Source organism: Notolepis coatsorum, assembly GCF_963971535.1.
Source record: "Notolepis coatsorum genome assembly, chromosome: 18".
Classification (NCBI taxonomy): domain Eukaryota; kingdom Metazoa; phylum Chordata; class Actinopteri; order Aulopiformes; family Paralepididae; genus Notolepis; species Notolepis coatsorum.
In genome coordinates this window covers 66,999,692-67,071,780 of record NC_140182.1, presented here as the reverse complement: position 1 = coordinate 67,071,780, position 72,089 = coordinate 66,999,692, and positions in this window count along the sequence as shown.

Below are 72,089 nucleotides of genomic sequence, written 5' to 3'. Positions count from 1 at the left end.
AACCCATTGAATTGTGTTGTTGAAATGTGTATTTGCAAGGTGCAATTTATAACTAGAACTTTTTATTTAATTTTTTTTCCCACTCACCACTCTCTCTCTTTTTCTTTCTACACTAGGTTAGAACCAACCCATTTATTTAAGTTAGGGTTGTTTGTTTAAGTTAGAGCAATGAGGGTTTGATTGTGTGTGGATGTGCTCGATGAAAAGCAGTGTGTTTTATATTCTGTCCTTTTTTCCCCCTCTGCTGTTGTTGTTGTTGTTTGTGTTGAATGATAAGTCCTTCTCTGAAAGGCAATAAGTACTGTCATAGGTTAGAATGACCCGTTTTATTTAAGTTAGGGTTGTTTGTTTAAGTTGGAGCCACAGGTAGAAATACCAATATTAAATCATAGGGTATAGCCCTAGACCCCGGGGGGGCCTGGCTGTAATGTACATGGGACTTAGACCCTAGCCAGAGTTTAAAGTATACAGACATAAAATGGATTGCAGGTCTGAAGTGCGGGAGAATTACGCCCATGTTACGATTAAAGGCGCGATCGGCCTTTTCTTAGTCCTGGGATAGTGTCTCAATTGCGTCAGTCGACTGCAATCCTAGTCTGCGAAATAAGCTTAGTCGATTGAAAAGGTTGTGAGTTACGAAGAACCCATGAATGTGGTTAGCGTATGAGTTATGTTATACCGATATTTCATTCCCGTATTTTAGTGTTGAGTATTGTATTGTACAGGCTTCTTAAATTCTGAGTGTTGTTATATGTCCGGATTGGAATATTTGTTATGTCTTCCGTAGGTCGTTGGCTGTGCAGGCTCCAGGCCTCACCGTCGGGGAACGGTGTGGGTAGAGAGTACTGTAGTAGTGAATGATGTATTATATTGAAATTAGTGTACTGGTGGTAGGGGGGCCATGTCCTGCTCTGCGAGGAGGGGTACTGGTTCAGCGGACTTTTGAACCTTCGCAGCGGCCGCGCGAGGGGGCAGGTCTGTGGAGCCACTGACGATTGAACCCTCTTCGCATTGCAGTTTCAGACTATGCGTTGACGATTAGATGGATGTATCTAGTTCATTAACGATAGGCGGGTGTTAGGTTATATTATATTATTATGTTATGCTATATAAGCAGTTGTAGGAGCGGGTATTATATTATTGTATTGTGCTATATAGGAGGCGTGGGTACCTGACTTCTCGTCGCGACCACTCTGGACACCGCCGTGCGCACTGCTGACGCACGACTCATGGGCTGGAAGCAGTCGTTTTCGTTTTGGTTGGATACAGAGGCGTGCCGTGCACCACGCGCATATTCACATAAATATTGTACACTCAATATCTGCGTTATTACCACACGTATAGATGCTGTTGAACCAGCAATCTTTATTTTTTGTAATACGAGTTAACCGTATTGCGGGGTACAGCCGCGCTGATCATCATTCTATAATAAATTCTGACATTCTAATTGAATATATGATAGCGGGTTATATATGCAAGATGGACAATGGAACACTGGAACTGGGAATATTTGGAGGCACAGTTCGCTTTCAATGCAAACCCGAAAGTGTCTGAGGGCGCCGTTCATGTATTACATGAGCATGAATAAACGTATTAAACGCAAGGCACAAGGACCGTGGAGTATAATATGCCTAGTGGGACGATACAGATATCATTTTCGTCGTTCATTTGTTTTGGCTCTGAAAACATAACCTTCCCATGTGATAGAATGGGTTAGACCAAAGACTGTCCTTTTCCGTTATATAAAAAAGACTTTAATTCCGGACTCAAGGTCCAGTTCGTTGTCCTGCAGAGGTCCTGCATTATTATTATAGTTACACGCACAATGTGCGGACTCCGACTCCGAACCATACTCCAGGGGAGCATTTTTATTTTTTTCTCTGGTCCACGGTGCGGGGACTCTTGGTGCCGCTGCGCGCACAGGACTGCATTGATGAAGAGTGGACGCACGTATTGGTATATGGAGCATACACTAATTGGCTGATATCAGTCCTTGTCTCCTGAGCCTTTCAGCCATTGTGTAGTGTGATGTGTGCCTGGTGCCAGTGTATGGCAGCCATTGAGTCTGGTTGGGTGGGTGCTACACAGTGGTGGTGAAGGAGGCAATTTCCACCCTACATTGTACAGCGCTTTGAGTGTCTAGAAAAGCACTGTATAAATGCATTCATTCATTCAATCATTCATTCAATCACTTCTCTCCACATAACAGCGTTCAGGAGTATGGTCAGAATAGTGGAGTGCACTGGAAAGAGATGTCCATCTCTGCTTGCTTTTCCTCTTATCATCCTCGCTAGAGAACTGTTGTGAACTTGTTTTTAATTACACCATGCAGTGAATGATTTACTGGTAGGGAAGTGTTGACAGCGGTTTTACCTCTCCTCCTCAGATGTGGTTTTCCACCTAACGACTCTCCCCTATATGTAAATGATGTGTAATGCACGAGGAGACTGTTATTAAGTGTAAGTATTGCATGGAGTGTGTTTACAGGGCAGGGCTTTACCTAAACTATGGTATATAGGGGCACAGCGTTTTTTAAGTTTTCCTTTCATTTTTGCGGAGTGAAAGCTTGGGCCAGCTTAGAAACAGATGCATCAATGTCTAATGTCTGGCTGGTCCATAACTGATTCTCTGCCAACAACGATTATATATGTGTTTGTCCGCCCAGGGGTGTAGCTCCAGATTCTGGGCCCCATGAAAGAATGTATTTGTCGGCCCCCAGTGAATGCGAGCGCACGTAAGCGCGCGAGAGAATTTTTTTTGCCATTTTTTTATTGATGAAAATGCATAATATGGTTTTTACCTATACATTCGGATCAGCAGTTCAGCACCTGCACTGTTGGTGGGTGAGCCTAGTAAAGGATGTCGCATTGCGTTCATCTTCAATGAATGGACCAATGCAATAGTCTACCAAAGCCCCCCCTCTCTCTCTATATATCTCACACACACACACACACACACACACACACACACACACACACACACACACACACACACACACACACACACACTTCAGAAACAAACATAGTATCAATGAGAGCATCAATAATACACCTGAGTGATGTCTAGTAAAAAAAAAAAAAAAAATTGGGCCCCCCCCCCAGTGCTGGGCCCTTGGAATCATCCTAAGCTACCCCCCCTCAGCTACGCCCCTGTGTCCGCCAATCGTTGAACACCAACCACGTATATATACGTTATTTGATATTTGTATTCATTATTCATCCAGGGACCTTGGTGTTACCATAGGGAATGAGTCTGAGATCGCAAAAGTCCAATACCGCCGCCTGGTGGGTTGCGGCCGGTGTTGCACTTCCTTTCAGACTCTGTGTATGGGGCGTTGATTATATTGGTCCGGGGCGGACTTTTCTAGTAACCTGAACCAAGGGCTTCACCCGATCGCATTGAATCGTTTTCGAGACCCCCGATTCATTATACTGTGGGCCAAATGGACATAGGATCTACCAGATGGCAATCAAATAATTGGAATATTCTTTTTGGAATCCCACCGGCCACAGGTAAGAGCGATTTAACGTCAATTTCAGCTTGATTGTGCCTTGTTTTCATAGCCATCGCCCTGATCAGCGTATGTTGTTGTACTAACGCATGCCGTTATTGACAATCAATTAATCAGAAACGACCCCCCCCTTTCATGCATTCATGATGGAACATAATACCGATCATATGCATTTGAATTTTTAATTGTAGCGTGTATAGGGATGAAATGCCAATGAATTAAGTATAATATACGTCGCGGGCAGTGCCGTCTGGGAGAAATGTGAGGCCCTGTGCAAGATTTAAACGCGAGGCCCTTTTTTAAGGGTTACATTTTTTTTTTATTATTAATTAATACATATTTTATATTTTGATGTTTTTTTGGGCATACAGTCAACGTATTCTTAAATAATAGCGCTGCCCGAGGCTGGGCATACAGTCAACGTATTTTTAAATAATAGTGCTGCCCGAGGCTGGGCATACAGTCAATGTATTCTTAAATAATAGCGCTGCCCGAGGCTGGGCATATACAGTAAACGTAATATACAAAATTTGATTTGTTTTTCACTCACCATTGAAGATACTTCTATACTGACATATTTTAAATCAGCCCTCAAAACTCACCTTTTCAACCTTGCTTTTGACCTCTAATTCTGTCGGTGTTATTTTATTTTTGTCATGTATTATTTTTGTTCTGTTTTTTGTTTTGCCATTGTTTGTCTCTCCTGCCCATGTAAAGCGTCTTTGAGCACCTGGAAAAGCGCTATATAAAATAGATGTATTATTATTATTATTATTATTATTATACATGGGAGGAAAGTGTTAAGGCCTCTGCATGCTACAGAAACTTCAAAGCAACTGCAACACAACATCGACAAAGCAACGGTGTTTTAGACACTCTGCCTTTATGCTTCTGCAACATCGACGCGCAAAGTTAGTTTAACTAAAGTTAGTTTAGGTTCGTGTTAACGTTAGATAATGTACAAAATAAACGTATTTCCGGTGATTTTAGACGTCGCTCTTTTATTTTGAAAACCCCCGACCGGAAGTGTTATAGTGTCTGTTGCTAGCAGCTTAACTTTCTGTGCTTTTCGAGCTAACGTTACCGTAACATCATTAGTTTCCAATGGAGAGGACCTCGGCTCACATGCAGCTCAAACTACCTATTGGAATAAATTAATTGATTGATGTTTAACTTGTCCCTGTGTGTGTCCAGTCATTTCGACTAGCAAACGTTGTATTTAACGTTACCTCAGGACGGATACCATTGTATTTACTTGGTTAGCTATGTAGCTAATGTGGATAGCATTTTGAATAGACCCAATGCTAGCTGGCTGGCTACAGCTTTATTTACTAAATTATGGAGGCTTTTTAATCGTCAAGGTAAGAGAGGATTTGTCATGATCAACTGAAGGCGTATGCTATGGAACAATATGTGCTTGGGTTTTCAGAAAAAGGCGAGCTATGTGACGCTAATTATTTAGCGTCAACGCTGGCTACAACAATGGAGGATGTTATTCTCTGCGGGACTAATATTATTCTATGACAGCCCCGCCCCCATTCGCTAACCAACCAATCACTGCTACGCAATATCAACGCAACGGTTGTTTAGGTTAGATTTGGGGGACATGTACGCAACGTCCAAGCAACACAGTCTACAAGACCCTCTAAAACAACCGCGCTGAAATCGCGCCGATGTTGTGTTGCAGTTGCTCTGAAGTTTCTGTAGCATGCAGAGGCCTTTACTCCTTAAGTTGCAGCTGTGCGGAACACACCCAAGTCTGACAGAGAAAGTAACGTCAGCTAGCAGTAGCTGGCAGTCTCCATCCCCCCTGGCTGAGCTAAACACTGACTGGGATGAGTTGCATTAGCTACTGAATTGCTGAAAGGGATATAAGTTAAAGGAAAACAAGCTACCCTTTTCCCCGGTGCACGGTTGTGCTGAGAAGCCCGAAACTGCCACGTGAGAAGGTTTAAGCCATTCCGTCGTATCTTCGTTTTAGTCCAATCGTTGCTGTATCACTCCTCCCAAGAACTACTAGCTCTCCTGTGTGTCAGTCCACCGGCTGTGATACTTAGAAGGGGCTGGTCTGGCGGTCAACAGGTAGTCGGTAGCTAGCTCCTGGCTAACGGCGGCTAGCTGCGCTATGTGTGTGTGGCTAGCTCCTGGCTAACGGCGGCTAGCTGCGCTGTGTGTGTGTGTGTGTGGCTAGCTCCTGGATAACGGCGGCTAGCTGCGCTGTGTGTGTGTGGCTAGCTCCTGGCTAACGGCGGCTAGCTGCGCTGTGTGTGTGTGTGTAGCTAGCTCCTAGCTAACGCTGGCTAGCTGCGCTGTGTGTGTGTGGCTAGCTCCTGGCTAACAGCGGCTAGCTGCGCTGTGTGTGTGTGGCTAGCTCCTGGCTAACGGCGGCTAGCTGTGCTGTGTGTGTGTGTGGCTAGCTCCTGGCTAACGGCGGCTAGCTGTGCTGTGTGTGTGTGTGGCTAGCTCCTGGCTAACGGCAGCTAGCTGCGCTGGTGGATGTCCAGTAGAATTTCTCCCCGACTGAACGTTCTAACACGCAACACTTTCTTCAGTCCATCTTCAGTCCATCTGCCGAACGTCCTCTTCGTCTTGGCGTAACCTAATCACTATACTTGGTATTGATAAGCTTACGGCATGCAGCGTTATTTCTTCTGCTCCGGTGCAATATTGGTATTTCACGTTTTCAAAAGTAGGATGCTCTTTTCTTGGCCAAGACATCCACTCGCTGAAGAGACCCCGTACCTGTGGCTCCTCGTGGTGGGTGATTACAGTTCCTCTTCACATATCCGACTACCAGACCGACGCCAACCAGCTCCCCCTAGTGTTAGTCCTCCCACGATGCTTTGCCGGCACAAAAGTAAACGGTCCATTGAAACCAATAGCATACATCTGCAGAGCAGCAGAGCCCGGAACAAGTCAGACACATTCTATAATAATTGTTACAAAGGATCAGATTAAACCGAATATATATATTTATTGATTGATATATATTGCATAATATTTGTATATCGTTTGATATCCCTTGTATATTCCTTGTACATATACACGGAATATCCCTTTAGCCTAGTACAGACCATAATATTTCATTCTCCTATTGGACAGCGGTCCACAGGCGCCAAGGCCATGCCTCCAGAGTCAGGTTCAAAGCCACCGTCAAGACATGTCTGTACATGCCCGGCCTTGCCCAAGAATACGAGACAGAAATGAGGTTGGCACTAGATTGTTTGCCGTGCATATAAATATGGCGCAGGTGAATACAGAAGTATGTTACCCAATAAGTTGAAGCCTCACCCACGATACTCCGTGCGGTGAAGTATGGCCTGTTTGGCCCCAAATAAGAGCATTGAGACCGCGTGCGAATTAATAACTGAATTGTCAGAGTTTGGCGCTATACCGTCGAGTGCGACATATTTCTATTAAGTCAGTAATAGTCTATTTGTGTATAGTGTATCGTGCGGCTAAAGTTCTACAGTGACCAGCATCACCAACGCTTCCTCGTATCAGCTAGAGAGCTTATCCAGGCTGGGCTGCTTTCATGGCGCTTTCACCCGAGGAGCCCTAGACGAGAACCGTGTGGACATGTACACTGGATTAATCTACCCGACGACTACATAGCCCTTTGCGGCTGGATTATATTTGCTTTTGGTCCTGTGATTAATGGAGCGGAGAATCGCCGACGCCTACACGTGTGTGGGATTTACCCTGTGACGAGCCACGTCGAGTCTGCGCCTCAGAGAGCCTGAGGCAGGCTAGCTTTCTTCCCTGTGGATCTACAGGCTACGGAGAACAGCTGTATTCGTCTGTGGATCAAGATCTTATTGCACCGTCTCCCGTACTCGGAGTCTCCTTATCATCGTTGACCCAGGCTCTACTACCGACAGGCTCTACTACTACAAGTATCTTGGGCTATGGCTGGATGAAAAGCTATCTTTTAAAGTGCATATTGGAAACCTCACAAAGAAACTTAAACTAAAACTTGGTTTTTTCTTTCGCAACAAACGATGCTTTTCTTTTGAGGCCAGAAAGAAACTTGTTCAAGCCACATTCCTGTCTGTAATTGACTATGGTGACATAATATATATGCATGCTGCCTCTTCAATGCTAAAAAAGCTAGACAGTGTGTATCATGCTTCTCTGCGCTTCATCACTAGTGCCAAAGGGCTTACTCACCATTGTGTGCTTTACCAAATGGTAGGATGGACCTCTCTGTACGTACGGAGGAAATCCCACATGTTTGTTTTTATATATAAGGCCATCATAGGGAAGCTTCCCCTATATCTTTCCAACCTAATTAGCTTTGCCTCTAGCAGCTACCATACCAGGTCCACAAGATGGCTACTTTTAAAAAAACCGAGAATAAACACTGAATTAGGAAGAACGGCTTTTTCAAGCTTCGCACCTTCGGCATGGAATGGGCTACAGGACCATATCCACTTAGATACCCTGGTCTCCCTCTGCGAGTTTAGGTCTGTATTACATAACTTCCTACAGGAAGAGTGTCGCTGCTTTCTCTAGTCGGGTCCCAGCTGCAAAATTGCAGAGTTACTGTATTGCCCTGTATTTTACTGTCGTACACTTTTACTGTTATGTAGACTGTTCTGTTTTGTGTTTTTATGTTTACGTGTGATGTATTGTGTATTGTGTACATGCACTTTTATTATGTTCTTGTGTGATGTACCGCACATTTTATTGCTGTCTGATGTTTTCGGGTGTTATTGCTGTCATCTTGGCCAGGTCTCCCTTGCAAAAGAGATCTTGTATCTCAATGGGACTTCCTGGTTAAATAAAGGTTAAATAAATTAAAAAAAAAATTTGCCTACGCACATTCCTTTGCCTTATAAGCGCATCCAAAGTAAAATAGAGAATTATATTATGTACCTTTTGCTGCAATAAATACTTAATTACAACTTTGTGTGGAACCGATTCATTGTGGGAAGTGTTCATCATATTTATATATCATGTACTGTATGGCCAGTAATTAAAGTACATAAGACGGTAGTGGTTTAATGATACCATACTTATCAAAACAGTCAGGGAATTGTACCCCTCAGTTACAATTGGTCCTTCGAGCCGGAGGGTAACTAGTGTAATATTAATATAGTGGTATTAATATTGACATGGCCAATGATGAACACTCCACAAAACGGTTCTCCTAAAGTAGATCGCCCGCAGCGTAGACGGCAGACACCTCAGTACTTAGAGGATTACGTTGCCAATATACTACCTAGCTTTCTACAGACGGTAAACGCGGAAAAAGTAGATAGTAAAATTATGTCCGACCCTATCGACCAGGCTACCCCGCCAATAGAGGCCCTAGTGGGTTCTAACGTAACTGACCAAGCTCACGGTAGGGACCAGGAGGGACCCGACATGACTTTACCCCCCGCCAAGACCGAAGAAGTAGTCCCCGGAGAGCTCCAGGATAAAGACAGCCCTCCAGGGATGGAACTCGACCCACTACAAGAAGAGGCGAGTACCCCGGAGATGGATCTCCTAGACTCGCCACAGGAGAACAGATCTCCAACGAGTACTGCCAGGAGCGGATCACCTCAACCAGCGTCTTCCCCCAGCGAGGCGGACAAGATGCTGGCACAGGCATTCCTCGCCAGCCTGGCAGCCTCAACAGAGCGCGATCGACTCCAAGCACAGACGCTTAGTGAGCGCGAACATTCTTCCATGGAAAGAGAACGCCTTCAAGCGCAGCAACGGAGCGACGAAGATCGTATACGTCTAGAGATTAGACGCCTTCAGACGGAAGAGAATATGATAAGGGACCGGGCCGAAGCCCAGCGCGCCGCCGCCGAAGCCCAGCGCGCCGCTGCCGGTGCCCAAAGAGAAGCAGAGCGCGACCTCGCTCTCACCAAGCGCGAAGCCGAGCGCGACCGATTACAAGCGCAGATAATGGAGCAGCTGATCACCAGGGCAACACCCCCTCCCTCCGCACGGGGTTCCAGGGCCTCGTCAAGACAAGGGTCAAGGGCACCCTCCCCTACCCGATCAAGCGACCCTGAGCCCGACCACCAGAGAGAGCCTATACCCCCCTCCGAACCCCTTCCCTGACCGGTCCAAGTGAGACCCAGCTACAAGGAAGAAACGGTCTACACCGCGGAGAGGCTAAATAGACGACTACAGGATCTAGAGGACCTGCCAGAGGAAGAAGAAGAGGGAGAGGAGGAGAGTCAAGCCCGACAGCAGCACAGTACTCCACAGGACCAGGAGGTCCAATACAGCCCAGGCTCTACCCCCGCGGCTCTGCGCTACAGACCCCCGACTCAATTCACGGGTGAGCTTGACGCACGACCAGCCCCGAGGAACAGCACCTGGATACGCGGGCCATGGTACCCAGCAGGTACCAGCCCACCAAGAGGCGTAAGAGGAGACTCGCCTAGGAGGCCTCTCTTCCAACGCTCACCGATGTGCCAGCCATCCATGGCATCATACATTGGCACACCGACGTTTCCGGACTTCACCCACGAGAACAGAGCACAGTACACGGAGCTACGAATGTGCTTAGAGACAATGATGTCCGATGTAGCTGATGAACCGTACAAGTATGCTATCCTACTGAAGCACCTCAAGGTGCCCCGAGCGCACAATATAGCGCTGGCCTATGCCACCTCTACTACCCCATACACAGCGGCTCTAGCAGCACTCGACCAAAGATATGGACGCATATGGGACTACGTAATACAAGAGATAAGGCATATTGACCGCCTACCCCCAGCCACAGACAATCGCTCACTAGATGACCTGTCTATCAAGGTACAATCCCTGGTAGGGATGCTGGGGGCGCAAAGAGAAAAGGGTATGCACAAGGGTTCGTACGCGAACTCTAATGTCGAGAGGATTTTAGAGAAGCTTCCGCCCGCCCGACAAGAGCGCTTCAGGCGGCAAAGAGACCACCGTGATCCTAACGGTCCCGAGCCATCCCTCCTAGACCTAGCCGACTTCCTGGCGAGAGAAGTCAACAGCCTACGGTTGGATACGTTCATGCGGAGCACACCAAGCTCCAGAGAGGGACCTAGGAGAGCAAACGATGGCCGCAGATTGGTGACCGTCATGCACCAATCAGAATCAGTACTGAGCAGCAAGAACCACAGTACCCCCTCGATGAAAGAGAAGTGGAAGATGGTGTGCCCGTACTGCGAAAAGGAACACTGGTTGTCACAATGTGACACGTTCAAGAAGATGACCGCCGACGAGGTGAGTCAATGGATAAAGTCCAACCGACGCTGTTACCGATGTGCGCGCAGTCACATGGCAGCCGATTGCCGCTTAAAGAAGAGGTGTAGTCGGTGTGACGGAGCCCACCTAGATGTCCTACACGACAGTAACAGAAGAAAGCCTGCACCCTCAAGCAGCACAAAGGCAAGTGTTATGTACATTGACCCCGCCAGCAGCGGGGGCGCCCGGGTGCTCTTAAAGGTGGTCCGCGTAACACTGAGTTACCAAGATAAGGTCATGGACACTTACGCCGTCCTTGACGACGGGTCAGAGAAGACCCTTCTCCTCGCGTCCGCTGCGGCCCAGCTGTGGCTGCGGGGGAGCGAAAACCAGATGACAATTCGGACAATAAGAAGAGATCTAAAGACGATAAAGGGCGAGAATGTCTCCTTCACTATCGCAGCAAGCGGGCAGCCAGAGAGACGGTATAGGATTACTAACGCTTTCACCAGCCAAGAAATAGGCCTGTCGCAGTACACCTACCCCATCGCCAAGCTGATGGATAAATATGTGCACCTGCGTCAACTACCTATACCGCTCATAGACGGTGCCACCCCGACCCTGCTGATAGGCTCCGACCATGCAGACCTCATCGTCCCGATAGACCGGGTCCACACAGGGCCCAGAGGCTGTCCTGCAGCAGTCGAGACCCGCCTAGGATGGACATTACAAGGCCCCCTCGCTAAGTCTCTTAACCGAACAGCAGCCACTAACTGCCTCCACTCCAGAGTGACAGAAGAAGACACCACCCTCCTACAGCATGTCGAGAGGCTATGGACACTAGAGACAATGCCCTTTAAGAACGAAAAGAAAGACATTCGTTCCAAGGAAGACATTTACGCTATAGCCCTCCTCGAGCAGGGGACAAAGAGAGTCAAAGTCAACGGAGTGATGAGATACGCAACTCCACTCCTGAGGCGAGAGGGTATGCCTACCTTCCACGCCCCAAAAGAAGCGACGGAGCGGTATCTATTGAACACAGAGCGGCGCCTAGCCAGAGACCCCGCTCAAGAGACTGTGTACCGCGCTGAGATTAACAAGCTAATCACAGCGGGACACATAAAGAAAATTGACATTAAAGAGGCCGATCAGACGACCGAATCATGGTACGTGCCGCACCACAAAGTCCACCACAACGGCAAGGATCGTATTGTGTTCAACTGCAGCTACCAGATCGGATCACAAAATCTGAATAAAGAGCTCTTGCCCGGCCCAACACTCGGCCCCTCTCTACTAGGCGTGTTACTACGTTTCCGCCAAGACAAGGTGGCCATCAGGGGCAACATCAAAGGGATGTTCCTGCAGGTGAGACTAGTGGAGGAGGACAAGCCCCTGCTGCGGTTCCTATGGAGAGAGAGGATCGGGGATGAGCAACCAGCCATCTATCAATGGGAAGTCCTCCCTTTCGGAACCACATGCAGCCCATGCTGTGCTACGTTTGCACTGCAAAAGCACGTCGCAGAGGATCCAGCAGCTGATGAAGAGGTCCGACAAAGTGTAGGAAATAGTTTCTACGTGGACAACTGTCTGCAAAGCGTCTCGACGCCAGAAGAAGCCGAGGCCCTTCTACTCAAGCTCCGCGCCTCCCTGATCAAAGGCGGCTTTGATCTCAGGCAGTGGGCCAGCAGCGACCCGCAAGTATTGCGCAGCCTCCCCAGAGGACAAGGCAGCAAGCAGCGAGACCTGGATGGCGACCATCCCAGGAGAAGCCCAAGAAATGACATTAGGACTAGTCTGGCGCTTCAAAACAGACTCGCTCCATTATAAACACACACCCCTGACCAAGGAGCAGGGAAGGTCGACTGCACTACCGACCACCAGACGGAGTGTATACAGAACACTCGCCAGACAATATGACCCGTTGGGATGTATTCTACCTTACACCACCAGGGCAAAGATGATTGTAAGAGCGTTATGGGACAAGGACCAGGGCTGGGACAACCCCATACCCGAGCACCTTGCGTCCACATGAAGAGAGTGGGAGACGGAACTCAGCTCACTCCCAGGTGTCAACATACGGCGCAGCTACTTCCCACCCACAGTGAGGCCGGAGACGTGCCAGATGGACCTGCACGTCTTCAGCGACGCCTCTGAAGTAGCCTACGGTTCAGTGGCCTACTTGCGTGCCCGAGAGGAGGGAGGAGAAATACATACTGCTTTCATCCTGGCTCGCTCAAGAATAGCCCCACGCAAGCAACAGTCTATCCCGCGTTTAGAGCTCTGCGCAGCCCTAGCAGGAGCGCAACTCGCCACGTTAATCCAACGTGAACTCACCATTCCGGTGCAATGAACAATCTTGTGGTCAGACTCCACGACAGTACTCACATGGATCCGGTCTGATTCGTGCAGATACAAGGTCTTCGTGGGAGTCAGAGTCACAGAGATTCAAGATTTAACAGAAGTAGCAAGCTGGAGGTATGTGGACACAAAACACAACCCAGCTGACGTCATCACCCGGGGAATGTCCCTGGATGACCTCACCCGTCACAACCTATACAGTGACGGGCCAGAGTTCCTCAAGCTCCCGGAAGAAGAGTGGCCTACACCCACCCCACGGGAAGCGAGTAAAGAGGAGGCCGAAAACAAGAAATCTATGTTCTGTGGATTGAACACACTCGTCTCCACAGACCCCGACATAGACGATTGCCTCACCCTAGAGAGTGCGCAGCTAAAGACATTCCTGTGGCACCACCCAGAGGTTCAGCTCACTACTGACATTACAGCAGCTGACTACGAAGCCCAGAGAGACTCGTTTCCCGATGAGCTAGACTGTCTACAGGGAGCAAAGCCCGTCCCATCAGACAGCAGACTGCTCCACCTAGCCCCCGAGAGCGACGCCCATGGTCTCATCAGAGTGGGTGGTCGTCTGCGGAGAGCTCCAGACTTACCGGATGACGTCAAGTACCGGATAGTCTTAAACAGCCGACACAAGGTCACAGAGCTGATCATAAAGAAATACGACGAGGATGTGCATCACGCCGGGGCAGAGAGAGTCTTCGCGGAGATCAGACGTCGTTATTGGATACTGCAAGGGAGAGAAGCAGTGCGGCGCTTCCAGCGAACCTGTCTAGACTGTCGTAAGTGGCGAGCGCAGCCCAGTATACCCCGGATGGCTGACCTACCTCCCTGTCGCCTCCGACTCGGCGACAAGCCTTTTCACTCCACCGGTATGGACTGTTTCGGCCCGCTGTATATAAAGAAAGGAAGAGGAACCGAGAAGCGGTGGGGTATTGTATTCAAATGCATGACCACCCAAGCGATGCATATAGAACTCCTCCCAACCATGAGCACAGACTCATTCCTTATGGCCTTCCGAAGATTCACATCGCGGAAAGGCAAACCGTCTATACTATTGTCTGATCACGGGACAAACTTCAAAGGCGGAGAAAGAGAGCTGAGAGAGAGCTTCCAAGCTATGGGCCCAGAACTTAAGACCCACCTCGCTCCATCCCAGATTGACTTCCAGTTTAATCCCCCGAACGCACCTCACTTCGGTGGAACTTGGGAACGAGAAGTACGTTCAATAAAGACAGCCCTGTACGCCGTGCTTGGGGCCCAGACCGTGGCGGAAGAAGTCCTAATGACAGTCCTCACGGAGATCGAGGGAGTATTGAACTCAAAGCCCCTCGGTTACGTCTCAAGTGATGTAGCAGATGTCGACCCAGTCACCCCCAACACACTCTTGATGGGGCGGCTGGACCCCGCGCTACCACAGACAATGTACAGGCCTGAAGAAGCGAACGGCCGAAGAATGTGGAGGTACAGTCAAGTATTGGCTGACAAGTTTTGGAACAGCTTCCTACTCCACTATCTACCGTCTCTACAGACCCGCCAGAAATGGGTGAAAGAGAGAGACAATTTGACAGAAGGGACAGTCGTCATGATTATCGACCAGTCACTACCCCGAGCTATGTGGCCGGCTGGCCGCGCAAGCAAAGTGATAACCGGTGCCGACGGAAAGGTCCGAGCAGCCGAAGTGCTCGTCTAAGGACGGATCTACACCCGACCCGTGGCGAGGCTAATAGAACTGCCAAGGCTCCCCGATACTATCGATGACGACCATGACCCATGACTTTGTGAACTGCCCGACCCCTCACAACAGACATTGAGTAGTGGACAGTGCGGTTAATCTGTCTCTGCTTAGCTAATTAGGTGGGACTAATTAGGAGGCGGCTGTTACAAAGGATCAGATTAAACCGAATATATATATTTATTGATTGATATATATTGCATAATATTTGTATATCGTTTGATATCCCTTGTATATTCCTTGTACATATACACGGAATATCCCTTTAGCCTAGTACAGACCATAATATTTCATTCTCCTATTGGACAGCGGTCCACAGGCGCCAAGGCCATGCCTCCAGAGTCAGGTTCAAAGCCACCGTCAAGACATGTCTGTACATGCCCGGCCTTGCCCAAGAATACGAGACAGAAATGAGGTTGGCACTAGATTGTTCGCCGTGCATATAAATATGACGCAGGTGAATACAGAAGTATGTTACCCAATAAGTTGAAGCCTCACCCACGATACTCCGTGCGGTGAAGTATGGCCTGTTTGGCCCCAAATAAGAGCATTGAGACCGCGTGCGAATTAGCGAGTTTGGCGCTATACCGTCGAGTGCGACATATTTCTATTAAGTCAGTAATAGTCTATTTGTGTATAGTGTATCGTGCGGCTAAAGTTCTACAGTGACCAGCATCACCAACGCTTCCTCGTATCAGCTAGAGAGCTTATCCAGGCTGGGCTGCTTTCATGGCGCTTTCACCCGAGGAGCCCTAGACGAGAACCGTGTGGACATGTACACTGGATTAATCTACCCGACGACTATATAGCCCTTTGCGGCTGGATTTTATTTGCTTTTGGTCCTGTGATTAATGGAGCGGAGAATCGCCGACGCCTACACGTGTGTGGGATTTACCCTGTGAGGAGCCACGTCGAGTCTGCGCCTCAGAGAGCCTGAGGCAGGCTAGCTTTCTTCCCTGTGGATCTACAGGCTACGGAGAACAGCTGTATTCGTCTGTGGATCAAGATCTTATTGCACCGTCTCCCGTACTCGGAGTCTCCTTATCATCGTTGACCCATGCTCTACTACCGACAGATCCTCTACCCCTGCTGGCTTACAACCGGGGGGACCCTTCCAGTATCTCCCGCTATATATTACTAGTGTACCATAGATATAATTCCCTAAGATTCAGGTTGTATAATTACCTCCTGCGTAACCAGAGAATGGACATTCATTATTGATTTGCCTACGCACATTCCTTTGCCTTATAAGCGCATCCAAAGTAAAATAGAGAAGTATATTATGTACCTTTTGCTGCAATAAATACTTAATTACAACTTTGTGTGGAACCGATTCATTGTGGGAAGTGTTCATCATATTTATATATCATGTACTGTATGGCCAGTAATTAAAGTACATAAGACGGTAGTGGTTTAATGATACCATACTTATCAATACAGTCAGGGAATTGTACCCCTCAGTTACAATAATAATAATATTATTATAATTTTTTTTTTTTTTGCGAGGCCCCCCTTCTCGCGAGGCCCAGTGCGAGCGCACGCTTCGCACGCCCCTAGCGGAGGCTCTGGTCGCGGGCTATTACTAGCCTCCCAGGAATTACCCTAAACCGCTCTAAAAGCATACTTATATTCACCACGGTATAAAACAGAAATGTATGGATGGAAAAATTATTTCTTTTTCACATCTTGAACGATAGATCTCTATGTCAAATGGGCCATAGTATTGCATCCATAGCTATAATATAGAATATAGTTATAGCCCTGAAAACAGGTGACCGACTCCATTGGTTTAATGTGTGGCAGCGCATAGCCATATCCCATTCCCAGCGTGGCAGAGAATGAGTTAAGGTCCCTCGAGTTTGCTCGGAACAGGGTAAATCTGCACTTTGTTATGATGCTCATGGAATGAACTCCAACAGTCCTTAAAGCTTGAGATTCGCCCCTCTGTTGCAGAGTTTAGAACATTGATCTCCAACCTTTGTCAACCAAGTTGTACGTGTTTTAATTGATTTGTTATCCTTGCTCTTTGCCTCGACTTGTTGTCTTATTGTTATGATTTTATATGCCTTTTTATTTCTGTATGTACACTTGACGTGACTGTAAATGATGGAAACCTAAGTTGCCTTTTGAGTTTAAACATACTTTTTTATAATGGAAATTGCATCAGATTGCAACGCCGTTTTTTGCTAGACGTTCACAGAAAGGTAGAGAAACGAACTGAGTTCTAATTTATGCCAATAACGTTCAGGTTTGTGGTAGATAATCCCAAAAAATAAGATAAATAAAAAACGAAATCCATGTCATATGATTGACTGGCTTGAGCTGGGTAGTGTCGTTTTTCGAAATTCAAGTTCAAGTTTCAAGTTTCTTTAATAGTTGTCATACAGAAGTACAGAATACTTTTATACAAAATGCTTCTTACTGTTACGCTCCAGAGACTGTGCTAGACAAGATAAGTGTGAAATAAAATAGTATAGCATGTAAAAATAGAAGTAACAATAGAAGTCACAGTGTTCAGTATATACATATGTACAATGTTCTATGCAGAATAGAAGTAACTGAGTTACCATAGAATATACAATATACTATGCAATGTACTAATATACAATACTATATAGTGCAAAGCAGAAATGTGATGAGGTACAATTTAGGTACAATTTACAGTAAGGTGAACGGGTTGTAGTGCAAATCCTTTACCAATAAATATAAAGTGTGTTTAGGTGTTCTAAAGTGTGGAGAGTGGGTGCTGCAGTGTGTTGTTTGTTTAAAGTGAGTGTGCGCGTGTGGATGTGTGTGCTGTGTGCATTTGATGGTTGTTGCATAGTGTTTATTGTTCGTTGAGCAGCCTGATGGCCTGGGGATAGAAGCTTCTTCTGAGTCTTTCTGTGCTTGCCATGAGACTCAGGTATCGCTTGCCTGACCGCAGCAGTTCAAAGAGGCAGTTGTTTGGGTGGCTGGAGTCCTTGATGATTCTCTTAGCCTTACCCCTGCACCGCTTGTTGTAAATGTTCTGGAGGGTGGGAAGCCCCCCTCCAATTGTGCCTTCGGCTGAACGTGTCACTCTCTGTAGTCTGCTTCGGTCTTGTGCGGTGCTATTCCCAAACCAGGAGGTGATATTGCCAGTCAGGATGCTCTCTATTGTACATGAGTAGAAGTTCTTAAGGATCTTCTGACTGACTTGGAACTTCCTTAGGCGCCTGAGGAAGTAGAGGCGTTGTCGTGCCTTCTTCACAACACTGTCAATGTGTGTGGTCCATGTCAAGTCCTCGGATATGTGGGCTCCAAGGTACTTAAAACTGTTCACTCTCTCAACCGGTGCCCCGTCGATGCTGAGGGGGCTGTAGTCCCTGACCCCCGACCTCCTAAAGTCCATAATCATCTCCTTTGTTTTGCTGACGTTCAGGGAGAGGCTGTTCTCCTGGCACCATCCCGCCAGGATCTTGACCTCTTCCAGGTAGGCCCTCTCGTCGTTTGCAGAGATCAGGCCCACCACTACTGTGTCGTCAGCAAATTTGATGATTGTGTTGTTATTCCGCTGAGCCACACAGTCATGTGTGTACAGGGAGTAGAGGAGGGGACTCAGAACACAGCCCTGGGGGGCCCCTATGTTGAGGGTGATGGATGAGGAGGTGCAGTTGCCTGCTCTCAACACCTGGGGTCTGTCCGTCAGGAAGTCCAAGACCCACTGGCAGAGGTCATAGTTCAAGCCCAGGTCCCTGAGCTTGGCTATGAGTTTGGAGGGGACTATGGTATTGAATGCTGAGCTGTAGTCGATGAATAGCATTCTCACATAGTTCCCCTGCCTCTTGTCCAGGTGTGATGCTGCTGTGTGCAGCACATGGGCTATGGCGTCCTCCGTGGACCTGTTGGGGCGGTATACAAATTGCAGGGGGTCCAGGTTGATGGGGAGGGAGGAGCAGATGTAGCCCTTTAATAGCTTTTCAAAGCACTTCATGGCTATGGAGGTGAGAGCTCCAGGGCGGTAGTCGTTGAGGCAAGCAGGCTTGGATTTCTTAGGTACAGGGATGATAGTGGACTTCTTCAGGCAGGTGGGGATGACAGCCTGTTCTAAGGACAGGTTAAATATGTCAGTGAATACTGGGGCCAGTTGGTCGGCACAGACTTTTAGGACACGGCCGGGGATGCCGTCCGGTCCTGCTGCCTTCCTGATATTCACTTTTTTTTTTTTTTTATCAATTGTTTTTATTATTATTTACATGAAAACAAGACAACACAATAACCACAATAACAATACACAGAACTTCACAGGGAAATAACAGAAACAATAATTAGAGTTGTTCCGATACCGATACCAGTATCGGAAATGCCGCCGATACTGCCTAAAATGCTGGTATCGGTATCGGCAAATACCCTCTAATTCTGCGCTCCGATACCACGTAATTTATCAACAACACTGCGGTGCTATGAGCATTATAAAACAAACGTGTGTTTAACCGACCGTGAATTAAAGTGTCAATGCTGTTTGTCATTTTAACAGCAGATACTTTCTTAAATGCCATCCTCCCGACAGAGCGGTGTTGACGGGGAGCTCTGATGGGTTCGCTTGGTTGTGTTATTAGCATTGAACAGCTAACCGAAAGCTAGCGTTAACTAACGTTAAAGGTTTAGCCATAACGTTACCTTGGCTAAAGTTGGGGCTATTCATAATCCAGCAATAATGGCTGCAGACCTGCAAGCAAAGTACAGCAAGTTGGCAAAGGAGTAATCCGACGTAAATCACATTTTCACCAGTAACGTTAGTCTTTCCATCTCCCGGTAGCTCATGCTAGCTAACCTAGCTCACGTTAGCGTCGTCACTGAACCACCTCGCGTACACAATTAATGACATGTTGCGGACAGCCATATCGATGACAATGTTTAGCTTTTAGTGCCAAATGATAAGAGTCTGAGGCGGAGTCTCAAAAGAGAATGTTGAATATTTATTGTGCAAAAATCACAACAGATCCTCTGCTACTTCAACGGAGCCTTCTGGAAACAAGTGCAGCAACGAATAATGTCCGTGTGGATCATTGGAGTAGGGTATATCTGCAGTGCTGCAGCCCCATACTCATTGATTAATGATACTAATACAAATCTATACAATCACCTGTTGTTGAATAAATACCATTACTTTCTAGTTATTACTAAAAAACAGTATATATATACATATATATATATATATATATATATATATATATATATATATATATATATATATATATATATATATACAGTAGCTGTATAAAAAAATATATATATAATTTATATAAAAAAAATTCAATACATTTTTTTTAATGTATGCACTGGTATCGGATCAGTATCGGTATTGGCCGATACCCAAAGCTTAGGTATCGGAATCGGATCGGAAAGGAAAAAATGGTATCGGAACATCTCTAACAATAATAATACAGAAATAACTAATTATAAAGACAAAAAATAAAACAGAGTACAACCTTTTAAAATTAAAGGGGTACTATCTAATAAATGGCCTTTCCCAGTATTCAGCACCGTTTCCCGGCCATGTGGCCCTATATTAATAAAACTTATATCTCTAATTCCCAAAAAGGCCCATTCTTCCAATTCACCTTACAACATTCACCCTCCCCGAGCTGAGTCATCACAAAATGTGCATATCAGTGATGTCAGAGATTTCCCAGCTGCATAACAATGTGGCAGATGCCACCGGGTCACACAGTGGTTGGAGCCCAGCCTCAAAACGGCCTAAGGTCCTGAGGTAGAAAAACGCCGCCTTTGAGTACACGACTAGAAAAACCAAACAATGAACCTTCTTGAAAAACAAAACCTTGTCAGCAGGGGCGGACCTTCCTACAGGCGATATAGGCGGTCGCCTAGAGCGCCACCCAGAGGGGGGCGCCAAAAAAAAAAAAAAAAAACATTTTTTTTATTTTTTATTTAAATTTTTTTTTCTCTGTGCAGTTTTGGCGCCCCCCTCTATATATGCAACCATTATTTTTACATAAAAAAAATTCTAACATAAGGGAAAATGAGTCAAAAATATAAAACGGTCAGTCGGTCTGAGCCTCAGCTTTAGGTGTTCACAGTCAGAACATGCTAGAGCGCTGTGCATTGATGGGTATCGGTCAAGTGTTTATAGAATTGAGCGTTGAGGAAAGAAAGACTAACGTTAGAGAACTATGAAGAGCAAAAGCCATAAAAAAAATTACAAAAAAAAAAGAAATTACAAAAAAAAATATAAAAACGTTTCTTTTTGGGGGGGGGGGGGGGGGGGGGGGGGGGGGGGGGGTGGGGGGGAGGGGGGGGGGGGGGGGGGGTGGGGCGGCGCAGTGGTGAATCTCGCCTAGGGCGCCAAATGTGCTAGGTCCGCCCCTGCTTGTCAGCTGCTGCGAACCACAGGTCAATCCCAGCCTGCCCCACCCCAATCACCCGCGCCGTGGATATCTCAAGATAAATCACATCCAACAGTGTTAGGGACCAGTTAATCACTGTGAGCTTCTCAGGCTCCTTCCATCTCAATGCTATTAGCTTCTTCGCTGCTGTGACGCCCGCTAGGACAACCCTTTTTAGTTGTACGGACGCGGGTAGTGTTGTTATATCGTTCAGGAGTAGCGTAACAGCTGTGAATGGGATAGTTAAGCCACACAGATCTGAAAGTTTGTCTGTTATTGACCTCCAGAAGCGGGCCACTGGTGGGCAATCCCAAACATATGCATATAAGTGCCAGTGGCCCTTTGAGAGCACAAAGTGCACCGAGAGTCGGTTACCAGTCCCATAGCAAATAGCTTCCTAGGCGTAAGATAGGTCCTATGAATATAATTAAAATGTATTTGCTGGTGATTGGGGTTGCGGGAAGACAATGCCACATTTGCCCAAACATCATCCCAGTCAAACTCGGGGTCCAACTTCGGGATATCCCCACGCCAGATTGTATCCAACGATACATTTTTATACGTGGATTGAATTAAGAGCATATAAAAGTCTGAGACAAACCCTCTGGAGGTCGTCCTGTCCACTATGAGCCTGAGGAAGGGGTGTGGTTGCAAAGCTTGAGCCCACGGCACGCCATGCGCCCTCAGCGCTGACCTTAGTTGAAGGTAAAGAAAGAAGGACTCGCCGGGAAGATCATAAAATTCTTTTAAGTCCTGAAACGCTCGAAGGCCGTTCTTATCATAAATATCCTCCAGAGTATGAACTCCCCTCCTTTGCCATTGAGGAATACTAACTGGCTTGTGCCCAACAAGTAGTTGCTGGTTATTAAAAATCCAGGTGCCATGGGCATTTAACCGCACACGACTTCTGTACATTACGCCATGTTTGGATCACGTGAGTTATGATCGGTCCATACCTCAGTCGGAATTTCGAAATAGGGACAGTGGAGTATACTACATCCTGCAATCTTAGCGGTGAGACCGCCGCCGCTTCTAAGGAGCGCCAAGATACAGCATCTACAGGGTCTAGCCAGCACATCAGAGGTCTCAGTGAAAAGGACCAGAAATAAAGCTTAAAATCAGGGATTGCGAGGCCCCCATCTTGTTTTCTACATTGAGTAGTAGCTCTTTTGATTCTCGGGCGTTTGTTATTCCAGATAAACTTTGATACCATCGATTGTACCTTGCGCCAGTGGTCTATTGGAGGGGGCAGGGGGAGCATTGAGCTAACAAAATGTATCCTAGGCAGGACGTTCATTTTGATTATGGAAGCCCGGGCTTGTAAGGAGTTAGGAAGGGACGACCATCTGTCTAGATCCTGGCGTATTTTATCATAAGTACCCGTGAAGTTGTACTTAGTAGTTTGACTTAGCGTGGGGAATATCTCTATGCCTAAGTATTTAAAATTTTCCACTATGGGGATATCAGCTGGTAGTCGCACCGCCTTGGCCAGCTCATTAAGAGGTAGGCAGGCTGATTTGTTCCAGTTAATCTTAAAGCCTGACAATTTACCAAAGTCGTAGATTATTCCCAGTAATTTTGTGGCCGACTGGGAGGGGTCATCCATAAAAATCAGTAGGTCATCTGCATAGAGAGCAATTTTGTGTGGTGTATTATTGACCATTATGGGGACGATGTCCTCCGATTGCCTAATAAATTGGGCCAATGGTTCGAGGGAAAGCGCGAATAGTCCTGGGCTCAGAGGACAACCCTGTCTAGAAGATCTGGAGACTGGAAAAAGTGTGGAACAGTCAGTATCATCGCCGACGGCGAGGCATACAGGACTTTAATCATATGAATAAAATTCTTTCCAAGACCCATAACCTCAACTACCTTCCACAGGTATGACCATTCTAGTCTGTCAAACGCCTTCATGGCATCCAATCGCTCTCAATAAAAAGGCCCGGAAGAGGATGTACTTCCTACGTCAGCTGAGGAAGTTCAGGCTGCCGAGGACCATGATGGTCCAGTTTTACACCGCCATCATCCAGTCCATCCTCACCCTCTCCATCATCACCTGGTTCCCTGCAGCCACGGTCAGAGACAAGGCCAAGCTGCAGCGGGTGATACGCTCGGCGGAGAGGGTGATCGGCTGCCCCCTTCCCTCCCTCGAGTCCCTACATTCCACCAGGGCCTTGAGGAGGGCGAGGAAGATCATGGCAGACCCCGCCCACCCGGGTCACAACCTCTTCAACATGCTCCCCCACGGCAGGCGGCTACGGCTGCCCAAGACACTAAAGTCCCGCCACAGACTGAGTTTCTTCCCCTCAGCGGCTCGCCTGGTTAACGAGTCAGGTGTCCCCCTGCTCCACCCCCCCCTCTATGGCGAGCTGCTAGGGCTGGACTTCTGGACTTGAACTATGCTGCACTGTATCCATGTCCCCTACCACTACCACTGCACTTTACTGTCTTATTGTTGTCTCACTGTTCTGTCCTGTTTTGCACTTATTTATTTATCATTATTATTATTATTTTGTTGTTCCTATTTGTGAATAATCATGCACTGAAATGTCAAATCACGTTCCATTTGTACCTGTACAATATGGTGAATAAAGTAATCTGAATCTGAATCTGAAAGGACAGAACTGTGGACGGAGCTGTATTGTCTTTACTGTTATCGACTACATGCAACAGCCTCCTAAGATTATCTGCAGCCAGGCGCCCCGGGATAAAACCAGTTTGATCGCAGTGTACCAATACCGTCATAAACCTCTGCAGGCGGCGGGCCAGCACCTTGGCAAACACTTTTAGATCGGCCCCGAGAAGACTCAAGGGCCTATAGCTACCACAGTCATTGGGATCTTTATCCTTCTTGAGAAGTAAAGAAATCAATGCCATGTTGACATCTCTTGAGAACTCCCCTTGTTCGATAGCGTAATTGATCATATCGAGCATCAATGGACCCAATTGGTCCCAGAAAGCCAAATATACCTCGGGTGGAATCCCATCCCAGCCTGGTGCCTTACCCCTTTGCATTTCAGCAATCGTCTCCCTAAGTTCCATAAGAGTGATCGGTTTCCCCAGTTCCTTAGCCTCTTCCTCAGAAATGTGGGGTATCTCAAGCCCGCCAATGAACGATTCAAATTTAGAGTTATCGAAATTAACCTCTGAGCTATATAACTGTGAGTAAAACTCTTTAAAAGTGTCGTTGATCTTTTTCGAATCAGTAGTGACTGTTCCCTGTCGCGTCTTGATCGAAGGATATCCGAGAAATGATCATTTGAGCGTATTTTCATTGCCAACAGATGGCTAGGCCTGGAACCGTGAAAGTAGTAATTTTGCCTTGTCCTATGTATCAAGAACTCAGACTGTTGTTTAAGTATGGAGTTTCTTTCTTTCTTGACTATCTTACGTTGTGTGTTTAGTCATTCATTATAGTTAGTTTGCAAAGATGCGTATAGGTCCGCGTATAATGTTTCCAGTCCTTCTAGTTTTTTTGACCGGGATTTACGCAAATTGGAGGCGAAAAGTGTGACATGACCCCTGATAAATCCCTTCAATGCGTTCCACAGGACCCTAGGGTCTTCGACCGTGCCGACATTGATCTGCAAGAATTCAACTAGTTTACTCCTGAACTCAGTACAGAAATCATCGTTCTTTAATAAGGTTGAGTTAAAACGCCACCTGGGAGCTCTCGTGGAGAGCCTGCCAAAGGTTGCCATAAGGAAAATCCCCTTGTGGTCCGAGAGAGCTAGGGGAACCAATGAGACGTCGAAACTATCAAACATATTAGGGGACGCGAATGCATATTCTATTCGAGAGAAGGTTTTGTGTCTGGCTGACAGGTGAGAGTAATCCTTGAGGGTGGGATTGGATATGCGCCAGAGGTCTGCAAGCCCTGTGTCCTGGGCCCACATCCTGAGGGCCTTAGAGGACTGTTTTTGGTCGCTTGTTTCAGAGGACCCGGACCTATCCATCTCCGCATCCCAGCACGCATTAAAATCGCCACCCACAATGAGAGCGTATCCAGTAAGTTCCAACATATTCTTCGTGATTGTATTATAGAACGCTGAATCAAATGTGTTAGGGGCATACAATGCTATTATTGCCATCTTCCTATGAGAAAACTCAACTTTTGCTATAGTAATCCTTCCCTCCGTGTCCGACCACACATCCAGGACTTTGATATCAAGGTTACGTCTTGTAACTATGACGACTCCTTTTGTCTTATTGTCGGCTGAGGATGAGGAGATAACGTGATATTGTCGATTTGCTAGCCTTGACACATCACCCACCAATAAATGCGTCTCACTAAGGAGAGCAATGTCAATATTTCTTCTCTTCAATAACCAAAGGACACTGGCACGCTTGTGTGGGGCGTTAAGGCCCCCTGCGTTCCAAATTAAAATATTCAATTTAGCCATGGTCGAATTTGTCTAAATGCGTGGAGAACATACCAGTGCAGCCAGGCTGAGGACAGAGGCGCTGATCCAGGCGGGCCCAGACGGTCAATCCCAAGAGTTCAGAGGAGGAACAATTACACACATATAGGACAACAGTACAGAGAACACAGAAAAATACCACCCCAGTTACAACCCCCCCTACTTCTACTCTATACCCTAACCCACCCATCCTAATATTAACCCTCCTATACCCACTCTCCAATCCCCTCCCTATGCTCCATCCACTAAGGATGATGATATTCACTTCTTTAAAGGTCCACCTCACCTCATGCTCTGTTACCCTGAACACTGAGTCTCCATCAGCAGACCCCCCCCCCCCCATTGCCATGGCTTGTAGGCTGGTGTTGTTATTCCCAGCCTCAAACCTTGCATAGAAGGTATTGAGATAATTTGCTAAGGAGATGTCACTGTTCAGTTTGAGGGAGGTGCCTTTGTAGTCTGTCATCGTTTTGAGGCCCTGCCACATAGCTCTGGAGTCAGCCTGTTCAAACTGAAGTTACATTTTATTCCTGTAGCACCGTTTTGCCTCTATTGCGGTCCTCCTTACGTTGTATCGCGCCACCTTGTGGTCATTCATGTTGCCTGCCACCAGCCCGGCGTTGTATGCTGTGGTGCGCGCTTTCAGAGCTTCACGGATGGATTTGTCTACCCAGGGCTTTTGATTTGGGTAAACTCTAATTATGGTAGTGGGGATTGTTTCTTCCACCAAAGTACGGACAAAGTACAGCACTGTCTCCGTGTAGTCATTAATGTTATCTGTGTTGTCACGGAACACGCTCCAGTCTGTGCACTCAAGCGCAGCCTGTAGTGTCTCATCTGACTCCACATCCCATTTCTGCACCTCTCGCGAGACTACCGGAGCGCTCTTGATCCTTTGTTTATATTTTGGTGAAAGAAAGATGGCCGCATGATCAGATTTACCGAAGCCACTAGCAGAATGAGCCTTGTATCCACACTTGAATTGCGAGTAACAGTGGTCTAAAATGTTACAGCCTCTGGTGTTACAAGTCACATGCTGATAGAAGTCCCGCAATACCTTTCTCAGATTGCCGCTATTGAAATCACCCACAACCACAATAGCAGCATCAACGTTAGCTGCCTGGAGTTTGTTTACCTCGTTGTGGAGCTTCGAGAGTGCGTCACCAGTGTTTGCTTGTGGTGGAATATACACTCCGACCAGGATGATCGACGTTAACTCCCTCGGGAGGAAGAAAGGCAGACACTTGATGGATATATATTCCAGGTTGGGGGAGCAGTGGTTCGAAAGTTCCTTCACGTTGGCTGGATCGCTCCAATTGTTGTTCAACATGAAGGCTATTCCACCTGCACGCTGTTTTCCGGATTCTGCTGTTCTATCCTTGCAGTGAATGAAGAAGTGTTCGGCCGGTTGAATAGCGTGGTCTGGGACGTCCGGCGTCAACCACGTCTCGGTGAAGCAGAGAACGTTACAGTCTCTAACGCAGGGGTCTCAAACTCGCGGCCCGCGGGCCAATTGCGGCCCGCGGGATGATATTTTGCGGCCCCCTACTGGACATCAAAGTGTAGTGTTAATGCGGCCCGTGCACTACTGTTTGCCGAGTCGTTGCGCGAGAGTTGGAAGTTTTATTTATTTGATCACTTGTAGGCTACCATAGCGCAGGCTCATGACAGCAACATTATGTTAGTGACTTGGTTGAAACGTGATTCTGGAGTGATATGATATCAAGTAAAGTGGAAGCAAATGCATCCTCGCTATCTCTCCTCTGCGAGCAGTGCTGCGCGCTGTCCGCCTGCACTGCCCCATATGTCTGTCTGGGTGTACGGGTCTGGTCAAATCACATACGCGTCCCGTCAGCGTTTTTCCCCCTCAGCCACAGTCTGCGAATCAGAGGCAGAGTAGGGGAGTAGGGCGGGTCTTCACGGACTGCTGTCGTCTTTCTCTTTCAGTTCAAATCGGAGCAGAGTTGAAAGCGAATATACAGTAAACTCACTCCCAGTTTTATCTCTGTGAGATAAATGTAGCTATTAGCCTATTTTCGCCAGCAGGCAACCAGCAGAAAAATATGGCATTTTCAAAGATGGTCAGTAAAAGAAAAGTCGACTGCAATTCAAAGGTGAATGGACGGAAAAAGTCCCAGCCAGGGGCGTAGCTGGAGATTCTGGGCCCCACGAAAGAATCAATTTGTGGGCCCCCAATCTATTAAAAAATGTGGGGCATTTATTTATTGATGAAAACGCATAATATGGTTTTTACCTATTTTTTTTATAAGCAGCTTTGTGATAGAATAAAAAAAAATGCACAGTGCATTTCCATAGCTGTGGATGAGTCCACTGACACCACTGAGAAGCCTGAAGGTATAGAACCGTTAATGTTCTGAAGAACTGTTCATGTTCTGAAATGTTATTGCTAAAGATTGAGAAGATTGGATCAGTTGTACTTTTTTTTTGAATACTTGAAACCCTTTTTTTGTGGAATATTTGATGCGGCCCAGCCTCACCCAGACTCTACCTCCAGCGGCCCCCAGGTAAATTGAGTTTGAGACCCCTGCTCTAACGTCTCTTTGGAATTGAATCCTTGCTCTGATGTCATCTAGTTTATTGTCTATTGATTGTACATTGGCTAGCAATATACTGGGTAGTGGCGTTCGGTGTCGTCTGGTTCTCAATCAATTCCAACGCCCATCGAAAGCCCTGGGTCTCCTCTCCCCATATGGCTACAAACAAAATGGCGGAGCGCATTTCCTTCCGTCGATAGTCGCTCGTTTCTGAATAGATTTCCAAAACTCATATTTCACTAATAACATTTTAACCTATTGGTAAACAAACGTATTGATGAAAATAATATACACTATGACTGCTGTTTTAACAGGGTTAGGGTCTTTACTCTTGGCTACATTTGGAAAAAGAAATACAACATTAATTCATACAGTCTGGAGAGATGGATTTATGGCGTGATGTCATTTGCACAAAAACGGTTAAGAGGTTAAATAAATAACTTGTGTTTGCTATTTTATTGAAATAAAAATTGAAAAAGACCACCCCCTAGTTGAGACTCAGCACCGTCCTCTTTGGGGAAAGCCCTGCAGGGTACACTTTTTTCTCCTTGCTAAGCAGGTAAGTTGAGAGAAGTGAAAAACAAGCAGCCGTGAAAAGAAATAGAGTGCCGGCTTTTATCAGTCCAGACGATTCCAGTGCCACAGCATCAGCGATTCCACACAGGTGGCCTCGGGAGATTTAAGAGGGAGGTTAATGAGAACAGGGCACGTTTCCAAGGTAACGTGCCTCACTATAGACACAGTCATTATGATAGTGGGCCCATGCACTCTGTGTTCTGGGGAGACTTGCATCAGCTGATGCACTCCCTTTTCATTATACAGCCAATTACTCAACACAAAGGCAACATCACAGACGGATCCATATCTATGGTAAACTAGCTCCACCACTTTCATATTGAGTATTAAAAACACGCCTCTTGAGGTTCCTCGTGTGAATAGCGGCTATAACGAGTAATCTGATACCAGGTTCAAGCGTGCAATCCCAAACACGTTGTTCGTTCCTCGAATTGGATCGTAAAACGCCGATGTCACGAGCACAGCGGTCTTTGTCTGTTGACGTCGCATTCCCTGTTGCAAACCTTGAAGATGATCTGAAAGATTAAACGCAACGGTGACCACGATCATTTGAAAATGCAGATGAAATCCTGCAGTACATGTGAATTCTAATGCCTTGTGCAGATCCCATCTCACTATGAAAAGGCTTTACAACATGTGTGCTGTATTTATGACTCCTTTCAGGCTAGACGGTCCATGCTGACGCGCGGTGCGCATTATTTAAAACTGACAGAGGTTGTTTTCAAGTTTCTCCAAATCCCCCCCCCCCCCCCACCCCTTTCCCCCATAGTCTTCCCGCTTGCGTTCATCCGGGTGCCAAAATGTGGCTGCGTGGAGCGGCGTTTGAATATGAAAGTATGATTTGAGAACAGCGGAGGTCTCTCTCTCTGTGTGTGTGTGTGCGTGTGTGTGTGTGTGTGTGTGTGTGTGTGTGTGTGTGTGTGTGTGTGTGTGTGTGTGTGTGTGTGTGTGTGTGTGCAAAGGCCTGAGCTTGGATTCATTTGTGTGTTGGCCTGCTGGAGTGTGGCTGACGCCCTTAGCATGAGCTACGAACTACAGCGTGGCTCTGTGCTCAGTGCTGTTCCAGCATTAGATCACCCACTGAGGCTTCTCAGAAGTGGCAGATTTAAAAACACCAGTGTAAATTCAATGACGCGGCAGACAAATTTTTTTTTTGGCCTGCACAATGTTTCTTTTCCATAGTATTTTTGAGATGAGAATATCACCCCCGTTTCTTCCCCCCGATGGGTTTGAATGTCGTCTCCATCGTCCTCACTAGATCAGATTAGATTAGATTAAAATGTATTGTCATTATACAGCACAAGTACAGTACAATGAAAATAAGTTTGGCATCCAACCAGAGAGCAAATTTAACAGTAAAGTGTAATAGCAATATACAATGTAAAAGTGATTAAGCTGGGTATAAAATATATAAATTAGTACTACTGAGTATAGTGCTAATGTACAGAGTTGCAGTATTAACAGTGATGTACAGTGATACAGGTATAAAGACACTATGGTAGTAAGTCATACTGGCCAACAGCGTAACTAGTAAGAGTAGGTAAGGAATATGTACAGATATAGATATAGTATCTAGTCTACAGATATGTAAAAATATAAATATACGGTAAGAATAAGCCCGCGATTTGATGTTCACAACTTATTTCATTTCAAACCTTTATTTACGTAAACTTGAAAGGCAACTGAGGTTTCCCTCATTTACAGCCATGTCGAGTGTACATACAGAAATAAGCAAATAAAAGGCATATAGAATCACACAGCATATAAAATCATAACAATAAGACAACAAGGCGAGACAAAAGGCAAAAGGATAACACATCAATTAAAACATGTACAACTGTTGGAGATCAAGGTTTTAAACTCTGCACCAGAGGGGAGAATCCCGAGCTTGAAGGACTGTTGAAGTTCATTCCATGAGCTAGGCTAGATGCATAATAATAATAATAATAATAATAATAATAATAATAATAATAATAATAATAATAATAATAATAATAATAATAATAATAATAATAATAATAATAACAACAATAATACACTTTATTTGTATAGCACCTTTCATACAAGAATTGCAGCTCAAAGTGCTTCACAGCAGTAAAAAAGACATAGGCATTAAATTTGCACAGAATTGTCAGATCAAGAGTAATGCATAAAGTGCCGACATATAATTCAGGTTCAAGTTCAAGTTTCTTTATTATTTGTCACAACAGAATACTTTATGATGCTTGTTTCTGTATGAGCCCCTGAGAGTGTGCTACATACAGTAAAAAAAAAGTAAGTAAAAAGTAAGTAAAGGAATGTTCAGTCAATATACATAATTATATACAATACAGTAAAATTTGTAACAGTGAGGTACAATGCAGAAATGAGATGAGATACAAAACGTGTGGTAAGGTGCAAATGAGGTATGAATGTAGTGCAAATATCTTAAATAGATAAATATAAAGTGTGTTAAAGTGTCTAAAGTGAGTAAAGTGAGTGGTAAGGTGAGTGTTTGTTTAAATTGAGTGTGTACATGTGGATGTGTGTGCAGTGAGTGTAGATGATGGGTTGTTACATAGTGTCATTGTTATTGTCATTGAGCATCCTGGTGGCCTGGGGATAGAAGCTCCTTCTGAGTCTCTCTGTACTGGCCATGAGACTCCGGTAGCGCTTGCCTGACCGCAGAAGTTCGAAAAGGCAGTTGTTTGGGTGACTAGAGTCTTTGATTATTATCTTAGCCTAATTAGACATAAAAGAGACAGCAGCAAACTAGTCAAGGTAGGCATAGAACATTAAATCACATCGTTTTTCATATTAAGATCTAGGCCTCTCTGTTTATTATCACTGATGCACATAACATGGATAAAATCATGAATAGACATATCAACCCAGTATTTTAGATGTTTACACAATACGGTTGATAAGAAAAGAGTAAAAACAAAGTGCTTCAGCACAGCAGTATGTTTCAGATCATAGCAAAATGCAGATTTATAAAAGACACTCGGTACTATCCCTCTCATGTGATCAAATACATGCTATCCTGCAGCCTGCTCCTTTTACGATGCCACATACTGTACTATTTCTTTCATATTTGTGGTCCTTCATCACACCCTGTAGAATTCAGACAGGGTTATGAAAGCAGAAATACCGTGTGCCTGTCATTAAAGCAGAGATATTGTGTGCATGTGCGCACGGGCAACACACACGCACATCCTTTTGTTCCACCGCGTGATTGATATCGGTTTCAGTCTCGACTGCAGTCACACCGGACTTTAACGCACGGGGATCCCATTAAGAAAAGGCACTTCGATCAGGTAATGGATGTCATGTTATATAGCGGAAAAAACATTATTACCAGTGTCGTTCTGTGGTCGTGTGCACCATGAGAACAGCAAAGAGCCATCAATCACACTTTAATTTCTACAGGGGACGACACTGCACAAACATACAACATTGTTTTCTCACAGGGTTGCAAGTAAACTCCTGTCTCTGATCTAACGCTCTGTCTGGAGGGAAATTATCCTAATGTTTGCCTAAACATTGCTCAAAATGTAGAGAAGATCTTCACGGTAACATTTGCCTCAGTGTGGCTAAATTGAGCTTATTGATTTCCTGCTCTCCGCCGTTGGCCGTGTTATTTTCAAAAGCTGTTTAGTCCGAGGCCAACATCATTGTTTTGCTATGCTTTTGCTGCGGAAGGCAATTTAGCATGCAATGTGCCTCCATAATAGCATGTCATTAGATGGATTACAAAGACTAATGAGTCTGGGGGACCGAGTTTGAAATGTAGATAAACATTCTGTTGAACTTTGTTTGCTCAGGGATAATACGACTAAGTACCGTCTGTCTAGCAATGTCAGTCTATAGGCCAGTGGTTATTAGCTCCACCAAGAGGTTATGTTTTCATCCCTGTGTGTTTGTTTGACTTTGAACAAGATATCTTAAAAGATAATGGCCAGATTGCCATGCAATTTGCGGTGCACATTCATGAGCCCAAGAGGAAGAAAGCTGTTGATTTTGGTGACATCGTGGCCTTTCCTCTAGCGCCACCATCAGGCCAAACCTTCAATTTACAGAAGAACATATCCCCTGTCCTGACACCTGAGACGTACAGTCACAAAATTTGCAGTGAACATTCATGGCCCCTAAAGGAAGTCTATATGCCAGTGGTTATTAGCTCCACCAAGAGGTCATGTTTTCATTCCTGTTTGTTTGTCTGTCTGTTGGGCTTTGAACAAGATATCTGAACTAATTCCGGGTCAACAGCGCCCTCTGCTGATGGCCCTTTCCATGCCAGCGCAGGGATATTTGCGAACGCTTAAACTATATCTTAAATTATGGCTATGGGTCTAATACACCCGTCGCTTATCAATGACTTGCTTGCAGTCAACATGTACGAAACAGATTGTTTTTTCATCTGTACATTTCCGTTTTATACCGTTTTGAATACGAGTATAGATTTGGAGATTTCGAGTCATTCCAGAGAAATCCGCGATAATAGCCCTTTAGTGGAATACACAAAACACGTTGTCATATTTTGGCTGATTTATTAATCGTTTTCAAATAAACGCTCGATTATCGATAGTATATGTGTCCTGCATGTACGAAGAGAAGCGGGGTCTGAAAAATCGCTTCTAAGTACTTTGGTCGGCGCTAACGGCACGCACACACACACACACACACATGCTCCGATGGCGGTGATAGGAACATCTGATTACCTCAAGATTCATAAGATAAAGGCCTTACCTCACATCTGATGTCATGCAAAAAGATTTATCCAATTCCTGATCGCCATTCCAAATATCGATCACGTCCATTGATCCAACGTTATAGTCCAAAACACAATGATCCACTATGCTCCCAGTGGGGGGACTCAATGCAATGGTATCCAGCTGCATGCCCGAGAAGTAAAACCTGGACCGGACTTGTTTTTTAGATGCACAGTCCCAGCCAATCCAATCCAATGATGTGCAATACCATCCGGGAGACGATAGGCGGCGGTATTTGCCCTTTGCGAGCTCAGAGATATTCCCAATGATAACGTCAGGCTGGATGGATGAAAAATGAATGGATATCGCTAATAAAAGAAATAACGATTTTTATTTTTTTTATCAAATCTTTTTTATTTTCCTTTTTCCAACAACATGAATCAAGACATCACAATACAGTAACAACACCAGCAAACAAGACATCAAGAGACACAATGGCAATAAATAATAATAACAACAACAATAACGACAATGACAAGACCTTCAATCATATTAGACCACCTGAGCACCCATCATTTCCAGCACCGACCACCGAGGTCCCCAACCCGTGAGGACCCCGAATCCGGAGCCCCAGCGACCCAGAGCATCATGCCTCTTTGACACTCCGACTCACCGAGACCCCAAATCACGGGCCCCCACCGGTCTGGGCCGCAACCACAAAAAAACACCTCAGGGCCCAAACAGCCCTCCCCAATTGAATATACCGGTAGATTAGAAATAAAAGTTATACAAATTAAAATTAAAATTAAATTAAACTACAAAGGACATTTACAAACCCCCCCGCTGCCCGCACCCCAAAAGTATCCCACCCCACTCCGCCCCCCAAAAAAAATACGTGGACAGTTGACGCTCGCTCGCTCCCCCCCCACCCATCCCAGGACCTTAACACATTCCCTGCCACACTTCTATCCATCAATGTATGATCACTGCCACCAGTCTAAGCCTATGGAGATGTTTACCTTCTTTGCAGGGTTATAACTTTTTAAATTGTATTGCTAAATTGACATTACTATGGCCCATTCAACATCGATTATCTATTGTTCAGGATGTAGGAACGTTATACTTTTTCATTTATAGATTCATACGAAAATACCGTCTAGAATATAAATATGTTTTTATTGTTTTCTGCAGTAATTCCTAGAACGCTAGTTATAGGCCTAAACGCATAATATAGATTATCAATTGCAGTTTATTCGTGATACACGCTATATAAGAAAATCCAACTGAATACGATCCTAAACGTTATGACTCATCATGTGCGGATGAACGGGGGGGGGGTCGTTTATAAGTCTGTGATCGTCAGTAAATGCTTTATGTAGTATGGGTTGATTTATTGATCAGTTGGTTTGTAAACAAAGAAATGTACAATCGCCTTGAAAATGACGTCAGCGTCCTCTTACCGTTCGCCGATGAGACTGGAGGAAAAAGATCCCACTTATTTGACGGTGATCGACTCGATCCATTTCCGGTTCGTATAATAATAATAAACGCCCAAATCATGTAGATTATTGAGTTATGGCAGCGATCCATATACACGGTGTGTGTGTCTAGAGTCCCGCAACAATATGTGAGTGCCGGACGCATTTCCCAGACGCACCGAGATCACGTGAGATCCATTTCCAGTTGTAACTCGCCGATCATCCACCAGGTGGCAGTATTGAAGCGTTGCAGAGTTGTGCAGGCTCCCACTGTATCAGACCAGGCTCCGTGAGGGAATTCTGAATACCATGGCGAAAAAATGAAATATGATCCCAATAACGTTGTATGCCATGGAATGGCAGAATTAGCATGACCTTGAAACACGTTGTACGACGTTTTTGGCGCGGGATGTGTTAACAGGAGTTCCATACATAACATAGTAATACGTAATCAGCTATATGCGCTATTTTAACTTAGCAGCAGCAGCCACCCAGATCACAATGTTAGACTAATTTACCCCTATAACACGTGCCGTGGATATCTCCAGGTAGATCACATCGAGATAAGTAAGAATCCATACCTTCGGGCAGAGTTTGTCTGGGTGTATCCAACGTGAGGCAATACATTTTTTGGCAGCTGTGAGGCCGGCTAAAATGAGTCTTTTCACATGTGTAGAGGTCGGTAATTGAGAAACGTCATTCAATAACAATACAGATGGAGAAACGGGTATGGTCAGAGAGAAAATATCTGAGAGCTGAGAGGTAACATTTTCCCAAAAGAGCTCAACAGGAGGACATTCCCAGTACATATGCATACATGTTCCGGTGGCATCATTTGGACATAAGGTACATCGAGAGTCAGGTCTGAGACCCATTAGATTCAATCGTCTAGGGGTCAAATAAGTCCTGTGAACAAAATGTAGATGAATCTGTTGGTGATCTGGGTTGCGTGAGGATAGCCGAACATTTTCCCAGACTGCATCCCAATCAAAATCTACATCCAACTCCGGGACATCTTTTCTCCATATTGTATCCAGGGGGAGGTCTTTATACGAGGCCATAAGTAAATGGCGATAAAAGTCAGAAACAAAGCCTCTCGATGTCTCTTTGTCATAAAATAATTTGTGAAAACGGTGACACTCTAGTGGAACGTCCCATGGAACGCCATGAGCCTTCAGAGCTGCTCTTATTTGTAAATAAAAGAAAAAGGAGGTTCCGGGGAGATCATATCCGTTGGATAGATCCTGGAAAGAGCGGAGACCAGAGTTATCGAAGATATCCCCCAACGTGTGGATGCCTTTCTTTTCCCATCTAGGGTACCTAATAGGTTGTTGTCCAATAAGGAGTAAATTGTTATTAAATAGAGGGGAAGCATGTGCCATTGATGGCAGTTATTACACACTTTCTGGGTGTCACGCCAAGTCTGGATCACATCTGTGATAAGAGGGCCAAATCGTAATTTGCATTGCTTAATTGAAATGTTGGTATAAACAATATCCTGAAGTCTATATGGGGACACCATCTTCTCCTCCAATGGTCGCCAGGACACGGCTGCTTGAGCGTCAAACCAAGTGATCAGAAGTCTCAAAGAGAAAGCTTGAAAATAATATTTAAAGTCTGGAAATGCTAAGCCCCCATCAAGTTTACTCCTCTGGGCAGTGGATCTCTTTAAGCGCGGGTGTTTGTTGTTCCAGACTAATTTATATGAGGCAGAGTGCAATTTCTGCCAGTAACCAACAGGAGGAGGTAACGCACAGGCCTGTAATGAATTTTTTTATTTGGACCATCTGTTGAAGTCATTCGCAATCCTGTCACCCAGGCTGGAGTAATTATACCTTACCATCTGGCTAATAGTGGGGAATATTTAACGTGCTCCACCATAAGAATGTTTGCAGGTAGGATGGTAGCCTTCGCAGGCTCATTAAGTGGAAGAAAAGCAGATTTTGGCCAGTTGATCTTAAAGCCGGATATGCTGCCAAACTCATCTATCACACTGAGAAGATGAGGTAGAGAGACGGCGGGATTCTGGATAAATAAGATAAGATAAGATAAGAGACTCGGGTTTGGAGACTCGGGTAAGGAATTTGGTTGTGAAGCAGTCAAGGGGGCCCCCACCGACGCGCATCAGAGGCAGCCTGCCACGGCATATGGCGCCAGTTGAGTTACAACAACAGGGGCGGATGGGGGGGGGGGTGGGGGTAGGGGGGGCCTCATCAATCTTATCGCTTCCAGACAGTACAGTTTGTCTCCTCTTTCCCAGAAATCACATCGCCGGAGAGTCAACTCCTCCGCGCTTGACCTTGGCCTCGGTCTGTTCCACAGCAGAAAGGATAAGGGGGGTGTGGGAGAGGGGGAGGGGTGATAACATGCAGCTCGAGGCAGATATGCCGCATATGGTCAGAATCAGGTCAATTTTGTCTAATCATCGTCACCATCGTCGTATCCCCTATTATGGTACGGTGGCATCTTTATTTTCACGTCCCTAATTTCCGACGTGATATCCAGTATGGCCTGTGACCGCAAAAGTTCCTCTGCATGGTTAGAAGCAAGTCTCTCAAGAATTGTCTTCAAGCATGACTGTTCGTCTACGTGGTAGAGTTTGCCTCTTTCCAACATGGTCTTGGAGCTCAATTGTTCATCACCGCGCAGGTTACTTAGGTCAGCGATCTTCTTAAACAGTTCCATTAGGTTTTCCTTGATCCCGGCCAGATCCCTGGCCAGGAAAATCAACTTCTTCCGAATTAGCTTCAGGCAGTACCAGATCCAGCAGCTGACGGAGCCCAGGCCGAGCAGCATGACAATTAGAAGATATACGTCCTCAACGTCGTTTATCTCCAGCGGGAAAAAGCATATCGCGAGCCAGGTCCCGTATGAATTTATGGTGTATCCCGCCTGATAGCTCCCAAGAGGGCATAATGGGTCATCCGCATTCTGCTTCCTTGTAGAGAATATGCGATCAATCGCTGTAAAAGCCCAGCTTATTAGATCCATATTACGGTCAAAAGTCGAGTCGAGTTGAGGATTCTGTTGTAAAAAAGAAAGAAGAAAAAGGTCAAAACGTCTGAGCGTTTCCAGCGAGTGCAGATCTAGGCTCCGGTGAAACGAGCTGTAAGGGCTGGTACGGACGTCTCCAAACCGATAAGAGAGAGGCCTTGAGGTGTTTCTCTGGAGGAGGGAGAGGAGATAAAAATGCGACTGCTCCTGGGAAGAGAGTGTAGGGAGAGTACATCATCTGCGTATAAGCTGATATGGTGATGTGTGCCCTGAATTGAAACAGGAGATATAATTTGGGATTATCTTATGTATTGAGCTAGAGGTTCGAGGGATAAGGCGAAAAGTCTGGGACTAAGAGGACAACCTTGTCTAGAAGAGCGCGAGACAGAGAAGAGTGGCGAGCAGAACTTTCCCGTTAAGATCATGGCCGAAGGCCCTGTGTAGAGAACTTTGATCATATGAATGAAACCCTCACCCAACCCCATCCTTCTAAGAACTGCCCACAAATAAGACCACTCCAATCTGTCAAAGGCCTTCATTGCGTCCAAGACATGACCGCTGTAGGGACTGCAACATCCTTGCTGGGATCAATCACGTGCAGCTACCGTCTTATGTTGTCAGTAACCACGCGGCCTCTTATAAAGCCGGTCTGATCAGGGTGAACTAGAGATGTCATATGCTTTTGAAGTCGGGTGGCTAGAACCTTGGCATATAGCTTTAAGTCGGCTCCGAGGAGACTTAGGGGCCTGTAGCTGCCACATTCGGTGGGGTCCTTATCTTTCTTGAGTAAAACAGATATAAGCGCCATATTGACATCTCTGGAAAAATTGCCCTCTTCGATTGAGTGTAAAATCATTGAAAGTAATAAGGGACAGAGTACATCCCAGAATGCAAGATAGAGTTCCGGTGGAATGTCGTCCCAACCGGGAGCCTTGCCCCGTTGCATATCCGCAATCGCCTCTCTAAGCTCATCTAGTGTGATAGGTGCAGCTAACCGCTTAGAGTTATCTTCTGAGATCTGTGGTAGGTTGATTTGATTAAGAAATTCTCCAGCTTGGTATGATCAAAAACCACCTCTGACTTGTACAGGTTGGAATAAAAAGAGCAAAATGTATCATTAATCTTTTTGGGGTTGGTGGTTACCTCCCCCTGTTGGTTCTTAATGGAAGGGATATCCGCAAATTGCTCACTGGCACGTATCTTCATAGCTAGTAGGTGACTAGGCCTGGAGCCGTGAAAGTAGTAGTGCTGTCTTGTTCTGTGCATTTGAAATTCAGATTGTTGTCTTAAAATGGAGTTAATCTCTTTTTTCACGACCTTAATTTGAAGCTCCAGTCGACTAGAGTAGTTGTGCTGCAAATAAGAGATCAACGTGGCATGAAGCTTTTCCAATTCCACCAGCTTGGAGAGACGTCCCTTGCGGAGATTAGATGCAAAGAGAGTAGTGTTACTTCTAATAAAACCTTTAACTGAATCCCATAGAATTCGGAGATCCTGTACCGAGCCAGCATTAAACTGCAGGAATTCAGTGAGCTTCTCTTTAAATTAACTCTTCATTTTTCAGCAGCGTTGCGTTAAAGCACCATCTAGGGGCACCGGATGTTATTTTACCGAGGGAACCCTTGAGAAGGATACCTTTGTGGTCTGAAAGTGCAATGGGCAATAAGTCAACATCAAAGCTATCAAAGAGACGTGGGGAAGAAAAAACATAATCAATTCTGGAAAAGGTCTTATGTCTCGAGGAGAAAAAATAGTAATCTCTCGCGCAGTGGTGCAGTCGTAATATGGGCCAAGGCCAAACGCCACGTGGATACATGTCTCTCTCCTCTTTCATGAGTCGGAGCTGGGGACGAGACGGGCGGTTTTTTGTCACATAACACACGCCCAACACTCCACACACACGCACACACACACACACACACACACACACACACACACACACACACACACACACACACACACACACACACACACACACACACACACACACACACACACACACACACACACACACACACACACACAGTCTAGGTGATAAGTGCCGGCCGGGGTATACGGCGCGACGAGTCATTCTTGTGTCGTCGCGCCGGCTGTTGTACGGCCGGCACTTATCACCTAGACTTTGCATAATAATAGGATGCGCGCACTTCTGTCTCAGTGACGTAGCCTAAACGTCGTTTGACCGCGTATGCCCACCACTGCATCGCTGCTCTCGCGGATGGGTTGAGCGAACGCCACATATCAATTACCCCTGTGTCCTTAGACCAGGCCTGTAGGGCTGTGGTAGCTTGTTTCTGATCAAAGGGTTCAGTGTGTTTGGATCTATCAATCAATGGATCCCATACTGCATTAAAATCAGCTCCTACTATAAACGAGTAATCAGGTAGTTTCAACATAGCTGCAGTGAGTACAGCATAAAAGTTAGCGTCATACAAGTTAGGGGCGTATGCAGAGATCAGCGCAATTTTCCGGTTAGAGTATTCTATTTTAGCAATAGTAATTCGACCATCTGCATCAGACCACACATCTAATAGTTTAATATTCAAATTTCGCTTCGCTATTATGGCTACCCCTCAGGCCTTGGTGCTAAAAGAAGAAGAACTTATGTTATGGTCAAATCTATTTGCCAGTCTTGCGTTATCAGCCAATAAAAGGTGCGTTTCACTCAGTAAAGCAAGGTCCACTTCATTCCTTTTTAGCCACGTTAGTACACTTGTGCGTTTATGCGGTAGATTAAGACCCCCTGTATTCCAGATCAAGATATTTAAATTAGCCATAGTCTAAAAGGGCTGCCGTATGGTTGAATGTAATTCGTTTGGAGTAAAGCATTAGAACAGATACATATCCACTTGTTAAGGTCCTATTGATTTCCGAGCGTGAGCGTGAAAACAAAAATAAAATAGAGCGAGTCGACTGGAAAGAAAAACAAACAACACAATCCCCCATTCCCTCCCCCCATTCAGAATACTTGTCCGATATCGATCAAACATCAGTTGGTCACTATGACCAAGCATAGCAACCACAACAACATTATGTAACTTAACCATACCAAAAACTTGTAAGGTATATTGTAACAATTTAGAAAAAGGAACCCACTTCGCTCAACAGAGAGAAGAAATCTATGCAGAGTTCAATGCGAAGTTCAAAGTGCAGACGATAAAAAGCAGGTGCATTAAAACACAGATTGTCTGAGTTAAACTTGAAAAAAGGCAACATGCATACCCATCGTTGAGATAATACAGTGGAGACAAACCTTGAACGTTATCGATCAGCTGGAGCAAAAAGTCATGGTAGGCGCGTGGTAACGGTAGTGTTAGTTAGGAGAGTTGGATAACCAGCACGCCTTGAACTTACCATCCCCCTCGACTGGCAGATACGTTAAAACACAGTTCGTTTGAGTGAAACTTGTGAAACACAGTTCGTCTGAGTGAAACTTGAAAAAAGACAATATGCATAACAATCTATGCGAAGTTCAATGTTCAGACAATAAAAAAGCAGATACGTTAAAAAACACAGGTCGTCTGAATTACACTTGAAAATAGTCAGTATGCATACCCGTTGCTGGAATAATACAGCGTAGATAAACCTTGAGTGTTACCGTTTCTGTTGGTCCGAAAAGCTGCGGTAGGCGAGTGGTAACGTTAGTGTTAGCTTGGAGAGCCGGAAAATAAGCACGGCTCGTACTTACTGTAGCATATCAAGGCTCCGGGGCCTGTTATTCCCCGATGCCCGTAGCCTGCTCCACCGGGGCCGGCTCGCCTCCCTCGGCCGGGGGGGCCATCGTGCCGCGTCGAAGGAAACTCTCCGCCTCGGTCGGCGACGTGAACAGGCGGTTGCAGGAAACAACTCCGCGGCCCATCTTGACTTTCAAAGTTGCAGGGTATAGTAGGTAAACCTTGATGCCCTTCTCACGAGCGAATCCCATAGCCTTAGAGAAGGCCCTGCGACGCCTGGTGGTGTAATCGCTGAAATCCGCGGTGAATCTAAGGGTATGATTACCCACGGTTGGAGGGTGTTTCCTGGCCTCTTGGAGAATAGTCTGGTGTGTAGTGAACCACAGGCAGCAGAATATAAAGGCGTGTGGACGTTCGCCCTTCTCCGGGGGACCGTTCCTGAAGATTCTATGCGCCTGCTCAATCTCCTGGAGGATGACGGTCGGAAACCATTGGGGGATCATCCGTTCTAGGTAATGAATCGACGCGTCATCCTTGATGTTTTCGGGCAAGCCGTATATTCTGATGTTGCACCTTCTATTCCGGTCCTCTAAATCAGCCATCTTATGTTTGTAAACAAGCAACTTTTCTTCTATAGCCGAGATTTCGGTGGAGTTGGTCTCAGCGCTAGCCTTAACCATGGCCATCTCCTCTTCCACTCCTGAGAGCCGCGTGGTCGCGCTAGCTATTTCTTCTTGGAGCGAGTTCAGTCTATTAGTTAGCTTCAGCGTGCTAGCTTCTAGTTCAACACGGAATAGAGCCCTGATAAAATCTCTGTCCACCTCATTTAACGTTCCAATCTGGATGTTAATGTTAAGTGGTCACGGAGCTCAAAAAGATCAAGCAGCCATCTGATCCGAGCGGAACCGGAAACTCCCAAGAAATAACGATTAAAAGCCGACTATACTCGTGATTGGCACGGAACGCATGGCGAGTTAACCCGACTATACTTGTAGTTGGCACGGAATTAGTTAACCACTTGTCTTCCTGGGGTCCTCACAAGAATACAGAATACAAATACAGAATTTAATTGGTAATACAAAAGGAAGCATAAATGCTTCCCTGTGGCCAGATCAACCGCCAACATGGCCTCAACTTTCACTGCTACGCTGACGACACTCACCTCTATGTCTACACCAAACCCTCCAAACAGCTCCCTTCCCAGTCCGTGTCTGGGAACTGCCTGCATGACCTCAAAACCTGGATGTCATCAAATTATCTCAAACTCAACAGCAACAAAACAAACAAAACAAGCTCAAGACACTGCTCAGGAAGGTTGTGGATCTAGTCCTCACCATCGATGACTGCTTCATTCTCCCCTCCTCAGAAGTCCACAACTTATAGGTGTCATTCTGGACTCCACACTCTCATTTGTCCCACACATAAATCAGCTTTTTTGCACCTCAAGAACATTTCAAGACTCCGGCCCTCACATACAGACTCTGTGGCTGAAACCCTCATCCACGCCTTCATCACTTCCCGCTTGGACTACTGTAATGGACTCCTATCCGGGGTGACCCACAAAGCCCTGGATAGGCTCCAGTACGTTCAGAACTCTGCGGCCAGGGCACCAAACACTGGCAGCACATCACCCCCATCCTCATACACCTCCATTTGCTTCCTGTAAAATCTTGTGTCACCTTCAAGATCCTCCATGCCCCTCAATACCGATCCGACCTTCTCCACACCTACAACACCTACCGGAATCTCCGCTCCTCTGACACAGGCTTACTTACCATCCCATGAGCCAGGTTGCGGACCTTCGGGGACAGGGCTTTTAGTGTGGCTGCCCCCACCCTTTGGAACTCCCTCCCCATGGACATGCAAAATGCTAATTCTCTTGTCCAGTTTAAAAACCTGCTGAAGGTTCTCTTCACGCCTATGGTCTCTGATGCTCCTGAGTATCCTATTCATTCTGTTTTGTTCTATTTTGTTTTGTACTGTTTTTGTATTTTGTTTCTTAGTTTAGGTCACTGTTATCCTCTCCCCTCCCCCTTTTTATTGTAAAGCACCTTGGGTATGTGAAAGGCGCTATATAAATTCAAGCCATTATTATTATTATTATTATTATTATTATTCTCTCATCTACCCAGTAAGATGTCGAGAGTGAAGGTAACAGCAAAGTGGGGACATTGTTAATTGGTGGTGGTCTGCACTCTACAGAGTGTATTCTTCTACAGTACTTCACCTTGTGTTGCTTGCTAGGCATCGGATGCTGCCAGCTTGCCAAACGTGTCTTTCAACTTCCCGCGAGCTTGTGACACAGTATCTAGAAAGGGATATATTAGCCTTTGAAGGAAGCCCATACATTTTAATACAAAACAACCAGGCCCCTTGCTCTATTTCTTTACAGATATCTTTGTTTACAAGTGTTTCAACACCTTGCCTACCTTGCCCTGGCACGTCTCACAAAACAGACTGATTTGTAACACATACTGTATTCATGAACTCTGGCTTCCTTCACACTGATCTCAGATCTGTTTCCCCTCTCGCAGCTTTATCACCGGCCTTGTGTGTCACTGGTGAAAAGGGTTCCCAGGAACACTGTTCAGGGATGAAACACATTATGATAGGTCTGCTCACATGACCTCAGACAGAACACCCTTTTAAATCTATTTAACTAATACATCCGCAGGTTTCAACGAGTAAAATGTAAGACTTTTTAAGACCTTTTTAATACCACTCAGAGCTAAATTCAATACCAATTTCACGACTCTGAACTGGCTGCTGCTACACCAATTTAAATTCTCCTGCGTTCCATACATGCTCTCACCAAGCTCCCGGTAGCCTAGCAAAACAATATATATTTAATATTATTTAATCTCCCGACAGCCAGGTTGCCCGTCCCAAAAATGTAATACCTGTGCAAATTAAATCTAATACTTTTTAATACCTTTTTAAGGCCTTAAATTGAGAATGTAATACTTTTTAATACCCTGCAGATACCCTGTAATAATACAGTTTCTGGATGGGCTGGTTTGTAACACAAGGATGCAGAGGTAGCTAAACGGTTTTGAGCTTACAGATGCGTTATTTATTCAGTTTGAGAATATCCACATGAACATCTTTGTCAGGAAGTTCACCAACCGGAGGGGAAGGGATGAGCGGTGAGAGCCGGTGAATAAAAGACTAAACAAATAATGAACTGCAGTTTGGTTACTCTGGAAGTTTAATTAGTTACCCATCCAGGGGTGTAAAAAGTACCCAGAAATTATACTTAACCCTCGAGTCAACCTTTAAAAAACCCACTACCTGTCTCCCGAGTGACCGGAACTGCGATCTCTGTAAAACATATCTTTTTCATGTATTGTTTAAATTTTTTTTCATGAATATCATTATTAACTTCAGTCCTCACCATCCATATCGAATATTTATTCATTTTCAGGATTTTAACCATTTGTTAAATTAGGGTTAGGGTCAGGGTTGGGGTTAGGGTTAGGGGATTAGGGTTAGGGTTACCCTAGGGTTACCCTAACCCCCTAACCCTAACCTGTCCAGTTCTGCGACTAGGGTGAAAGGTGTGACACTTGTTGTTCACGCGCTTAACTCATTCAGCGCCAGTCACGATGATAGTCGGGTTAACTTGCCATCGCCTGAGCGCCAATCACGAGTATAGTCAGGTATATCCATTCATTTTCATCCATCCAGCCTGATGTTATCGTTGGGAATGGGTCTGAGCTCGCAAAAGGGCAAATACCGGCGCCTTCCAGCTGATATTGCACTCCATTTGGAATGGTGTAGTTTCTTTTCTGGGACGATCCGAGCCGTGCGGGCGTGGTTTAAATACTCAGGCGAGGTAGGCCTCAACAACGATGGCATGGAACAGTAACCCCGCCCGCCCATCAGTGTGTAACGGTCGGTATTGTGGTACGGACCCGCACAAGCAGTATTTGGAATGGCAATCAGATAATTGGATTATTTCTTTTGCATTACATCAGATACAAGGTACGAACACTATATAAATTTGATCGTTGATCTGATATTTATTTCTACCCCGGTCGACTCTGTGTGTGTGTGTGTGTGTGTGTGTGTGTGTGTGTGTGTGTGTGTGTGTGTGTGTGTGTGTGTGTGTGTGTGTGTGTGTGTGTGTGTGTGTGTGTGTGTGTGTGTAGGTGTGTGTGTGTGTGTGTGTAGGTGTGTGTGTGTGTGTGTGTGTGTGTGTGTGTGTGTGTGTGTGTGTGTGTGTGTGGCTGTGTGTGTGTGTGTGTGGCTGTGTGCCGTTGGGTGGGAGGAGGTGGCGGGGGAGCCCTGCGGTCCAGGGCTCTTTTCATTCTTGCACGAGGAAGGATAATAATGATGATCTAGCGTTGATTTCAGGAAGATTCGATAATCAGGTGAAAAATGACAACGTGTTTATTGAATTACACAAAAACGCTGTTTTCGTGTCTTTTCCCTGGAATTAATCAGAAGCACCCAAACTATATTCATATTTAAACCGGTATAAAACGGAAATGTACAGATGAAAAAACAATCCGTTTTGTACATGTTGACTGGAAGCAACTCACTGACAATCCACAGGTGTATTAGACCCATAGCTATAATTTAAGATATATTTTAAGCACTCGCAAATCTTGCAGTCTCCCCATTGATTAATGCGGTGGCATTCTAGACCTATATCGGGCATATCGCTCCGGCGCTGAATGAGTTAATAGTGATTGTTTTTAACCCTTATGTGGTGTTAGGGTCTCCAGTGACCCGTTTCAAGGTTATAATATGTAATAACTACCATGTAGTTGATTTAATTAGAACAAGGCTTTATGATATCCTCCACAACACATATATAAGCACAGCAAAACTATGTTTCACCATTTTGAAAATTCTGAAGGTATCTGCAGAAAAAAAGGTACGACTGTGGTGACCCGGCAAGGTAAAACTAAACTATAAAAATACTAAATATAAATAAATAAAATAATAATAAATATACTAAACTTTTTTTCAGAAGTTATATTCTAATATTGTTCTATTATAGTCAGAAAACATTATTATATATAGGTTTCACATTTAGTATATTATGATTGAACAACCTCATTTTCATCTTAAAAATAAGGGACATGATGTGTCTCGGGGGCCATAAAATCAAATTACAATGGGATTATATGGTTATGAATGCATATATAATGTTAGTTAGGATGTAGTATTAACTATATTGAGTGATTCTCCTTTCTTTTTAGTGGTCAGGACTAGAGGCTGACATGTGAGTGGATTTTGACTACCGCTCCTTCCCACTCCCACAGAAATAATCCCATCCCAATCCCAAGTGAGAGTTTCGAAAAAATCCCACTCCCTCCCACTCCCGAGCCAAACTTTTATAGAATCCCACTCCCATCCCACTCCCGTTTACCAATCCTGCTCCGTTTTTCTTCCTCAGTATAAAATATGCAGTACATGGGTCACATCATGTCTGTAGGGCTGTATGTTAACTTTTTTTGCACATAGCACTGGTGCTACAGAGTTTTGTAGCACAGGCCAAAATCTTGTAGCACAAGTATAAAACGTGTAATATTTGTAACAGTCACAAATGTGCCTATTGTATTTGTGTTATTTAGTTGCAGTTATTTAGTTGCAGTGCCATGTTTGGCTGTCATTTTCATGCTGACAAGTTGACATCACACAGCCAGACATGTTACGTGTAAGGAATTATGGGATTTGGTGTTGGATGTATGGACTCTACTAGGGGTGGGAATCACCAGTTTCATCACGATACGATACGATATCGATTCTTTGGACAACGATACGATATTTGCCGATATCACAAAGTCTGCCACGATACGATACGATGCAGGTGCCTGCAATCGATATGAGACGATATCATAAGCCCATTTAACTCAATCAGTAACATTTAGATCAACTCAAAAAAGGTAACGAAAATATAATTTGAACAAAAATAAATTTAGCTCTGTTAACAGAATCAGGCTATAGGGCGACAATAATGTCGTCAAGAGGCATGGTTTCTATCTTGAGCCTTAACACTTTAACTGCCAGGAAACGTCTTTTCACGTCTTTCCCGGCCATGCTCAAAGTGCCGAAGACGCTGTACAGCGTCTTTGATCTGTTTACATCTTTTTTCGATTTTCCCCGTCTGAACTTCACCGCCGAGCTTTTGGCAGAAAATTTGAACCGGAAACTGCATTTCCTCTCAAATTTCACTAGGTGGCAGTGTCCCCCTATTTTCTAACACTATCACAATAGGGGGAATATTGTACCCCACAATGAATCTGGCATTTGATTGGCCAGCATACCTGGCCAATGTAACCACAGGTATAAAACGTTAGCGCGATCCCAGAATCGACGAGGTTTTGGAGGAGAGAGAGAGAGAGAGATAGATAGAGCGATAGAGAGAGAGAGATTGAGAGAGATATTTGAATTGAGATCAGCCTATAGTCTATATTTATAGTGTTATACAGTATAGTGGTAGTATCAGACTAATTGTAAGGTTTCAGCTGTGCTTTAGAAAGTACTTAGTCGTGCTAAGTAGTAGTACTATTCGAGGGATTAGTGTGTAGTCTAGGTAGTATATTTCAGTAGTAGTAATAGTAGTTTGATCAGTTAGTAGTTTCATTTAGATTATTAGATCAGTATGAAGAGACGTAGTGTAGGTAAGCGAGGGGACAATCCGGCGGCGGGTCGCTTTGTTCAGACGAAGCTGGCGTTTGGACCCGCGGTTGTTCGAGTAGCAGCAGCACCAACGACTTTGGTAGCTCCGATCGGAGAGAGCCGTGAGACCGTTGCTGGGCCCAGTAACGCGTCTCACCCCGGGACCGGGAGCGGCTCTACCCGACACAGTTCGAGGAAGAGGAAGGCTGCCGCTGTGGTCATAGCTTCTTCATGCGAGTCAGGGGACAGCGATTCGACCGCCCACGAATCTGATGGGAGCGCCGATTGGGAACCACCAGGTAATTACACGGTCTTATATATATATATATATATGTGTGTGTGTGAAACGTGTATTTGATGATTTACCTAACGCTTATTCTGTGACTATGTAACGTTAGTTCGCCAAACCAACGCTGATATGCATTTATTATATTCTAGCTCCGGAATCATCTGACGATGATCTCGGCTTGGGTCGGAGGTGTTATGAGTCTGATTCATCGCACGATTCAGACGTGGGACGCGGTGGTGGTCGACGGGGCAACGGTACGTCATGTTTACTAATGCAATGTGAATATTGTTTTACGTGCATGTTCAAATCGATAGTTGAATGATATAGGATATAGGCATGTACAGGCCACCATGTGCTACACGTTAGGTTGTAATGGTCTTGTGTGTGTGTGTGTGTGTGTGTGTGTGTGTGCATGTGCACGCCCTTTGAAGTGGCCCTTTGAAGTGTGTAGCTATCAATGTAAGTGATAATAGTTGCATGCTGGGCATGAGACGACGTGGTGGTGGTCGACGTGGTAATTGGTATCATGTTGCAATGTGAATATTGTTTTATGTTCAAATCGATATAGTTGATGGCCATGTGCTGCACGGGTTGCATGGATGTGTGTGTGTGTGTGTGTGTAGATGCCAGCCCTTTGAAGTTTGTCTACCTTTAGTTACATGGATGTGTGTGTGTGTGTAGATGCCTCACCCCATGCCATTTGATGTGTGTGTGTATGTGTGTGTGTGTGTGTGTGCATGTGCACGCCATTTGAAGTGTGTAGCTATCAATGTGGTATCATGTTGCAATGTGAATATTGTTTTATGTTCAAATCGATATAGTTGATGGCCATGTGCTGCACGGGTTGCATGGATGTGTGTGTGTGTGTGTGTAGATGCCAGCCCTTTGAAGTTTGTCTACCTTTAGTTACATGGATGTGTGTGTGTGTGTAGATGCCTCACCCCATGCCATTTGATGTGTGTGTGTATGTGTGTGTGTGTGTGTGCATGTGCACGCCATTTGAAGTGTGTAGCTATCAATGTGGTATCATGTTGCAATGTGAATATTGTTTTATGTTCAAATCGATATAGTTGATGGCCATGTGCTGCACGGGTTGCATGGATGTGTGTGTGTGTGTGTGTAGATGCCAGCCCTTTGAAGTTTGTCTACCTTTAGTTACATGGATGTGTGTGTGTGTGTAGATGCCTCACCCCATGCCATTTGATGTGTGTGTGTATGTGTGTGTGTGTGTGTGTGCATGTGCACGCCATTTGAAGTGTTTAGCTATCAATGTGGTATCATGTTGCAATGTGAATATTGTTTTATGTTCAAATAGATATAGTTGATGGCCATGTGCTGCACGGGTTGCATGGATGTGTGTGTGTGTGTGTGTGTAGATGCCAGCCCTTTGAAGTTTGTCTACCTTTAGTTACATGGATGTGTGTGTGTGTGTAGATGCCTCACCCCATGCCATTTGATGTGTGTGTGTATGTGTGTGTGTGTGTGTGTGCATGTGCACGCCATTTGAAGTGTGTAGCTATCAATGTGGTATCATGTTGCAATGTGAATATTGTTTTATGTTCAAATCGATATAGTTGATGGCCATGTGCTGCACGGGTTGCATGGATGTGTGTGTGTGTGTGTGTAGATGCCAGCCCTTTGAAGTTTGTCTACCTTTAGTTACATGGATGTGTGTGTGTGTGTAGATGCCTCACCCCATGCCATTTGATGTGTGTGTGTATGTGTGTGTGTGTGTGCATGTGCACGCCATTTGAAGTGTGTAGCTATCAATGTGGTATCATGTTGCAATGTGAATATTGTTTTATGTTCAAATCGATATAGTTGATGGCCATGTGCTGCACGGGTTGCATGGATGTGTGTGTGTGTGTGTAGATGCCAGCCCTTTGAAGTTGTCTACATTTAGGTTACATGGATGTGTGTGTAGATGCAGGCCTCACCATGTGTCCATGCCCTTTGATGTGTGTGTATGTGTGTGTGTGTGTGCAGTGTGTGTACACACACACACAAGATCAAAAGGCATGAATCCTCTCCAACACCTTTGAACTTCGCAGTACATGGTGACGCCTCTATATGCAAATTCCATTGATTACAGCACACACATACACACACACAATGGCATGGGCACATGGTGAGGCCTATATTTAAATGCATGGTTGTGTAGCATATGTAAAATTCCATTGATTACAACACACACACATGTACATGCTTTGATGTACAATGGCCGCTGATTTATTTTGTGTTCATACAGGCTCCGAAACCGAATCCGGGGCCAATACACCAACATGCTTGGGTATGTACTAACTACATTTATGTATGTGTAAATGTATTACTATTGTGTTTTATGAGACTTACTTACTGAATTAATTTAATCCAATTCAGATTCTGGCGCAGACCCTGCCGATAGTGACGCTGAGACTGGCAACGGCATGGGATCACATTCTACTCCTGCAGGTAATTGTACATGGTGGTGACTGGCTGCTGCTAGAGCCTGGGCCTGGTGGTAGCTGGCTGCTGCTAGAGCCTGGGCCTGGTGGTGACTGGCTGCTGCTAGAGCCTGGGCCTGGTGGTGACTGGCTGCTGCAGGGCCTGGGCCTGGTGGTGACTGGCTGCTGCAGGGCCTGGGCCTGGTGGTGACTGGCTGCTGCAGGACCTGGTCTGGTGGTGATGGTGGTAAATACAATGACAATACGTTGCCCTAGTGTAATGTATTACATCATGTGATTCTAGAACTGGATGCTAGTCTGGACATGCCGGAACCCGTTGCAGGGCGGAAACGCACATCTAAGAGCGGTAAGTTGGCCTCACTCTGCACACCACTTCCAGCTCTGACCTCTGACCCCCACACCACGTCCAGCTCTGACATCTGAACCCCACACACACTCACTCATTCACTCACACAGTTTGTAACTACGTGGCATATGAATGTCTACAGTAGGGGTGTTATAGTATATTTGTATAATTGACAGGTCGTGGCGTGCGACGTGGAGGAGCGAAGAGCAGGGCTGCGATCCGCCAGGAAGAGGAGAATGCCTGGTCTCGTGAGGGCTGGGTGCCTCAAAGGATCCCCTTCACAGCCCAACCGGGGTTGCTCCAGGACGCCAAGGCACTCAGATCTTACCGGCCTGCGAAATGGATGGATCTGTTCCTGACAGATGCTTTTCTGAACTCTATTGTTGCCCAGTCCAACCTCTACGCTGAGCAGTCCATTGCCCGGCTGGACCCCACGCTAACCAGTAGCAGGGCACTGCTTTGGAAGCCCCTCACATTGAAGGAGCTGAAGAAGTTCCTCGGACTCAATTTCCTTAGCAGTGTCCTGCGGAAGCCTCGCGTGGACCAGATGTGGACCACTGACGACATGATGCACACACCGTACTACTCTGAGACCATGCCACGCAACAGGTTTCAATTGATCTGGCGATTCCTCCACTTTGCGGACAATACTTCCCTGGAAGTTAGAGACAAATTGTGCAAAGTACGCCCTGTAGTCGACCATGTAAACGCGAGGTGCAAGGAGCTGTACCAGCCTGAACGCGAGCTCGCCATTGACGAGGGGGTGATGGCATGGCGAGGCCGCCTGACCTTCCGGGTCTACAACCCAAACAAGCCCACCCGCTATGGTATCAAGTCTTACTTCCTGTGCGAATCTCGCTTGCTTTTCATTTAAGCCATATTGTCGGGAAGGCTCGCTCCTGGGGGACACGGTCGTCGGTCTGCTTGGACGTCTGTCTGGGGCCGGCTATACGCTCTTTATGGACAACTTCTACAACTCCGTACGTATGTCCGCCAGGCTCCGACAGTTGAGGACCGACGTCTGTGGTACCCTCAGGAAGCACCGGGGCGAGCCAGCCATCATCAAGAACATGACCAAACGTGACATCGGTGTGGGTGAGCGCATTGCGGTCAACAACAAGGAGGTCATGATCGTGGCATGGCGCGATAAAAGAATCATGAAGACCATCAGCAGCTTCCACGAGGACACCATGGAAAAGGCGATGGTGTGGCAGAAGCAGAAGAAGGGCAAAGCGCTGAGGGTGGAGATGCTCAAGCCATCATCAATCATGGAGTACAATAAATTCATGAACGGCGTCGATCAGCTGGATCAGAATATATCGTACTATCCAGTTACACGTAAGACTGGAAAGTGGACCAAAAAGTTTGTGATGTATCTGATCCAAATATGTATGTTCAACGCTTTTGTCTTGTACAAAAAAAAGCACCCACAAGGGCATTACTCCAACCTCTTCCGGTTCACCAGGGCTGTGGCGCGGACCTACACAGACGGTAAGGAGAAGAAGATTCCTGGGGTGACAGCGGAGATGGAGGCGGAGGCGGAGGCAGGGGAGGAGGCAGGGGAGGAGGCAGGGGGTGGGGATGAGGAGGAGGCAGGGGCTGAGCAGGTGGGGCGTGTCGACCCTAGGGCCCCACTGGGGGACCCGCAGAGCAGATTAGTGGGTGGCTTTGTGAAGCATGTAATGGTTGCATACAAAGCCACCCCGAAGAAAAAGCTACCGTGTAGGAAATGTCGTGTCTGCAGTAGGCGTGGCATCAGGAGTGAGACCAGATATTTTTGCACATCGTGCAAAGTCCCCCTGCATCGTGACAAATGCTTCGCTCTGTACCACACAAAGAGGGATTTCTCTAAATAGTTTCTTTATTAGTTGTCATACAGAAGTACAGACTACTTCTAAATAATCCGGCACACAGAAGTACAGATTACTTCTAAATAATCCATCATTGTGTGATACAGACAGAACCATGTGTACCGGTACATAGTATAGCTAGCTGAGTGTAGTATAGTATAGTGTAGTATAGTATAGTATATTGTAGTATAGTATAGTATAGTATAGTGTATGGGTAGTTGCACTGTTTTCTGTACAAGACAAATGCGTTGAACACATGTATTTGGGCCACGGTTGTCGATATTGCATAGGCATGTTTGGACCACTTGCAGATGAGACGTTATGTTAGCGATCTAGCTGTATCGACTCCATTCATAATTTGCATTGTGTGTGTATATAGTTTTTTTTTTATTTATCTTTTTCCCCCCTCATTTTTACCGTTTGCACAGAACCAATGGTTGCTGACAGTCACCCAGTTTATAAAAGTATATACTGTAGGTAACATACCACACTTTTCTAATGCAGTCCATTGGCCTATTATTTATATACTTTGGAAGCATGTATTGGATATTTTTTGGTCCACAGATCATCTGGCGCTTCATCCATTTATCAATGGACAATGCAGTCGATGCGAGAGACCAAGTAAGATATGCCCTGTAGTTCATGTGACGTGAATGTTACCAGCAAACTTCTAAATGCACTGAAACAATGGTTGGTTATCCTCCAGTGTTCACTTTTTATAAGGTATTGTCTTGGTAAATTACCATAATCCTATACTGTGAATGTTACCAACAAACTCCTAAATGCACTGACACAATGGTTGGTTATCATCAGCCAGTGTTCACTTTTTATAAGGTATTGTCTTGGTAAATTACCATAATCCTATACTGTGAATGTTACCAACAAACTCCTAAATGCACTGAAACAATGGTTGATTATCCTCCAGTGTTCACTTTTTATAAGGTATTGTATTGGTAAATTACCATAATCCTATACTGTGAATGTTACCAACAAACTCCTAAATGCACTGAAACAATGGTTGATTATCCTCCAGTGTTCACTTTTTATAAGGTATTGTCTTGGTAAATTACCATAATCCTATACTGTGAATGTTACCAACAAACTCCTAAATGCACTGAAACAATGGTTGATTATCCTCCAGTGTTCACTTTTTATAAGGTGTTGTCTTGGTAAATTACCATAATCCTATACTGTGAATGTTACCAACAAACTCCTAAATGCACTGAAACAATGGTTGGTTATCATCACAGTGTTCAATTTTTATAAGGTATTGTCTTGGTAAATTACCATAATCCTATACTGTGAATGTTACCAACAAACTCCTAAATGCACTGAAACAATGGTTGATTATCCTCCAGTGTTCACTTTTTATAAGGTATTGTATTGGTAAATTACCATAATCCTATACTGTGAATGTTACCAACAAACTCCTAAATGCACTGAAACAATGGTTGATTATCCTCCAGTGTTCACTTTTTATAAGGTATTGTCTTGGTAAATTACCATAATCCTATACTGTGAATGTTACCAACAAACTCCTAAATGCACTGAAACAATGGTTGATTATCCTCCAGTGTTCACTTTTTATAAGGTATTGTCTTGGTAAATTACCATAATCCTACTGTGAATGTTACCAACAAACTCCTAAATGCACTGAAACAATGGTTGGTTATCATCACAGTGTTCACTTTTTATAAGGTATTGTCTTGGTAAATTACCATAATCCTATACTGTGAATGTTACCAACAAACTCCTAAATGCACTGAAACAATGGTTGGTTATCATCACAGTGTTCACTTTTTATAAGGTATTGTCTTGGTAAATTACCATAATCCTATACTGTGAATGTTACCAACAAACTCCTAAATGCACTGAAACAATGGTTGGTTATCATCACAGTGTTCACTTTTTATAAGGTATTGTCTTGGTAAATTACCATAATCCTATACTGTGAATGTTACCAGCATATAATGCACAGCAACAATGGTTGGTACTGATGACTTGTCACCCAGTTTATTGAACATATTTTACAATAAAAATTTTCATGGCATCAAAGTTTCAAGTTTTCTGCATTGTAAAGTATTCTGTATTTTATAATAATGTTGTCTGGACCTACACCAGTAGTTATAACTTACTTGTTCATTAGCGCCAGGCATGGTGGTTGATGAGGTAGTAGTATTTCCAGGTGAAACTAATTGATATATTATCAATACAAGATATTATTACTTTATGAATGTGTTTATCATGTATGGACGAATAAATTGGAAAACGGGTAGGTACAGAGCAACACAGTGTCTACAACACAGGAGCAGATTATGCACAGTACATGAACAGTCAAAATGTTTTTTTGTTTAGTTTATTGCATGCACATGATCTATAATACCTGATCGGTACAATATCTACTAACCTGATCAATACAATATATTCTCACCTGATCGATATAATAGTATTACTGCATTTCAAGTTTGTCAGTCAGTCGGACTGTCAATCAATCAATCAATCAAACAATCTATGAATCAAACAATCAATAAAACAATCAAACATTCTATCAATCAAACGACCAACAAAGTAATCAATCAATCAAACAAATCAATCTATGAATCAAACGATCAACAAAACAATCAAACATTCTATCAATCAAACGACCAACAAAGTAATCAATCAATCAAACAAATCAATCTATGAATCAAACAATCAACAAAACAATAAAACATTCTATCAATCAAACGACCAACAAAGTAATCAATCAATCAAACAAATCAATCTATGAATCAAACTATCAACAAAACAATCAAACATTCTATCAATCAAATGACCAACAAAGTAATCAATCAATCAAACAAATCAATCTATGAATCAAACGATCAACAAAACAATCAAACATTCTATCAAGCAAATTACCAACAAAACAATCAAACATTCTATCAATCAAACGACCAACAAAGTAATCAATCAATCAAACAAATCAATCTATGAATCAAACGATCAACAAAACAATCAAACATTCTATCAATCAAACGACCAACAAAGTAATCAATCAAACAAATCAATCTATGAATCAAACGATCAACAAAACAATCAAACATTCTATCAATCAAACGACCAACAAAGTAATCAATCAATCAAACAAATCAATCTATGAATCAAACGATCAACAAAACAATCAAACATTCTATCAAGCAAATTACCAACAAAACAATCAAACATTCTATCAATCAAACGACCAACAAAGTAATCAATCAATCAAACAAATCAATCTATGAATCAAACGATCAACAAAACAATCAAACATTCTATCAATCAATCAAACAAATCAATCTATGAATCAAACGATCAACAAAACAATAAAACATTCTATCAATCAAACGACCAACAAAGTAATCAATCAATCAAACAAATCAATCTATGAATCAAACTATCAACAAAACAATCAAACATTCTATCAATCAAATGACCAACAAAGTAATCAATCAATCAAACAAATCAATCTATGAATCAAACTATCAACAAAACAATCAAACATTCTATCAATCAAATGACCAACAAAGTAATCAATCAATCACACAAATCAATCTATGAATCAAACGATCAACAAAACAATCAAACATTCTATCAAGCAAATTACCAACAAAACAATCAAACATTCTATCAATCAAACGACCAACAAAGTAATCAATCAATCAAACAAATCAATCTATGAATCAAACGATCAACAAAACAATAAAACATTCTATCAATCAAACCAATAAAACAATCTGTCAAACAATCAATCAATCAAACCATCCATCCATCCATCCCAGTCTAAATTGCTTTATAACACGTTCAGTACCTATTATCAGCCCGCCGGCACACCTTTCATAAAAGTGCCTGTAACTTCTGTTCTAAATAATTTACCTCCACTTTTATCTTTTGTTGACGTTTTTTAACTTGTAATTGTGAACGAACGAAGACATGCAGAAACAAACGGTTTTTTGCATTGTGTACATCAACTTGTCGTCTTCAAATGAGCCCAACCATTTCCCCATAGTTATAATATAAAATATAGAAATAGCTCCGCTAAGATCATGAGATATGCTAGAATCGTCCAGGAATCCTGGCAACCCACAGTCATTTTCCGGATTTTTGGCCGGCACCCAAAGTGTTAACTGGCATGGTTTATTATTCACATGGCAGAGCAGTAACACTACAGGTCTCCTCTCACTGAGAAGCTGGGGGGAAGAGAAAGAATGGGAGGAGACATCTATATTTATTCTCGCCACCTGGTGGTGTTCCTGAGTGGCTCCGCCTAGAGCGCCCTCTGGTGGAAACAGTTATTATGCAGTTAGACAGTTACTGGTGGAAACAATTATATATACAGTTAGACAGTTACTAACAATCCTACACAGAACATCTGACTTCAACAAGCTCTTCCAGACATTTAAATGAAAAACAATCTATTGTTTTTAATACAAATATACCTCCTGTTCACTGTAAAGTGCCACGTTTTGATATATTGAGCTTTAAACTTGAAATAACTGTTACATTTTTTGGAACTCACAACCTAAAACCCCTCCCTACCTCCCTCTCCAGAACAGTTCCTAATTTTTTTGTATGTTGCATGATCATACTGTACATTTATTTTGTATTATATTTGTTATGTTTAAATATCAACATTATCTGGCCATCCTCAGTAAATACTATCAAACTCCTTTGACCTCACCTACTTAAAATCATTGACGTCGAGAGAGGGACAGAGAGAGGCTGAGGCTCCCCCGCCCCCTCCCTTTCCTCACTGTTTTCTCTGCCTCTGAGCCGGGTTAGCTTAGCTTAGTTACCGGTAGCAGCTAACTAGTTAGTTTTGGTGAGGATGCAAAGCATGTAAGATGCATTGGAAGCATTGCGGGGAAAAACAGGCAGGGACTTATTTCCTGGTCGCAAAATGCGCACTCTAACATAACATAGCACGCTATGCTGCCGGAGCTGCGCTTGGGAGGAAATGACTGAGACTTGCCACAGGATTTTCAAAATAAGAGTATCGATATGAACCGAACGTTGTTAACTGCCGGAGCCATAGATATTATGGCTGGAGCTGCGCTTGGGCGGAAATGAGACCTGCCACAGGATTTTCCAAATAAGAGTATTGATATGAACCGAATGCCCATCGCACGGGTGCTAGTGCAGTAAATTCATTCATCGCACAGACCGATTTTTTCATAGCACGCTGTACAGCCCTGCTGTCTGCCTTAGTTAAATATAAAACCACCAAACATTTACATTAGTGATGCACCGATGTATCACTCCCGTCCAAATCCCGTTGATTTTGTTGTCATAGTTCCCACTCCCTTCTGCTCCCGTTGACTTTTACTCCCGGTCCGGCCCAATCACGGGATTCAAAGTGAAATTGACTCCCATCCCGCGGGAATCCCGAAAAGATGTCATCCTCTAGTCAGGACTGAGTTAGACCCCGAGTCAACATTGACCCACTAACAACGGTCAGTGGTGTCAATTCCTAACACAACATGAGGGTTAAAAAACAAACATGGATTATTGTAATGTGAGTCCAAGATGTGATACTGAGCTACTTTTTTGGCATATACATAAAATCTAGCCAACGCTATCCACAAACACGTGAAAAAAGGGCTTTTTGACCAGAACTGCGACAAAGGTGACACGAGGGTTAAGTGAAAGTATGGATACCGTCTCAAAATCGTACTCAAGTAAAAGTCAGAGTATCTGGCTAAAAACACACTTGAGTAAAAGTCAAAAAGTTTCTACCTTTAAATGTACTTAAGTACTAAAAAGTTTAAGTTACAAATGGTGAACAAAGTTATTCTTCTGATACCAGGTGTTTAATCAAAGATCCCTGCTTTCTAGTCTTGCACAAGGACCAATCAGCATGGGTATGGGCGGGTTCATTTTCCATTGATTGGCTGTTTTTAAAGGTCCTGTGTCTTATAAATGGCCTTTTCCAGTGTTTAGCATTGTTTCCTAGCAATGGGGGATTATATCAATGTGGTCTGTGTCTCTAATTATCATTTTGACTCATCAGTCTAGTCTCGAGTTCACAAGATCTTCCCTCACTCAACTAAGCCATTCTGATTTTACTGTTTTGCTGACGTGAATAAGGCACTGGTTGTAGCAGTGGAGGTTTCTCTATGACAACACGTGAAACACAAATTCACTCATAATTCATAATTATTATTAATTTACATATATATATATATTTTATATATATATAAAAAGATTTTTTTAATTATTATTATTTTATATTTTTGTATTAGAAAAGTTTTCCTCTGTAAAAAAAATGCCAGTGAATTATTTTTTCTTCAAAAATTGCCAAAATGTACAGCTCTGAGCAGGCCTGCACTGCAGTAATGACTGCAGTAATATTCGTGCAGAATACTTCACAGGTTGACCCAATGTTAAATAAATAATAAATAGCAGCCAATCAAAATAGGCTATTAACTTCATCTAAGCACGGTCTGTGCAGTTAAACTCTTGCCATTGAATGGAGGATTGAATGATTGACAGCCCTTGACATCCAATACACGGAGGTTGAATATGATTGGCAGCCTTGCAAATCCAATCAGAGATTGCTGCATTGCAAAGTCAAAACGGGTCCAGCTGCAGGTCAAGTCAGGCTAAATTAAACTTTGCGCCAACATTAGGACCGAAGTATAAACCAGCAACTGAGCAACATGAAGAAGTGGACTTATGCATCTGGATCAGAAAAAACCTTGTGGATGAAAAAGTAAGTAGGCTACAGTGTTTGTAAAAGCTTGTATGCTAACAGTAGCTAGCCAGCTTAGCCTACATCACAATGATAATCACCAAGCTAACTTACTGTACACACTGTAGGGCTGGGAAATTAATCGAAACAGAATCGCGATATCGATTCATAGACCTATGCAATCTCATTTCTAAGTTATGACTATTTTTCTTTTATTAAACACTTTTTTTTTTTTTTTTTTACTTTTTAAATTATTTTATCTGGGTTGAACATGATTTGTGGAACTCCCTCTCGTGTTGTGGTCGTGGTATTCACTGACCTTTGGGAAGTATTTCGACATGCACATGGGTATCTTAGTGGTGTAGTGTATCTTGTAGACCAGGCCCATTGCAAGTTGCTGTACTCTGTCGTCTACTCTAAGCCATCCTAGGTTGTCAAAGTGGACAGGGGTGAGGTGGGTTTTAGGAGTAAGGTCAAGCAGTAGTCTGACCAGTTTGTTTTGTGATGTTTGTAATCTTGTTTTTAGTGCCTTTGAGGTGCTTTGGTACCATGAGGTGCAAGCATAGTCGTAGTACCCTTGAATGAGTGCTCCTGTTAGAGTCTTCATGGTATTCTTGTTTACCAGAGAGGAGATCCGGTACAGGAATCTAGTTCGTTGGTTGACTTAGTTTTATTACATTGGATCCCATTTTGTCACAGGAAAGATTTGCCTCTATAGGATGGAACCCAGGTAGGTAATTTCATCTTTCCTTTTAAGATAAGATAAGATATTCCTTTATTGATCCCCTTGGGGAAATTCAGGCATCATAGCAGCATGGGGGAAGGGGGGGGGGGGGTACAGGTAGTGAAAACAACACAAGCAGTGCAAACAAATAGGTCAATATAATTTACTATCTAACTAACTGAAATATACATTATTCATTATTCACAGTATCACAGTATCCACATAAGGTGCAGTATGCATAAGGTAGTGTTATTGTCCTACTTGGGTTCCTATTAGTTCTAGGTCGATGTCTGGCAGCAGTCGCTGCCCACTGTTGTGGAGCCTGATGGCCACTGGTATGAAGGACTGTCCGAGGCGGTTAGTTGAGTGTCGGGGGGGTATGAGTCTGTGGCTTCCTTGTCACCTTCACCTAATATGTTTTGATCTGGTCAGGTGCGCTGTCACCTAAAATGTTTTGATCTGATCAGGTGCGCTGTCACCTAATATGTTTTGATCTGGTCAGGTGCGCTGTCACCTAATATGATTTCATATGGTCAGGTGCGCTGTCAACTAATATGATTTCATCTGGTCAGGTGCGCTGTCACCTAATATGTTTTCATCTGGTCAGGTCCGCTGTCACCTAATGTTAATATGTTTTCATCTGTGTCCACTGACCACTGACACACAGTGGGGGATGTTTTAAAAATATTATTTAATATATAATATAATAATTTGTGCTTCACCTAAAAATTTGGTCAGCAGCCTCCACTGGGTTGTAGTCACCACCCACAATCAACAATTCGATCAACAACAGAGCAAGTGGAATTACTTCCTCAAACAGAGGGTGCCGACAGACCAAAGAGAACGAGCGAGCGAGAGGGATAGAGAGAGAGAGAGAGAGAGAGAGAGAGGGAGAGATAGAGAGGGAGAGAGAGAGAGAGGGACACACACAACCTCCCGACCGCGCAGGAGTGTGTGTAAATGTGTGTGCGCGCGGCGATGAAGCTTCTCCCCCACAGTCGGGAGCACTCGCATATCACTGTCAAAATATTGTTGCGCACGCTCCCATGCACACGCCCATATTCCGATCCGTGCAATAATATTCACAGGGGTATATATTGTAATTTGAAACAAGTTACCAATGCATTGTCCCGTGGGATTGTCCCGAAATTAATTAGTATCCCCCTCAATCTTTCTTTCTCTCTCTCTGTCTGCCAGTCGCAGACTGTGGGTGAGTGTCACTCAAAGCGCGTATGGGCGGAGCCCAGCACAAAACAGCTTGAAATCTTGAAGTGGAAAAATTTTGCTTTAGAGTACTTGATTAAAAATATAAAACAATGAATTTTTTTTCTTTTTTACTTTACAGATGTGTTCCATAGACTCACAGGAATTGTGTAAAGTTGCCCAAATAGTGAAAGGAATAGCAATGTATGTTCCCTTTAAATAAAGTGCAGCCGCAGGATTAATAACGGTAATGTTAGTTCGGCCAGAGAAACAAATACACTAATTAAAATAGTTGGACCTGCGAGATTTGTACTTTGTACTTTGTAGGTCTGCATTTTAAATGTAAGGAGTAAAAAGTATGTTTTTTTTCTCTGAAATGTAATTGAGTAAAAGTACAAGTATACAAACCTAATAATACTTGAGTAAAGTACAAATCCCCAAAAACAGTACTTAAGTATTGTAACGAAGTACAATTACTCAAGTACATTACACCCCTGCCCGTTACTGATTACTCCTTTAAAAAGTTATAAAAATTTCTTTACTTATTACTTTGTATTAAAGTAATTTGTTACTTTACTTGCTACGTTACTTTCACAAAAAAGTAATGTGCAACCTCTTTAGCTTCTGTTGTTAGCTGTCCAGATGTCAGCTGTAGTGGAAACAAAGTCTACCTCTCTGAGTGCTGCCTTTAAGTTAGCTTCCATCACCGCATATTCTCTGGAGGTAGCCAGCAAAGGTCTCTCTCTGTTGGCAGTTTGACAGTGTTGTTTGTGAGTGTTTTCTCTATGATGAGTCGAAATGATGGCAAGTCAAACATGGACATCTCCTCGATGATATACCCAGCGACAAGCTTCTTCAGACGACCTGCCACGGTCGTAGATCCAGTTTCTGTTGTTTTGTTTACATCCATGACTGCTCCTTGTCAGCGTCAGGTTTTTTATGCGTCAAGTTTCACATTGTCGTGCTGCCGTGTCAAATGCTTCATCAAATTAGATGCTGTATTTTCCGCCTTTGCAAACGTTTTGCTCCCCCCACATAGTTTCCAACGGACAGCTATTGAACGTAACTACTGTATCTTCATGATGCTTTTTGGCAGTAGCCGACGTGACCTCACTCTGACCAGCTTGCACCCACACGTCATCTACCGAGGACCCCGTATCCTAATCTAATGTTATGGGGGCGACAGTGGATCGGAAGGTAGAGTGGTCGTCTGGTAATTGGATGGTTCCCGATTCGATTCCCGCTCCTCCTGGGCAGTGTGTCGAAGTGTCCTTGAGCAAGACACCCCTAATTTCTCCCGAGGAGCAGGTTGGCACCTTGCATGGTTGCCTCCGCCATCGGTGTGTGAATGTGTGAGTGAATGGGTGAATGTGAGGAACACATTTTTTTAAATCGCTTTGGATAAAAGCGCTATATAAATGCACCATTACCATATAGAAAAAAATAAAATGCAATGCATTCTGGCATTGGTTACTTGGGTTGCCAACTGTAATATAATTACAATTTTGGAAATTGTAAAGCCTTACTTTACTCGTTACTGGGAAAGTAATCAAATTACTAGTAAAAGTAACGCATTACTGCCCAACACTGAAAATGGCACAAACTGAAGTGGCATCTGTTCAAAGAAACAAAAAACGGAATATTCATAGACAGAAAATCAGTCTTTTTCATTCCTCGCGGTATCAGATGCGGCAAGGGGAGCGGCGTGGAAGTTAGATAACGCCTCACAGCAGGTATCAGATGCGGCAAGGGGAGCGGCGTGGAAGTTAGATAACACCTCGCAGCAGGACACAGAAGTATACTCTCACTTCATCAGATGTTCAGCAAAGCGGGCACGGCATCAGGGATAACTGGAATCACTGCATACTTAACAGGCACACAGCAGTGACCTTGACGCAAGGTCAAGCCATGTATTCTGAGCTCCGAACACTTTGTCTCTCCAGTTTCTCAGAGATTCCCTGCCGTCCGTCACTGTCACAGGCTCGTTATTGATCAGAGAATGATTCGTCTCATGTTCACAGTTGACTTGTCTCCCGCTGATTCCTCATCACTCGTCGCACATTCCGCCCCGGTGACGTGCCCCCGCCATCGGAGCCATGCCGGAAATGCGTGAGAGAGAGAGAGAGAGAGAGAGAGAGAGAGAGAGAGAGAGAGAGAGAGAGAGAGAGAGAGAGAGAGAGAGAGAGAGAGAGAGATTTTTTTTAACTACGGACATAAACATACATTTCCAATATCTTTAACTAATGGGATTTTGAAGATGCAAGGTATATTTTCACAACTGAATAAACAAATCCTCAGAGGAAAATGTTATCCCTGAAACACTGCTTGAAGCGTGAAAGCTACCTGACAAGTTACTATTTCATTGCTGTCATTTACAAAGGCAGGGCCCACAATTCTGTTGACATATTCTAGGCTTACGTTTGGTTCACATTGCCTAGAAATTATTTAGTTTTAAGTTATGATAACATGAGATATAATAATTGAATCAATTACAGTAAATGTCTTTCGCAGTCTCTGCAAACAACCCCCTCTCCTGCGAAACGGCACAGTGCACCTTTGAAACTGCACTGTCACACATTCTTAGAGGATTATTTTCGATCATTTGAATTGATCTTGCACCCTCTTTTCTTGATCCTCCAATCACAGCTTTTGCTTGCTGAGGGTACTAAGTGTAGACACAATACGTGGAGTAGGCAGGTGATAGGCAGGTGATTTGGTGGTCTATATGGTCAATGAGGACCTTGTAAACTCATTTAAAGGTCCCCTCTGTGTGTGTTTTTAACACTTGTTTTAACACATGTTGTATATTGAATAACAATTGGTTTGGTTTTTCCACCAAAAATAATCAATAAACTACTGAAAATGTCTGAGCAGCATCTCTACACCTTGGCCAGTATGACTTACTACCACATGGTGTCTTTATACATGTAATATAGGGCTGTCCCCGACTAAGGATTTGGATGGTCGACTATGATTGGCCAAAATGTGCCGTTAGTCGACTATTGGTCGGCAAAAAATAAATAAATAAAAAATAATATAAAAAAAAAAAAAATTATTTTTATTTTTTATTTTTTATTATTCCATTTGGGCTGTGGGGGGTGCTTAATGTCTGAAGGAGTCGACTGAAGGCTTCTTGTCCTCTGCAAAAGCATGCAATTGGTCCACTGATGGATACATCTTGAAATGTTGTCTAGTCTAGTGTGTTCATTAGATGGGTGAAATCCTCTTTCAGTGCCTCTGTGCCTGTTTTCGTAGGCAGTTAGCCTCTGGTATGCGTGCCATTAGCGTTAGCCACGCTTCTAGGCCTCTTTTCTTTTGGAAAGAATGATAAAATATTTTTTTTAATATATATTCGACTAAGAGGTTGGCCAGTCGACTATGGCTCCTTTCGACCGATTAGTCGACTAATCGACTCATAGGGGTCAGCCCAAAGCTTTATACTGTACATATTGGTATTACAACTCTGTACATACATATGATTAGCACTATTACTCAGTAGTACTCATTTATATATTTTATACCCAGTTTAATCACCTGTACATTGTATATTACTATTGCACTTTACTGTTACATTTGCACTCTGGTTGGATGCCAAACTTATTTTCGTTGTACTGTACTTACAATACATTTGAATCGAATAGAACCATTATATTGTCAAATTTAAATCATGATACCGGTTATGGTAATATATTAGTCTTTCCATAACTCTTTGAAAAAGTAATGATGGAAATACCACCATACCTCTATGTGAATACCAGGGTCATTCTTTGTAAGGGCCATATGCAGTTCACGTAGCTACCGTGCCTATAGTGTTGGAAGTAAAGGTAACGGCCTCCCGACGCAGCCTTCTGAATTCAGCCCCGAGGCGCTGAACTGTACAAACAGCGGGAGGAAATGACTGCAAAGTATACCCAGGGTAAGCATGCGCGAGAGCTGCCACACACACGAGAGGGCCTCAGCTGGCTCCGTAAAACGTCTCAGGGACTGTGGTGCGTGTGGAATTAGGCGGCGTAGCGGAGGAACATTCATCTCATTTAAATAAGTCAACTTCTTGGGAGTGTTTAGACTTGGGGCCGGGTGGACCAGACGCACACTGTGGCTCCACAGGAGGGGCCCCGGGGCCACTTAGCTTCCCTCTGATTGACTCTTGCCGGGCTTCTCATTATCACGCCGAACATGAGCTGTAAACGCTCTCTCTCCCTCTCTACTGTTTGTTTTGTTTGCTTGTCGTTTTATCGCTGGTTTTTGTTTAAGATTCGAACTGAGACGTTGAATAATGTAAAAACCTTTGATGCCGACTGGATGCTGATTGCGGATAACGGCGAGACTCATAGTTCACAGTTTTTCTCGTAATATAAGCATCCGACCTCTATAGGCTATCCATGCTCGTGTCTGCGATAAGGGATTCTCTCTTTTTAGGAAATGTACGAGTTATATTCATTTGAAGATGCAGCAAAATAATGAATGATAAAGTCTCTGAACCGGTGCTAGCTAGTTTTTAGAAATTCGAAAGCCAATCGAAAGCCCTTCCTTCAAAAGACTACACTCATTTTTGGCTGTGCCACTTCCTCCCGTCAATGTGCGCCGGTTTCCGACTCTTTCTATAATCTTATATTTCACTAATAACAGTTAAAATCGTTGGTAAACAAACGTAATGCTGAAAATATATATTTATATATCACAGTGCACAGGATATACACAGCGAATCCCAGATGACGTATCTTGGTTGTAAATTCCAACTTGACTTTGCGCCTCCTGGTGGCATATAACAGAACAGCAACCTAATAAAACCTTAATTCCACCAACACAGCGCGATCACCGTGGCAATATGGTAAAGAGTCCTAATGACTGCATCTGTTAGCTGACACTAACCGCTTTGTGTAAATTGACTGCAGGTGGTAATTTATTGCTAATTGAAGTTCTGTGATAAACAAACGCTGAAAAACGATGTTGATTTTATTTAGTATTCTCAATTCAAAAGAAAAGAGAAAGGTTGCAATCTTCCCAGCCTGTTTTTTAACAATAATTTGTGATGCCATCACAAACACTGGCATTTAAAGGGTACAAATAAAAAAATTCCGGCACCAGAATGCAGGAAATGAAGTCTTTGTAACAAAAAATTTCCTGGTGGGGGACCCCCTGCTTAAAAAGTGGCCTGACTGGGGCTATATTTTGCACTATATTTCCTGGCCTGAATGATTTCCCCAGTCCGGCCCTGGTTAAAAGCCTCCAATGCTTATTCGAATTTTTTCTTTTTTTTTTACCTCCTATAATAGTGGGGGTCGCGGCTCTCTGACACCGTTATTTGGGGGTCGCGGCCTGAAAAGTTTGGGAACGCCTGCTCTAGAGGAGAGATGGGTGACACCTGGGAGGGAGAAACAAAAAGGGATCAATACAAAGGTAACACACATCAAATCCAAATAACAAATATTACATATACTAACCTGATGTTTACAGGGTGTTACAAATACGATAATAATGATAATGACCAACCCACGTATGTCACAAGTATTGTAACTAAGTACAATTACTCAAGTACTTTACATCCCTGGCCAGAACTCAGGTTCAACAGGTTAGTCAACAGTAGTGAGGGAGAGACGCTGGTGTTTCAGGGGGACTCCGGCTCAGGGGCAGACTGGGTGGCTCAATCAGACCATGCAGTGAGCCTTAGAACAGCTAAACGCTGTCTGGCCTTTTATATTGACATAACCTTAATGTTCAGGAGCCAATGGGCATGTGCATTCTGAGAGGAAAAAGTTAAATGAAAAGAAAAAAAAGCTGGAAAGAAATGGATTTTAAAGGGAAAATCCAATTTTTTTTATACAATTCACATTCTGTGTGTGTGTGTGACATATCTTGAAAAGTAATGGCCAGATTGCCGTGGAATTTGCTGTGTACATTCATGACCCCAAGAGGAAGAGGTTTTATATTGCCTTCATGTATTTATTTTAAGGATGATTGGGGCAGGCCGTCATTTACAATAATGTCAAGACTTTTAGTGACCCCATGGCCTTTCCTCTAACACCACCTCCGGGCCAAATATTCAAATGAGCGTATCTCCTGAACCATTTATTGTACACAAGCCACAACATTTGAAAAAGACACCTAATGATTTTGATGATCCCATGATATTTTCCACAGAACGATTGTCACCATGAACTACTAAGATAAGATAAGATCATCCTTTATTGAACCCCTTGGGGACATTCGGGTGTCAAAGCAGCATGGGGGAGGATACAGGGTAGCTTCACAGTCCTATACAAGTTCAAGTTCAAGTTTCTTTATTAGTTGTCATACAGACGTACAGAATACTTTTATACAAAATGCTTCTTTCTATTACGCTCCAGAGACTGTGCTAGACAAAAATAGATAAGTATAAAATAAAATAAGTATAGCAAGTAAAAATAGAAGTCACGTACGTGAACACAAGTGTTCAGTATGTACATATGTACAATGTTCAATGCAGAGTAGAAGTAACTGAGTTACCATACAATATACTAATATACAATATACTATATAGTGCAAAGCAGAAATGGGATGAGGTACAATTTACAGTAAGGTGTAATGAGGTATGGGTTGTAGTGCAAATTCTTTACCAATAAATATAAAGTGTGTTTAGGTGTTCTAAAGTGTGTAAAGTGGGTGCTGCAGTGAGTTGTTTGTTTAAAGTGAGTGTGTGCGTGTGGATGTGTGTGCTGTGAGTGCATTTGATGGTTGTTACATAGTGTTATTGTTCGTTGAGCATCCTGATGGCCTGGGGATAGAAGCTTCTTCTGAATCTTTCTGTGCTTGCCATGAGACTCCGGTATCGCTTGCCTGATCGCAGCAGTTCAAATAGGCAGTTGTTTGGGTGGCTGGAGTCTTTGATAATTATCTTAGCCTTACTCATATACATATACCCATATACAGTACAGTATTTATATACACTATAGATACACTTAAGGTATAGATACAAATACAATATAATAATATACAAAGTGCAAACTCAAGATAGTCCAGTGGTGAGAGTCCAGTGATATGAGTCTCTAGTGCAAAGAAACAAGATAGTCAGTACGGTGATGTGAGTCTCTAGGGGGGGATGAGTCTTAGGCTGAACGTGCTCTTCATTCTGGCTAGCTCCTCGTAGAGAGGGTGAGAGTTTTCTCCAGAATGGCTTCTAGCTTTTTCCTCATCCTCCTCTCAGCCACCACCTCTAGGTTATCCAGCTCACCACCCACTACTGAGCTAGCCTTCTTCACCAGCTTGTTCAGCTTGCTGGAGTCCCTTGAGTTGATGTTGCCCCCCCAGCACACCACAGCAAAAAAGAGGACGCTGGCTACAACCGACTGGTAGAAAGATAGCAGCAGTCGGTTGCACACATTGAACTACCTGAGTCTCCTCAGGAAGAACAGCCTACTCTGTCCCTTCCTCTAGAGGGCCTCAGTGTTGTCCGACCAGTTCAGTTTTTTGTTCAGGTGAACTCCAAGGAACTTGTAGGACTCCACCATCTCTACCTCCTCCGCTCCGAGGATTATGGGAGAAGGGGGACCCTTACTACCTCTCTGATAGTCCACCACCAGCTCCTTTGTCTTGCTGATGTTGAGTTGGAGCTGGTTACTGTCCGACCACCCTACGAATCTCTCCACCAGAGCCCTGTATTCAGCCTCATTGTCGTCCACAATGTAGTAACCATAACACAATGCAGACACGGCCAAGAGAGACGATGAAGGATAGCGATCAACAAAAGGCTAATTACCCTGAAATCTAACAGCCACCATCAGGCCAAACTAAGAACAAGATATTTTCAAAAGTCATGGCATAATTGCAGTAACGTTTACTGTGCACATTCCTGAACCCAGGAAGAACAAGATGTGGTGACCCCATGATCTTCCCTCTAGCACCACCATCAGGGCAAACCTTCCAATTTCAAACGAGCATGTACCCGTTAGTCGGTAGAGTCACAACCTTTGCTGTGAATATTACCACTTTGGTTGCCACGGACGCTTTTTGTCGTTAGTTCATGCCGACCTTTGAGTGCCTCCGACGCTATATAGCGTCTGTTTGCCGTTTTAATTTTCTTTTGGCGATTTGAATTCATATTTCATCAATCGAGCCTCGGGTTAGTGTTGCAGACTCTCTCTGAGCTCAATTGGGAAGATACCGCCCCCTATCGTCTCTCCCTGTGGTACTGCACCCCATTACTTTACAGTGATGCAGGGGGAGTGGTCAGTTTCCTTATTTTACTTTTCCGTCGAGGCATCTGAAGAGACCAAGTGATCGCTGGCCATCAGAACAGCGTGGATTATGTATTTACAGTACAAACACTGTAATCAATAAGCATGATCAATATTTGGAATGGCGATCAGGAATTAGAATAATCTTTTTGGATAACATCTGATCTCAGGTAAGGAATTTATTTGACCAGTCTTAGGATAATCAGACCTGTTTTCACGGAGATATAAGCTTTTGCCCTATGCGTGTGTGTGTGTGCGCGATGATTCCTGATGAGGAAATGAGAGAATAGATTTTTCAGCCCGCCTCTATAGCTTGCATAAGTACACATATACTATCGATAATCAAGTGTTTATTTGAAAACGATTAATAAATAGGCCAAAAAATTACAACGTTTTTGTGTATGCTAGAATATTCCAGTAAATGTCGTTTATCACAGAATCTATATATTTTCCTTGAAAATGAGGGCTTTTCAAAATGCTATAAAACGAAAATGAACTGATAAAAAAACAATCCGTTTCGACAATGTTGACTGCAAACAAGTCATTGATAAACGACAGGCAGATTAGACACATAGCCATAATTTGAGAGGCAGTTAAATCATTTTGTGTCCTGTACTGTGCAGGACAGTGATGCAACAGTAGCAGGACAGTGGATCACAGTGATGTAGCAGGATGACAGTGATGTAGCAGGACAGTGATGTAGCATCACAGTGATGTAGCAGGACAATACATCACAGTGATGTAGCAGGACAGTGATGTAGCAGGACAGTGATGTAGCATCACAGTGATGTAGCAGGACAGTGATGTAGCAGGACAGTGGTGTAGCAGGACAGTGATGTAGCAGGACAGTACATCACAGTGATGTAGCAGGACAGTGATGTAGCAGGACAATACATCACAGTGATGTAGCAGGACAGTGATGTAGCATCACAGTGATGTAGCAGGACAATACATCACAGTGATGTAGCAGGACAGTGATGTAGCAGGACAGTGATGTAGCAGGACAGTACATCACAGTGATGTAGCAGGACAGTGATGTAGCAGGACAGTACATCACAGTGATGTAGCAGGACAGTGATGTAGCAGGACAGTGATGTAGCAGGACAGTGATGTAGCAGGACAGTACATCACAGTGATGTAGCAGGACAGTGATGTAGCAGGACAATACATCACAGTGATGTAGCAGGACAGTGATGTAGCAGGACAGTGATGTAGCAGGACAGTACATCACAGTGATGTAGCAGGACAGTGATGTAGCAGGACAGTACATCACAGTGATGTAGCAGGACAGTGATGTAGCAGGACAGTGATGTAGCAGGACAGTGATGTAGCAGGACAGTACATCACAGTGATGTAGCAGGACAGTGATGTAGCAGGACAGTACATCACAGTGATGTAGCAGGACAGTGATGTAGCAAGACAGTGATGTAGCAGGACAGTGATGTAGCAGGACAGTACATCACAGTGATGTAGCAGGACAGTGATGTAGCAGGACAGTACATTACAGTGATGTAGCAGGACAGTACATCACAGTGATGTAGCAGGACAGTTAAAGGTGTATTCCACCCAAATGGTTAGCAGGACAGTGATGTAGCAGGACTGTACAGTACAGTACAGTGGACAGTGGTAAAATGGCTGCAGGACAGTTAAAGGTGTATTCCACCCAAATAGTGTTAAAGGTTATAACCCAAATCGAATGATTTTAAAGGTGTATTCCACCCAAATTGTTTTAAAGGTTATAATACAGTAGCAGTACAGTGGATCACAGTGATGCAACAGTAGCAGGACAGTTAAAGGTGTATTCCACCCAAATGGTTAGCAGGACAGTGATGTAGCAGGACTGTACAGTACAGTACAGTGGACAGTGGTAAAATGGCTGCAGGACAGTTAAAGGTGTATTCCACCCAAATAGTGTTAAAGGTTATAACCCAAATCGAATGATTTTAAAGGTGTATTCCACCCAAATTGTTTTAAAGGTTATAATACAGTAGCAGTACAGTGGATCACAGTGATGCAACAGTAGCAGGACAGTTAAAGGTGTATTCCACCCAAATGGTTAGCAGGACAGCCCCATCACAATGTGCAGGAGGTGTGTACAGTAGCAGTACAGTAGGTGTACAGTAGCAGTACAGTAGGTGTACAGTAGCAGTACAGTA